At 32.0% G+C, this 72089-nt stretch overlaps 4 protein-coding genes across 5 annotated transcripts in view; 2 read left to right on the plus strand and 2 right to left on the minus strand.

The window, feature by feature from the left end:
- The first annotated feature begins 5237 nt into the window (after window positions 1-5237).
- On the plus strand, window positions 5238-11748 carry LOC136233288 (uncharacterized). The gene is made up of 12 exons (XM_066022908.1): window positions 5238-5642; window positions 5732-5816; window positions 6379-6509; window positions 6599-6707; window positions 6873-6887; window positions 7513-7658; window positions 7765-7945; window positions 8352-8426; window positions 9063-9179; window positions 9812-9856; window positions 10118-10216; window positions 11432-11748. Exons 1-12 carry the CDS (start codon window positions 5359-5361, stop codon window positions 11450-11452), a joined length of 1308 nt encoding a protein of 435 aa, XP_065878980.1. The 5' UTR covers window positions 5238-5358; the 3' UTR covers window positions 11453-11748.
- Window positions 11749-12738: 990 nt separating this feature from the next.
- LOC136233982 (stem-specific protein TSJT1-like) lies at window positions 12739-14861 on the minus strand. The gene is made up of 3 exons (XM_066023721.1): window positions 14558-14861; window positions 14224-14464; window positions 12739-13230 (listed from the first exon to the last, which is right to left on the minus strand). Exons 1-3 carry the CDS (start codon window positions 14770-14772, stop codon window positions 12910-12912), a joined length of 777 nt encoding a protein of 258 aa, XP_065879793.1. The 5' UTR covers window positions 14773-14861; the 3' UTR covers window positions 12739-12909.
- A 46395-nt stretch (window positions 14862-61256) lies between these two features.
- LOC136232870 (CBS domain-containing protein CBSX5-like) lies at window positions 61257-63364 on the plus strand. The gene is made up of 2 exons (XM_066022322.1): window positions 61257-61704; window positions 62306-63364. Exons 1-2 carry the CDS (start codon window positions 61355-61357, stop codon window positions 63108-63110), a joined length of 1155 nt encoding a protein of 384 aa, XP_065878394.1. The 5' UTR covers window positions 61257-61354; the 3' UTR covers window positions 63111-63364.
- An 8024-nt stretch (window positions 63365-71388) lies between these two features.
- LOC136233170 (uncharacterized) overlaps window positions 71389-72089 on the minus strand; it is a 3264-nt gene continuing 2563 nt past the window's right edge. Inside the window, exon 3 of one of the 2 annotated variants that reach the window (XM_066022773.1) lies at window positions 71389-71684. In XM_066022773.1, the coding sequence (XP_065878845.1) occupies window positions 71494-71684 (191 nt within the window). In that variant the 3' untranslated portion in view covers window positions 71389-71493. Of the gene's footprint in view, window positions 71787-72089 lie in introns of both variants that reach the window. The other variant, XM_066022774.1, reaches the window with a different exon arrangement.

Below are 72089 nucleotides of genomic sequence, written 5' to 3' on the forward strand. Positions count from 1 at the left end.
AATCAACTGAAAAATATGAACTATCCCAAAGACTTATGTAATTATGATTATGCCCCCGAACTTAATGTGTATAAATAGGAGTGCTTAGCACTCATTTAGGCATTCAATTTTCCATGTAATAAAGTTCATTACACCTTGAGAGCTTGTGTATTCATACCTTTACTCCGTCGAAGTTCCGTCCCATCCTCATTCCCCAAGCTCGAGAGTTCCACCTCCAAGTCCTATGAGACGTCTTTGAGTCCGGTTAGCTAGTTTTGAGGGCTGATTCTTCTTCCCTTTCTACTTGTTAATTAGCTTGTACTCTTCCTATGTACTAGGCTTAGTTGTATTTCGTATTTACGCGTTCCACATTTATAATATATGATTTACAATTTCAATTTCACTTTACGTATTGATGCTTATTACTTGTTTTGATATTTATAATTGATTATTGTGTAGGTCGCTTACGAGCTCCGAAATATATTAGGATTCATATAGGTGTTGCCTTACTGGAGTTGACAATCCGGAAACCATAGGAATTGACGAGCCACGAAACTTACAGGCCATAGTTTCTGATCCTAAGAATTAGAGTAGCCTTAAAGGGAAATCACGGCCTAAGAATCTCACGGAGTTGTTCGGTCTATAGATAGTCGTCCTTGCAAGAGTAAATTATTAATCGTATATGTTTCGAATTGTTTGTCATATGTTATAACTTATTATTATCCATATCACCTCATAGGGGCTTGAAATACATGAAAATTATCTCACCCATAGCTTAGGAGTAGTTGTAATTGTCACCCAAACCCAAAGCTAAAGTATTCACCGTTTAGATAACGTATAGAACTGAGTAGTTTAATACTTGTAGGTATAAATCCCATGGATTCGATACCCGGACTTAACCGGATTTATTACTTGATACGACGGGGGTACACTTGCCCCTACATAGTGTCTAGTAGAGTTAGAGCACGTAGAAAGATCATAACCGTAACACACATATATAACTTCACACAATACTTACCGCTCTACTAGAGGCCCCCATCAGTCCACCTCTTTTAGAAAATGTTCCAAGTTCCTCGGGGAGACCGGAATGCTGGAAACGGGTCAGCGTTCGTTCGTAACGGAGCTGGTCCCGCCAGTCGTCATTTCTCTTGAAGGTCTAGTTTCAGCTGGGTTTCCATTGTTTCGAAATTCCTGAAGTCACTCGTAGTCCACGTTCACCACACCAAATAATCGAGTATGGGCTATAGTGACTTAGGGCCGTTCGTTAGGGGAGCCGCGAGCTGCCTCCGTCGAGGTCGTCGTCCCTGTGTAGGGATCGGTCCCTCGATACACTCCGATGATCAAGTTAGTAAATGTTTAAGCGAGGTACCAAGTAGTGAGTTGGGAGAGAGAATGCATACCGAGTGGGGGTTCCTTTGGTGGATATTTATAGAAGGTGCTAATGGGCCTGCTGTGCTGAGCCCGCCTGTGGGGCTAGGGCATTAGTGGGCCTGGCCCATATCCCTAATTAATATTTATGAGATTTTAACTCTATTAGAATTTTCTCAAATAGTCCTAATTAGAGTTTAATCCTAAAGAGGAGTTTCTTTTAGAGTTTAATTCTAAAAGGGAGTTTCTTTTAGAGTTTAATTCTAAAGGGGAGTTTCTCTTAGTATTATTATGAGAAATTAATAAAAGTCGGTTTTTCTCTCTCTTGAAAGCCAAGAGGTACAATTGTGAAAACTATAAAAAGAGACAATCAGAATCACATTTGGGGGGAAGGACACACATAAAGAGAACAAGAAAAAATATCAAGGGCTCTTCATGCATCATCATTCTTCCATGGCTTCTTCTTCCTCCAAGATGAACCAATTTCCAATTTCTAGCTAGAGGTTTTTATGTCTTGTACAATCAATTGGGAGATCATTTTGTATTTAATCTTTTTCATCTAGTTCAAGTAATCAATTTCTATTCCGTTCTTATTCGTATTGCATGGTTTAATTGAATCCTTGATTTGATTATTTACTTGTAATCGTTTCGCTAATTAGATGTTTAAATACATAATCGTTTAATTCATCTAATGCAAGTAGCAAATAACATAGTTAATTGTGAACAAGCTTTTAACCTATGTTATGAATGTAATTGATATGCTTTAAATGATCACGCTTTAGTGATTATTGAGTAGAATTAATATCTCTTTCATACTTTAATGTTTTCAATCAAATTAAATTCTGAAGCTTGTTTGGAATTGTTTAATTGATTAGGGAAAATTAATGAACTTTTTTTAATTGTCCAATCGGTAAGAAGAGATAGGTTGTTAATGTTTTTTTAATAACCATAGCTAATTTATTTGAAGGGTTGAAATTTATATTTCTATAATTGATGATCAATTGTTCAATTCAAGACTCAAACATAACCTCTAGCTGGAATCTTTCTCATACGTATTTCTCAACTATTTCATTTTTCTCCTATTTTATTATTATTTGTTATTTTCTATTTATTTCATTCTACAAACCAAAACCTTTTTTTTACTTTTAATTGTTAATCTTGAAAAGTTATAATTCTAACAGTCTCTGTGGATTCGACCCTACTCCATATTTGTTACAGTTTTTGGATTCCAAGAGTATGTATTTTATTTTTGGTGAATTCGACACTCATCACCCAGTTAGGTCCGGGCCCAGTCCGGCCTGGTCCAACCTATGCACATATCTAATAAAAAACAACCTCGTTTGGATAAGCCGATTTTGGAAAATAAAAAATAAAATAAACATTTCTTAGTCATATTTGCGAAATAAATAAACATTTTTTAGTCATTTTTTTATAAATAATAATAATAAACCTTAAAATAAGAACCATATCCATGCATTAGACAATCTTATTGAGAAAATACACCGATCTAAGGTAAACGTTTCTTAGTCATATTTGCCAAATAAATAAACATTTTTAGTCATTTTTTAATAATAATAATAATAATAATAATAATAAATCTTACAATAATAACATGAAGATGGCTTCCAATTTGGCTTTTTATCAGATGAGGCACCTCCATTACTTCAGTATTTCTATTGGACTAACTTCTACATTTTATTGAAGAAAAATGTTATGAAATGTATAAATATACATGAAACCTTGCAAAGGATTAAATTGAATGAAAAAGTGAAGTTACTTTTAAGAGTAACTTCACTTTCTCACTCAATTTAATCATTTGCAAGGTTTTATGTATATTTATATATTTCATAAATTTTTTTTCTTAAACTGCAGAAGTTAGTCCAATAGAAATATTGAAGTTAATGGAGGTGCCTCGTTTGATAATTCACACCGACTTAAAGGAATTCAATTAATTTTTACCTTATATAAAAAAATATAAGATATCCATGCGTTAGACAATCTTATTAAGAAAATACACTTATATCAAAATTAATTCACACCGACTTAAAAGAATTCAATTAATTTTTACCTTTTATAAAAAAATAAGACCCACTGTTCATTCATCATCCAGTAGCTAAATCCCCAATCTTTCATTCTTTTTTATTTATTAAGCCTTTAATTTTTTATTTGGATATATAATGAATTTTTATTGTAGTATGTACAAATGTTAATCAATTTTAACGATATCAAAATTAATTCACACCGACTTAAAGGAATTCAATTAATTTTTACCTTATAAAAGAAATATAAGATATCCATGCGTTAGACAATCTTATTAAGAAAATACTAACGCATGGATATCTTATTTTATTTTTATATAAGGTAAAAATTAATTGAATTCCTTTAAATCGGTGTGAATTAATTTTGGTATTGGTGTATTTTTTTTAATAAGATTGTTTAACGCATGGATATCTTATATTTTTTTTATATAAGGTAAAAATTAACTGAATTCCTTTAAATGGGTGTGAATTAATTTTGATATCGGTGTATTTTCTTAATAAGAATTAATTCACACCGAATTAAAGGAAATTCAATTAATTTTTTATTTATTTTAGTATAACATATGTGTCAAAATGTATTTTCAAAAATATAATGTTTATAATGTTGGTCTAAAGCCAACATTTACTTTCTCTCAGTTTCTAATCATTTTTTTTTATATTGAGTCTTTATTGATTCTCTTATGGATTCAGTATTTATTTAACTGTTCCATCGAGTTTGGGCGGCACACATCGCTAGGACGATTCAACTTATTGATGTGGACAAATAAAAGTAAGAGTTTATTGACTATAATAGATATAGAGTAAAAAGTAGTAAGAAATTATAGAAATTAATTTCCAGTATGTTTTTCCAAACTCGGTCTTCTCTTTTCCCATTTCGTGATTTTCAACATTAGAATCGCCAAATTGATTATCTCTTCTTCCAAACTCAATGGAAAAGTTAAATAAAGACGGAATCCATAACAGAATCAATAAAAACCGAATATGTAAAAAATAATTGATAAGAAGCTTAATACTTAAAACAAGTAAATTGTAGGGCTAATTACAAATCTAACCCAACTAAAAGGGTTCATTTACACATCTAACCCACTTTACTTCTATCACACCAAATTAGACACTTTCATCCACTTTGGATAAGAATACCCTTATTTCATTTCACCTTTTTCCTCAGACTCTCAACGTCTTATTTGCAATCCCAAACCGACCAAAAAACGGTGGTTTATAAAGAGAAGAGATTATATTTCGTTCAACCTTTGAAGAATTAGTGTCTGCGGAAGAGGATTATGATGGAAAGCTCAAAAAATGAGAAAGAAAAAAAACATCTAACAATTGAACTGTTGCGATGTCACATTTGTGACAAATTCGTCATGAATGCGACAAGAGTTGTCGCATTTGTGACGAAATACGACAACAATGGAGGAAAATGGAGAAAAATGATGGAAAATAGAGGAAATTGAAATGATACCATTACAGATGAAGAAAGAGGCAAGACCAGCGAGAAAAACATGCATATAAGCTAAAAACATACCATTTCTACGGGAAATTGAACATAATACTTCAATAATCTCAAAAATCGTTAACGATTGGTATCAGAAATTGAAGAAAATGGATCGAAGAAGAAGAAGAAGAGAAGAAGAAGAAGAAGAAGAAGAAGAAGAAGAATCTATGGTATAGAACTAAGGGTAATTTTGTCCAAAATGGATGAAAGTGTCTAATTTGGTGAGATGGAAGCAAAGTAGGCTAGATATATAAATAGACCATTTTAGTTGGGCTAGATTTGTAATTAGTCTTAAATTGTATGCTTTTTTGCTTAAACTAATTTATATGTTCGAAGTATTGAATATTATCCTACGCCATTAGGCAAACGACATGCTTACTTCAAAACGACATCCGCCATCCAGCTCGGTCATCTTCTTCCTCTCCTAGTCTCTAATCAGTTCCGAGTTCTGAATTTGGAAAACTGATAGTGAAAATCATGAGCACACCTCAAGGAACTCACTCACTGGCCTTTCGGGTTATGAGATTATGCAAACCATCCCTCCACGTGGATGCTCCTCTCCGTTTGGATCCTGCCGATCTAATCGTCGGCGAGGACATATTCGACGATCCAATTGCTGCTTCACGGCTTCCTCCTCTTATCGAAAGCCATGTCACCAACACTGACATATCCGATCTCAGCTACCGCTCTAGATTCCTCCTCCAACACCCTTCCGATTCATTTGGCCTCACTGGTCTCCTCGTCCTCCCTCAGGCCTTCGGGTATCATAACCATATCATCTTCTTCTCTTTCTCAGATTACATTTCCTTCTCCTTCTTCTTTCATTTGTCAATATTGATTGCTTTTTCAGGGCTATATATTTGGGGGAGACGTTTTGCAGCTATATAAGTATTAATAACAGTTCCAATTTTGAGGTTAGAGATGTTATAATTAAGGTGAGTAAGTTTTTTTTGTCTATCTCATTTGTTATTGTTTTTACATATCGTTTATCTATTTTATGATTCATGATAATTGTGCATTACAACATAGAAATTTAGTTGTTACTCAAGTTGAGTTGCCTCACACCATTGTTACAAAATGCTTGTTTTGGAACTATTCAGTTCTCCTTGGCCTGATGATTGTTGTCTTATCCTTTTGCTTAATTCTTCTTTTCTATTTCTGGAAGTTGATACTGACGAGTCTCGTATAGTGTTGTAATGGGAAGTTTGAAAGAGGAAAAAAGAACCAAAGAACTATTTAATTAATATTTTAGATAATTTATATTTAGCAAACTGCTATTTGTAAGCAGGTGCACTTGTGCGGTGTTGTACTCTGCTGAACTGGTCCTTTAGCTCTTGCTGTTGAATCACTCAAGAACTTCCCTTGGATGTGGATTACTTTTTTATTTTGGGTTGTTTTTTTCATTCTCAATAAAGTGTAATTGAATCAAGATTTTCTATGCATAAAATATGAGATTTTGTACCTGAGATCTAGTAAAGTTTTTTTTTTCAATTTTAGGCAGAAATTCAAACAGAAAGGCAGAGAATCCTTCTATTGGACACCTCCAAAGCCCCTGTAGAGTCAATTCGTGCTGGAGGACGTTATGATTTCATTGTGGAACATGATGTGAAGGAACTTGGAGCTCATACGTATGTGGAATCTGTAGTATTGAACAAAATGTATTTGAATTCGCGGCTTTTCTCTAATTTGACAATGTTATCATTTATTAAATCTTTAGGTTGGTGTGCACCGCACACTACAGTGATGGTGATGGTGACCGTGAACGTAAATATCTTCCACAGTTTTTCAAGTTCATCGTGGCGAATCCACTTTCAGTTAGGACAAAGGTATAGTACAAGTGGATCATCTATACTTCACTTTCGTGGAAATTACTACACATGATTTTATACCAAAATTATGGTTGCTTTCTGATATGAATATCTACATTTTTCATGGGCCATGAGAATGATTGAAATTAAATTAATGTGATATGTTTTCCTTTCATTGTGCAGGTCCGTGTTGTCAAGGTACGTTCAGCTGACTACAACTTGTATTGTAAGTTTATGATCCTTTTCCAGAGAATCATGCTGGTGATTTTTAGTTTTCATTGATGGAAATTGGGTGCAAATAAAGTTAAGAACAAAAGTAACCAATAGATTTAAATTTCATAACGTTTCACTCAGTATTATCTAAGTTATCCATAGTTGAAATAATTATGCATTAATAGGTCTCAATATCACATTTGAGTTCTACAAAGTTGAAATAGATTTGAGGCAGCCTGAATCAAGGTTATTGTTCTTCCTTTAACGGTGTAATATTGGCTTTCAGTGATTCCTTTTAAAGAAGTATTGATAATAGTTAGGATCCTAGATGTAGAAATACAACAAATTAACTTGTGTGTTGGAAAAAGAATCTTGGATACAACACTAAAGATTGAAGCAAAACTACCTAATTTTGAGGCAATAACCAATTTCGCCTGATGTAGAGGCAATCAGGGAAATCCCACAAATGAGGATACAACCTACAGAAAAAGTTGAATAAAATTAACATTCATTTTAGTGTTGTGTTCTAAATGAATAATTTTGTATAACCATTTTGGGCATTCATTGCAATTTTTCATCTTTTCTGTAACTTATACATCTTCCATCTCAGGAAACTACATTCTTAGAGGCTTGTATTGAAAATCATACAAAAACAAACCTTTATATGGACCAAGTTGAGTTTGAGCCAACTCAGAGTTGGAGTGCAAAATTACTAAAAGCTGATGAACACCAATATGAGAAAAATTCTCTAACCAGGTCTGTGCATATATTTTTTAGGATGATAAATTTCATATTTATATTTAGTCATTCGTGCAATTGATCATGCTCCATTAATACATTTGTGCTGATCATGCGGTGACAGGGAGGTATTCAAGCCTCCTGTTCTCATTAGATCTGGTGGAGGAATTCATAACTATCTTTATGAATTACGGTTATCTTCACATGGCACTGCACAAAGTAATGTTCTCGGTAAGCTTCAAATAACATGGCGTACAAATTTAGGTGAATCTGGTCGCTTGCAGACCCAACAAATTCTTGGCAATGTAAGTTCGCTTCAACATTGAACAGTAATTGACAGAGCACAGACTAGAACTATTTCTTTATAAGTGCATTTATTTGATAACCACAATCATGTCCTATATGCAATTATGTTTTGTAAAAAACCTAGTGTGCAATTCAATTTCATGGGTGAAACTCGTTGCAATTCAGCATGGCTGTGCTTTGCCTTTCCCTTTTACAGTTTATAGTTAAAGAAAGTACGTTGGATGTAATGTAGTTGCAGATTTACTGAAACTTTTCATTGCCTGCTTATGATATCATCTCTTTAGATGCTATACACATTGGTCTACCTACGTGTGTCATTGCCCTCCTGCCTTCTTATGCATGCATGAGATTTCGAGACATTCTGCGAGGATGTTGTACTTAGATTTTTGTATCTTCCTTCTGCAGTCCGTAGCACACAAAGAAATTGAATTGAGCATTGTGGCAATTCCATCAGTCATCAACTTGGATAAACCATTTCTGGTAATTATAGTTCAATTTATACATTTCTTGTGATTGTGTTTGGATAAAATATCTGGATGCAAGGATTGTAATCTACTATAGTTCAAGTTGTATTCATGAACCTTGGATTTATAGAGATGCGTCTGAAATAGTGGCATCTTATTATGCAACTTTATTTTCTATTACGTTCACTAGTTTTTTCTTCATACCATCCAATGATGATTCAATCCAAATAAATTTGGTTTTTCTTAAAAAGGAGTTATTGATAATTTTACTAAGGGTCCATTTTAACAGAGAAATTTCAAATGAAGAGAATTTGACCTTGGTTTTGGTGCTTATGATCTTTTGCTTAGTATTATAACGAAATAAACTCCAAATATGACCTTCAAGTCAAATGCACATGATCCTGGTAAACCTTGAAATGCTAGTAAGAAACTTCTAGATGTTACAGAACACATAGAATCTCATATCCTTTCTTTTTACAATTCCTAGCCACCAAAAAGACACCTAGGCAATCTAGTTACAATTAGGAATTTGTTAACGATATTATTTCTTCTGCAGCTTTAATGTCTTAAAATTGTTATTGTGATGTAATCTGCATTTTTTTAAATGATTTTCTCAATTCATATGGGAAGTGAACCAGTCTCTTTTCTGCAGGTCCACTTGAATATGAGAAACCATACTGAAAAAGCGTTGGGCCCCTTTGAGGTTTGGTTATCACAAAGTGATTTGCAGGATGACGAGGCTGTTATGATAAATGGCCTTCAGACGATGGTAATGCAGATTAATTTGGCCTTTGACGACATTGTGCTTATAACTATTGTAATTTTTGGTGTTATGTTCTGCTTAAAAACATTTAGTTGCATAGCTGCATTTTTTGCATTTGCTTGATGTAACAGATGATCTTTCTACTTGCCAACAGTGACTTCAAGTTTGTTGTGTACCTCAATTGTATGTTAAAAATCTGGAGCTAAGACAATATAACTAGTATTGTTATTAAGGCTCTGTTTGTTTTGTGGAAATTATTTTTTTCCTTTTTGTTCTGTTTGGTAAGACTGTAAGGACATATTTATGGTTGATAGAGAGCAATTAATGTTAGTTTGTTCTCTTCCCTCTTGAAAAATAACTTCTCCTTTGTAAAATGAGAAGTTTTTTTCCTTTGACTTGATCTCCTTTTGATCCAAACACTAGAAAAGAAGAAAATTGTTTTCTGGAAGAATAGTTTCAGTTAAAAGGGAACCTAACTGTTACACGTTTTTCATGCATGAGTGGAATGGTAACATGGTTTATTTTGTTAAAGATTATTAGGATTATGGTTTATATTTTGATAATACTTTTCAGAAATGCATGTAGTACCTCTTTTTTTTTTGTGTGTACTGATATTTGGATGTGGAACATGTGCACAGGAATTATCACAGTTGGAAGCATTTGGAACTACTGAATTCCACTTGGTATGAATAATTCCAATCCTTGTTTCTAAAACAGTACATTTTCATGTATGAGTGAACCTTAAATTATTTGCAAGAAAAGAGTTTTCAGCAGTTCATGATGTTGGAAATGTTATCATTCAGAGTTTGTCATAAGGTCTGGAGCTGGAGTTGTTACACAGAAGAGTGTTTTTGATGTTTGGCAAACTTTGGACCTATGGAGAATGGAATATGATTTGTTTTCTTCGTCCTGTTTTTTTTTTTTTTTTTTTTTTTTTTCTGCAGAATTTGATTGCCACTAAACTTGGAGTCCAGAGAATAACAGGAATCACAGTGTTCGACAAAACAGAGAAGAAAACCTTTGACCCGTTGCCTGATTTGGAGGTTAGTTTCCTGCATTACTGTGCTGTGATTTTAGAGAATTGCCATTTGGATGTTATAAGTTAAGGTTTTAATTTTGTTTTGCCTGAAGCCTTCTAGTTCTAATGCAATTGTATTAGTATACAAAGTGACGGGCACTCAAATTTGCCTACTTTTTACTTGTTATTCAGTTAAATTTTTATAACAGAAAATTGAAATTTAGTGTCTGTAGTGAAACAATAGTGAAAGTTAAATTTAGCCCACTAAATAATTGTTGAAATTTAGAACTCAAATTGATTGATTCCTTGCAAGGCTCGAGTCAGTTGAATCTATTTGGATTCGGGAACAGTTGCATGCATATCTATATCTATACAAGTAGTTTTTCATCTAAAATTGGATGTAGAAGAATAATTTATTCCAAAATGAATTTTAGGTATCAGTTAATCTTAAACTTGGCAATCTTTGACAAATTAGCCAGAGTACAATCAGTTATGATCCAGAATTCACTGACAGAGAATATTTGGGGTGCTTTCTAGTGACCTATGGGTACTCAATTCATATTTTTATGGGTGTTTTTACATTAAAAAATAGCTTCGTACAAAGCTTCCATAGAGTTTTCTGCATTTTCTGGCAATCACTAAGTGCTCAAGCCTCCCGTGGCCGCCCTTGAATCTGTTCCTGAGTACAATCAGCTCTTCTCCTTGTTAGTCTCATCCTTGACCGTGAGATGTGAGAAATAAAACAAGCTTCTGTATCCTAACAAAGTGGACATACATAAATTTGATATTACATAAATTTGATATTAGAAAACATTTCTTGTCCACCACACCTTAAATTCTTGAAGAAACTCTCCAAAGATGGCAACGGTTTTTACTTCTAATAGCACAAGATATTAAAAGTTCAGGGTTTAGTGGACAAGAACTGATTTCTAATGTCAAATATATATATGCTCACATCCGTAGGACGCAAAAGCTTACTGTTTTGTTTTCACAGTTAAGGGTTGATTGTATTTGGATTAATTTGTCAAATAGTCAAGTTTAGGACTATGTTGATATCTAAAATTCAATTTGAGCTAAATTGATTCGGCTTGTCAACTATAGGGGCCATTTTGACCCGTAATTGAAGAACCTATCCTGGTTGCACCATTGACTTCACATATAGGCTATTTTGAGTAGAGAAATCTATTCAAGCAATTGATGCATAACATAATAGGTTCTGATTTGACTCCATATATTGCAGGTTTTTGTAGACGTAAATTGATTTAGCAGTTAAGTTGGAGCAGTTTGGTCTGTGGAGATCTTCTAATGCACAAATTATTAAATTATTCCTAAAATTGTCAGCTTGGATCTCAGAATTTGAGCTCTTGTTGTTCACTTTAGTTGAGAGAATTATTGAAATGTTTTTCTTGGCTCCTGAAGTCTGTATTAGTTGTACTTTTTTGTTTTTAAATGCAATAGAACCCAAACTGATTTTCACCTGTGAACCTGAAGCAGAAATTGGGAAACAATATTTAGGTAGTTTTTTTTATTATTATTTTTATTAAATTATACGTGAAAGATTTAGTTGTTGATATTTTGGTTTGGTTGTTTATAATTATATTAGTAACGCTGAATATTTTAGATATAATTAATGTTTGAAAGTTACAATAAAATAATAAACCAATTTGTTTAAATTTTCTATTAAGTAAATGTTATAACAATTTTTTTACTATTTCGTTAAGAGTAAACATAAACATCCACTTCCAAGGGCAAATTTGGACTTTATTATAATAAAAAATATAGAACACTTGAACACTTATATAAATAATAAATTTATATTTATAAATTTATAAAAGTATGAGAATGGGTTTTATTTTTTATAATTAATATTCATTCAGGAGAGTCAAATGAATCGAAAGATTCACGTTTGGTTCGGGAAGAGATCATGGAAGTTTTCCAATGAATGAAAATATGATATATTTTTATGAATAAAACATATTACATTTTTTGAAATGTGTCTTCAAATTTAAATAGACACAAGTTTTGATTTTTTGTTCTTTTTTAAATTGGATCATGATCCGAAAGGTTTTGACTCAAAATAAGTTTTATGTATTAAAGAAAGGCCAAAGGTATTGTGTTGTCTAAATTTAAAAGTTAGAAATAAATCTATATGATATGTTTTTTATACAAATAAAAATTTAAATGTCAATTTAACTCATAAACTATTAAATTAGTAAAAAAACGTAACATATGATTTATGGTTTTGATTTAGAAGGTTGTGTTTTGGAACGTGTTTTATCGATGTATAAGAATAATATTTGCAAACTTTTAAACGACATGTATCTATTTACATATTGGATAAACTACCTATATTATTTGTATACTTTAAAATAAATATAAAAAGCTTTCAAAACGGATGCAGAACCGAATAAAACAAAACAGGCTTTAGAATTGCAATTCTTTCTTCTTCAGAAAAATCCCAATGACTTTTCTAAATACCCCACATTTGAAACACCAAGAAAATAGATCCATTATGCATAAGAGAAGGCAAGAATTTACGGATGATACTTGAAGATAAACAAGAACATTCATATTTTCACAAGTTGAAAGGTTCAAAATTAAATCTTAACAATGACAATAGAAACACAAGGATTTAAAATTAGAACTAAAGTAAGAACACAGAAAAATTAAAACCAACTAATTCAAGAACATTTTATGCACATTTTGAATGGGTTGAAATCAAGCTTGAGAACCGCTAAGAGCCCAATTAGCTTCACTACCAACACGAGGCATACTTCTAATCTTCGAAGACTGATTATCAACCTTGAAATTAGCTCCGCACATCATTCCTTCACTATCTATTCTAGGCATTGCCTTCATTGAACTACTTGGATGTTCATAACTCATTAGACCTTGTTCACTATGGAACATGCATCCTGCTGGAAACGGTGCGTATGACTTCCCGCAGCTTTCTTTTATTACTGCCAAGTTGTCTGATATCACTGCCGACCCATCTGCTGCTACTCCCCAGTATAACTTCACCCCATCTTCTCCTGCACCCTGTAAGGACAGTCAGGATGTCAAGACAGATTTTCGTGTCATAATCGTGTTAATTCAGTCGTGTTAAGCAGACAACCCTAATTCTAAACCAATTTTTATGTATATAAAGAAGATCTAGCTCGATTAGTGTTGTAAGCGAATTAAAAATCAATTTGGGCTCTAAAATTAACTGATAACATAAATTTGGATATCAATTTTACACTTTAATTTAGTATCCGGATATCAAGTTGAAAATTGATATGTACTTAATATACATTTTGGTTACCATTTTCGAAATTACTTTTGATGTTTTCTCTCTAAAAAGTAGAATAAAAATATTTACCTAGAATTGATCAACTAACAATCTCAATAAAATGAACATATTTTAATTCTGTTAACCCATTTCAAAACTAGAAGCAATTCTTAATTCTATCAAGAGAAATAAAATGCCCGTTTGTTTCGGTTTGTTTTTATTTTTCAAAACTGCTTTTTGACTTTCAATACTAAACGGTAATAGAATGAAAATAGATAAGCATTAAATAAATTATCTATAAATTGTATTATTGTATCATACAATACAAAGGATAAGTACCAAAATACTCTAGTTTAAATGTAAAATAACATCATTTTAATCTCAATTGCTATAGAATGTATTAAAAATTGAAACTTTTCTTTAAAAAAAAAAAAAAAAAAAAAAACCCAAACTTTAGATCTTTGTGAAATGATGACCAATTTAGACCCAATTTCTACATTTTTGTGAAATGGTAATAAATATAGTTAGTATGTTGAACTTGATGCATCAATTTATAAAATGATACCAATCCAAGTTATATTAAATTATGTTAATCAGGACTAAATTGACAACATTTCACAAACTTTGAGTCTAAACTAAAAATATTTTGTAGGTTAAAACTAAATTGTCACCTCCTTAAAGAAAAACTTTAAACCCATTTTATTACCTTATCCCTAAATTAAAATTAGTATCCTAAGCAAGAATTAGGATAGGAGGCTTACCAGGGCAGCAAAGACATGTCCAGCCTTGGAATCAAAGATGACAAACCCGAAAGTACCCTCAAGATCCCTAAGCACTTGATGAGCTGGATACGGTCCACGGTCTCTAAGAGTTCTATAAGCTTCAATAGCAAATACGGCGTCGTTATTTCCCTTAGATAACCCATATTGTCTATTCAGACTGCACAAGTTGTTTAAACTCCCCAAGAAAATACAATATATATCATTCATCCCACAGAAATTCCTGCATTTCCAAAAAATAAAAGAAAATCAGATTTCAATATATATTTCCACATCATCATTGATTTAATAATAATAATAAAAATAAATTAATTACCTGTGATGAACGGAGTTAGAAGGTGTTTGGGGAGGAAGATAAGCAAGAACGGCAGCATCTCCAAAACCAATAGAGAGTGCGTTATTCTTATTTGAGGATTGGAAATTCTTCAAAATTTCTTGAGGAAGCTTTGGTTTTGTTGATGATTGTAATGGAGCTGGACTGTTTAGCTCCTCTGGTGGATTCACTAAACCTTTCTTGAATAATGCCAACATTTTCTCGCTAACCAAACACTAATTAAGAGAAGTAATAAAGATTGATGATAATGATGTGATGGAAAGATGGGAAATGGGGTGATTTATATAGTGTGAATTAGGAGAGAGAAAAGAGATGTTGGATGCGTGGCAACATTATCCATATCTCCGTTAATATAGGCTCGGAGGACGCTTTAGTTGTTGAGACTTGAAAAGTTAGTACTATCTTAGATTTGGATAATATGTGGTCTTTTCCCCTTTTTGGACATCTTTATCCATACTCCAAATATTTTAAAAATAAATAAATGAATAACTTTTGCTTGAGATTTTTTAAGGCATTAACACGGTAAGGGTGTAAATAATTCCAACTCGGTTTAGCATGCATTCATGCATTATTAGGTTATTGTTGTTCTTTTAAAATAAAATAGCTGAAAAATTATTTGGTATGTCAATTTAATTCACGTATTAAAAATAGTGACATACTAAATAAATCACATGTATAATTAGATAATTTAAAAAAGGATTAATTATAAATCTAGCCCAATTAGAAGGATCCATTTACATATCTAACTCACTTTGTTTCCATCTCACCAAATTAGACACTTTCATTAATTTTGGACAAAATTACCCTTAGTTCTTTTGATCGACCTATCTGCTCCCGCTTCTTCTTCTTCTTCTTCTTCTTCTTCTTCTTCTTCTTCTTCTTCTTCATCTTGTTTCAACTTCTTCTTCCGTTCATCTTTTTCAATTTCTGATACCAATAGTTGGCGATTTTTGAGATTATTGAAGTATTATATTTAATTTCTCATAGAAATGGTATGTTTTTAGCTTATACGTCTGCTTTTCTCGCTGGTCTTGCCTCTTTCTTTATCTGTAACAGTATCGTTTCAATTTTCTCCATTTTTCTCCATTGCTGTCGCATTTGTGACGAATTTGTCGCATTTCGTCATAAATGCGACAGCAGCTGTCACATTCGTCGCAAATGCGACAGCAGCTATCGCATTTCGTCGCAAATGCGACAGCTGCTGCCGCAAAAGCGACAGCTCTTGTCGTATTTGTGACGAATTCGTCACAAATGCGACATCACAGCAGTTAATTGTTAGATTTTTTTTATTTCTCATTTTTTTGAACTTTCCATCCCAATCCTCTTCTGCAGACACTAATTCTTCAAAGGTTGAACGAAACATAATCTCTTCTATCTATAAACCACCATCTTTTCATCGGTTTGGAATGATAAAAAGACGTTAAGAGATTAAGGAAGAAGATGAATTGAAATAAGGGCATTTTTGTCTAAAGTGGATGAAAGTGTCTAATTTAGTGAAATTGAAGCAAAGTGGGTTAGATATGTAAATGGACCCTTCTAATTGGGTTAGATTTGTAATTAGCCCTTTAAAAAAACTTTAATGTATTAAAAAACAAGTAACCAAAAGTAGAGGCGGAGAACCACTATAGTTACGAGTAGTTTCAGTTCCGTCTATTTTCATAAAATTTAAGGTTGTGGTGATTCTGACCCCTCTGTTTCTAAAAAGTTTAGGTAAGGTGCTATATTAGTACCTCAAAATTAGCCAAGATTCCGTTAAGTCATCTCTAAATCCAAAATTTCAATTTTTTTGGGTCCGTTAGGCTCTCTCTGAGTCCAAATTTCTAATTTTCTTGATCTGTTAGATCTTCATTAAATCCAAATTTTTAATTTTTTTACCTTGTTAGGTATTTTTTAAATTTCTAAATTTTTCCACCTATTATGTCTTTTCTAAATTTTTTTTTTACATACCACTTGTAAAATCAACTTCACCAACCGAGCAATCCTATATTCTCCACTGATCTAAAGCTTAACGTCTTTATTTAAAAATTTAGAGATTTAATGTGTTAAAAAATAATTGATCAGAAACTAAATATATTTATTTAAAAAATCAAAAGTTTAATCAATAAAAATTAAATTTAGGGATTCAGATATCCATTTAATTATCATGCTTGTTTCAATTAATAAATAACTTCTTTAGTAGAAGAGGATGGTAAGTTATATGTGAAGCTAAGTAAAGACATTTTCTCTTGAAGATTTAGCGGAAATAAAAGTATAAAGTGTCTTACTATGTGAAAACGCATCGAACACTTCCTAAAGCACGCTTCTGTAATATGCTTTCCTACTCTTGAGCTACCGTGAGTTTAGATCACGTAGAATAAGTTCAACAGGAAAAAAATACCTAAAAATAGTAAAAACTCTATCTCTTTCTTATTTCAGCAGTGATCCCTCAGTCCTCCAACTGACTCTCTTCCTCAACTCCACTTTACCTTCTCTAAAGGCAGAAGGAATAAAGCCATCAACGAGCCAAGGAGGCGAACCAATGAAAGGAAGTGATCCCAGGTCCTTTCCTCCGCCGATCCTTCAAGGCACACTGTAATCCAAGGTGGTATGATCCAGTGCGAACCCTCCACAGTTTCAGGCCCCCGCTTTAAGGGAGGCCGCCCACGAACCATCAACCTCATCCACGTGGAGTGGCTCGTGGATTGAGAAATGGCTTTCTTCGGAGATGGAGAGGAAGTGCATTTTATACATTTAAATTAAGACTGGTTTGAATAGTTAAGAGTTTCAAAACGATTAAGTTAAATCTTTAGTTCGAGTTTTAATGTGCGTAGAAAGTTTAATTAGGAGAAGATCTACTCTCGAACCGAAAAATTGATATATTAAAAAAATAATTATACATCCTATCTATCTTATTTTTTTTATTAATGGTTAATAATTAGTATTAACTACAACACTTTTTTTTAAATATCGCATTATTAATTTTGTACTTTGTTTTAAGAAATTAATTTTGTACTTCAATTATACTCATATGAATGATTTCTTTGGGTAATAATATAGATAATATGTTATAATTAAAGACTTAAAGCACTTTTTGACCCTTGACCTATCCAAAATTTATGCATTTGGTCCTGACCTATTATTTAGTCATATTTGGCTCCTAACCTATCAAATTAGATAAAATCCAGCCCATATTAAATGAAAAATTAACTGTGTTGGAAAATTAACAGCAGTAACCAATATAAAAATGAAACATGACACATAAATAAAATTAATTTTCACTCTATCGGAACACTAGAAAAAGTTTTTAGGATTTTTTTACTGTGTAAAAATAGTTACCGTTGCCATCTCTAGTTGAAAATTAATTTTATTTATATGTCATGTGTGGTTTTTGTATTGGTGACTGCTGTTAATTTTACAAGAAAGTTAACTTTCCATTTAATATGGACTGAATTTTATCTAATTTGATAGGTCAAGGGCCAAATGTGACCAAATAATAGATCATGGGCCAAATACACAAATTTTGGATAGGTTAATGGCCAAAAAGTGCTTTAAACCTATATTAAATTAATAATGGCCCTATTTGGTAAAGAGCGTTTTGGGATAAAAATAGCGGTTTTGACCAATTTTAAAGGTTTGACCACTGAAACCGCTGATTGGAGTGTTTGGTGGAGAGAGGTTTGGGAGAGAGTTTTGGGATGAAAACGCTAATTTAGAAAAAGCTCTTAAAAAGAGCTTTTTCAATTAGCGTTTTGCAATATTAAAATTAATGGACTTCTTTAACCCTAATAGATAGACTCCCTTTTTTTCTGCGCTAAAATTAATGCCCTTATTCGTCTTTTTGCATAAACCGCTATTATCAATCAGCTAATTTTTACCAAACAGGTCTACACAAACAGCTAGTCAAATCAACTAATATAATCAAGTAACAGCTAATATAATCAGCTAACAGCTGATTCCCAAACAGCCCCTCAAAACTCCAATTAAATGTATAGCAATATTATATTAGCATTCATGATCACATGTAAATTATTTAAAATAAAAAGAAATCATATAAAATTACTTGAGTAGGTGTGAAAAAAATCGGAAGTGATTCCCACATTCAATGTTGCCATTATTATTATTTTATTATTTAATTAATACGTGCCAGAGAAGGAGGTCTGTTTGGGTAAAAGGATAGTAGGAGCTTGTCAGAATATCTTATCCAAAAAGAGGTGTGGAACTAGCTGAAGTGGGAATGACTGTTATCTGAGTCAGCATACCCACGTTAATTTCATTGACTTATTTGACTGTACAGTGGATAAGATTAAAAATCGTTTTGGTAAATGTCTACGTGGATAACCTGAGCAGCATAATTTTCAAGATTTTGTCATATAAATCCATATTTAACTGGTAATAAATGGGATATGAATTTTAGGGATATACTCAGGTGGTTTTTGAGTCGGATGCGAAATCTGTGGTTAATGCTATTAATTCCAGAACTGACGATGTATCAGAGTTTGACTTGTTAGTGTCTTATTGTCGCTCTCTTCTTCTTAACAGCAATTATTCTGTTTGTTTTGTAAGGCGACAAACGAATGAGGTGGCTCACTCTTTAGCGAAGCCCTCTCGTTCTTATTCTTGTCTCATGTTTTTTTGATATTGTTCCGTCTTTTTTACAATTTGTACTTAACTTTGATTGCCCAGTAGAGACTTATTAATTGCATTCTTTTCGGAAAAAAGATATGAATTTTCATATTATTTAAATAAGATAATTATTAAATTATTAAATATTTTTCTTATGTTATATGTATTTCAAATAAAAAATATATATTTATTTATGATAATTCAGATGTTATCCAAATCTGAAAATAAAAATTGATTTTTAAAATTGAATATATATCTAATACCTTAAGGTAAAATTAACTTTTATATCCCTCAAACTAATTTAATGTATTTTATTGATTTTTATATGTAATGAATAAAGGATATATTAGTAGGATTTAAAAATAATTGTTTTTTTTTCTCGTCATAAAAAAATAATTAATTTTTTTTAAATAAAGTTCCTCCATAATTTGGGATGGACAAAAATTACAAAACATCTATTAATTTAAAATGGAAGGAGTTATAAAAAAAAATAAAAAAGATGAAACCATGATGAATCTACGGCTCTATGACAGCAATGGAGATAATTACGGGGATTTGTTATACGTGAGCTTTCGAGCCGAGCTTTGGCCTGCTCAAGATCGGTTCATTTACGAACCGAGTAAAGAAATCGTGCTCACGAGTTGCTCGTTTACAAATCGAGCTGAGTCGAGCCGAGCTTTTATCGAGCCGACCGTCGAGCCGCTCATGAGCGGATGGGCTCATTTACAACCCTATCTCCAATAGTTAATACCCACAACAACTCAATATACATGTCACATTATCTATTTAATAAACTTTATTTTATTAAACTATTTAACTCCAATAGTTAAATTCTATTTATTGATAAGTGCTCAATATATAAACTCGCTCCAATGAAAGAGAGTTTAATAAACGAGTATAATGAGTGGTTCATTATACTCAATTGGAAATGCTCTTACCAGCAAAATTTACAAAACCTTACCGGTAAAGCAACTTCGTAGTTACTCACGGAATATACAATAATTCATATTTTGAACCAAGCAATTTGTAGTTACTCACCGGTGCTTGTTATAATGAGTTGCGCATTTAAATTTAATCAAGTAATAAACATTTTATTATATAATAATAGGGGTATATTGTACGATGATTACTAAGTTTGGAATTAGTTTCAAAAATATTACCGTACTTCATTTTGTTTCAATAAAATTATTGAACTTCATTTTTATTTCAAAAAAATCATTCCGGTCATTTTAGCCAGAAAAAATCACTCCTATGAAAGGACAGTAAGATAACAATAAAAAAAGTTAAAAATTATATTTGTTTTTTTATTTTATTCAATTACTTGAAAATTTCAAGTAGCACTAAATAAATATAAGCAGATTATATGTATATCAATTAGATTATTTTTGATAGAGCAAAATATGAAAGGAAAGCAACAATACCAATGATAGAGATCAAAACAGTAATAGAGCTAATTCAAATTCTAATAATAAACGGACTTCGCTTAGTTCCATTCCGGACATCTATCAATTAGATTATTTTTTATAGAGCAAAATATAATACAATCATCTCCAATTAACTTTCAAAATTTTAAAAAGTAGATCTTTAACCTAAAGAAAAGAATAAATAAATATTATAATTAATTTTTAAGACAAGAAAATCAACAAAAGAAATCAATATGATAATTGTATGCACTAATTTTAAGCAAATAACAATGTAGATGAGTATATAAACCATTATCATTTAGAATTATATAGAAAATTATTGTATCTACTACATAAGTATCTTTGTCTTCTCATGACTATCATCATAAAATGCAAGAATTCTGATCCGTGAAAGCAACTAATATATAATGAGATAAATGAAGAAAAGAAATACTAGAAAATTCAATTTGATTTATTTGGTTTCAGTTTAAAGTTCGGGCATTTTTTCCCAAACCCCAATGAGATGAAAGTTTTATCAGTTGGCAAAATATAAGTGCAAAATCAATAAAATTAAGTTTCAAGAGCATCAATCTCAGATTGGTTATAGAACCTAAGTTCTCTTTTATGCCCTCAAAGATTTGAAATTTATAGTGGATTTGGAAATTTCTAAAACTCAATGTGCATAAGAGCATCTCCAAGAGACTCTTAGTGCACTCCCTAAAAATAATATAAATAATTGACTCTTAGTGATTTAAGAGTGACTAAAACATATCATCTCCAACAATACTTCTTATATTCATTCCTTATTTATTTTTTTATTATTAAAATTATTAATTGTTGTGATATTTACCAATAGTGAAAAGAGAGAGAATCTTCAATAATAAATTATTAATAAAAAATAAGTTAGGAGACATTAAGAGGTGGAGAGAGGCTCTCTATTAATAGAGAGGATGGAGAGGCTCTTAATGATTTGAGGAGCCACTAAGAGGCTGTTGGAGCTGATTTTTTATTCTCCCTCTTCAAATTTTACTTTAAGAGCCAACTTAGGAGGTTGTTGGAGATGTTCTAACAGTTAGAGTGAACAATATCATTGCCAAGATTGAGATTAAAACCAATCAAGACTTAAAGCTATGAAAAATAAAATTGGTCTTACCTAAGATCCTGATGGAGGTCAAGAAGAACCAAGTGAAAACAAACTGGATATGCAAGCAAAGGAAATCAGTCATTAAATTGAAAAATAGCAAAAATAAAAAAATCAAAATCAAATAGGAAGTCACAACAAATCCAACAAAGACACCATTAGAATAAAAAAAAAATCTTATTTTACATGTAGTTAGTTAAATATAAAGCTTAAATGTATACAATTGAAAGAACACAATGCACTGGAAAAATCGTATTTCACACACGAAGTATATAGTCAATCACGTAGAAAAATAATACTTCACTGTTTGAGAAACAAAAGGTTTCTAAAACAATTAAGAGAAAAATTACTGCAAAAACAAATCATATATCATAATAATCCTAAAGAAAACTATAAATATCCAAGGACATAACTTTTTTGGTAGACTTCAAAGGGGAAGATGCGGGAACATCAATAACCTATAGAAGAATAAAAAAAACAACCATATAAACTCAAAGTGATAGAATAATGGACAAAAATAATAAAGAATTGAGATAGAATATGACTGAAAGGAAGAGATGAAAGAGGAATTACGGCCTCTGCTAAACCTAGTTCAGAGGTAATTTTGATGAAGTAGGGTTTTGCGGATACAGGTGCCGATGCTTATATTATTGTGCCTCATACATCTATAAAACTTTGAGGATAAGCACCAAATGAGAATAACACATCTCCAAAAATTGGTTAATGTTTATCACTTTGAATTTTTTAGTAATTGAAAAATAAATTACTTTAGAAAATGATGCTTCAGCGTGCTGTTTTAATATGATGCCTTAATATCTTACCAAGTGTCATTTTATTTCCACCTTTTATATATATATATAATGATGTTTAATTTAATTCCTGATGCAATACAATTTTTGTTTAATTCTCAATCTTATTTTATTTAGCTCGTAGAATAATTGTTGATTGAATTAGAGAGCATACGTTTTGTTTTTGTATCAATTTTTTTAAAGTAAAAAAATGGTTCTTATATATAATTTATTCTTTGCAAAAAAAATTATCTATATATATAAAAGTGAATCAAGTGAACAGTATTAATTTCATTATTTTTCCAATTTTTTCTAATTGTACCCTTAAATTTGGCTTTCTTTTCTATCCTTTCTATTCTAATTTATTTTCCAGATTGCCCCTATCAAGCTAGCAGCAAAACGTCGTCGTTTTAGGCTTCTTCTTTGATTGGTTTCCTGCTCTTTCCCCATTCCAAGCCTTTCTCCTCTCTTTTTCACTTGCTTTCCACATCCTTCTCATAAGTAAGATTGATGCTTTTTAAGGTGAGCTCCCTCTTTGGATGTGTTTTCTTTTCCTTTGATTAATTTAGGGGTTTGGGGAATTAGGTCGTTGAATTTTTGGGTTTTGTTTTGTGGGTTTGAAGTTGTTATGCGATTGAAGGAAGAGGCAATGCAGTGTAATAAGGAGTTAGAGGAGGAGATTGTATCGGAGAAGGAAAATTCCGGCGGAGATGGAGATGGAGACGGAAAAGTTAGAAATGGTATCAGTGATAAAAAGAACTGGATGAGCTCTGTTCAGCTTTGAAATACTAACAAAATCAACTCTAATTCCAATAGACAAGACTCAAAATCAGAGGCCAAACATGTATGCTAATTGAATTGAATCTTTTATTTGGTTAAAAACTACAATTTTGTTTCTTTTTGAGATTTTTTTTTTTATAAAGATGGAGTTTTTGTGTTCAGAGAAGTGAAGAATACCTGTGAGAGTCCAATTAAATTGGGCAATAATTACAGAAGCAAACGAGGAGCATTTGTGCCGTTTAATAAATCGATTTCAGGGTTTGAAGTGAGTGAAACGGGAGGAGGAAGAGATTGTGTCCCGAGTTAGGCCCTGTTCTTTATCACTTAATTTCAGTAACAATCAGTTCAGTTCAGTTCAGTTCAGCAGTCAGTTTCAGCATCCAGTTTCAGCATTCAGTTTCAGTATTCAGTAATTTATCATTATTTATTATATTATCATTATTTATATATAATTTATTATAATAATTATTATTATTTATCATTATTTATTATTATTATTATTTATAGTTTATCATTATCTATAAATTAGATAAAAGTCAAGAAATGATAGTTTATTAAAGTATATATGGTTTAATAAAAAAAATAAACTAAAGTATGCATCCATATTTAAAAATTAGGAATTGCATCCATATTATGAATTATTTTTCAAATTTATCCAATTTATCAATGTTAGGGATAAAATTCCACCATTTTAGACGTTAGAGGTAAAATTACTTCTGACCCAAAACGTTATTTTTGCACTTTAACCCTTAATTAAAATAAAAAGTTAAGAGTTTGTATTCATATGAAGATTTGTATTTAATTTCATAGGCTTTAAATTATATATAAATTTGTGTTTGTATGTAATTTGTATTTTTAATTTAAATTAGACTTATTTTTATTTAATTTCATAGGCTTTTATCGAGCCAAGATTTTATCATCCCGGGCTTTTATTTGATATTCAATTTAGTTTTATCTTTAATAATATATTTATTTATTATTGATATTATTAAATTTATTAGAACCATTATTATTATTATAAGTTCATTAATGTCCAATATTATCATGAAAATTATTTTAAAGTCTAATATCATCATTATTGTTAAGTTCGGTTAAGTTCGGTAGCATTCAGTTAAGTTCAGTAGCATTCAGTTAAGTTCAGTATTTAGTAGTATTCAGTTAAATTCAGTTCAGTATTCAGCAGTATTCAGTTCAGTTCAGTTCAATTCAATTCAGTTCAGTTCAGTTCAGTTCAATTCAGTTCAGTTCAATTCAGTTCAGTTCAGTTTTTTTCAGCGATAAAGAACAGAGCCTTAGTTCCACAACACCTCTTAATTTATTCTTTGCCTTACTAAATAACTTAAATAATCCAAATTAAATTTCTATTTTTAATCTGATACCATTTAAATTAATTTCTCCCGCAGCGAAGCAAGGGTTGTTTACTAGTTATATATAAAGTTGTGCGTGAATTTGAATATTAGGATGAGTTTAATATTAGAAGCAGAGGACATAGAACAACGATACTAATTTATAAGAACTCTGAAAATTATTATTATTATTATTTCTTTTAACTTTTCTTTACATACTTCTATTTTTTCTCAACGATTTCTTTGGATCTATTTTCTTTCTCATTTTTTTAACATATTCGTTATTTTATGTGGATGGTCACAAATGACAAGTTTCTCACTAATGTGATCTGTCTTAAACGCAATCTACGTACGTGTGATCATTGTTCGTCTTGCCCTACGTTTGAAATCACGCTCCACCTCCTCCGTGACTATCCATTAGCTCACTCGGTGTGGCTACCTTTTATTTCTATTGAGTGATAGACAAAGTTCTTTACAGCGGACCTTCAGGATTGGATTGGCCCAAACTCGAGATGTTCTTTTTCTTGGAACTCCAATAGTTGGCATGTGTTATTTGCCACAATTAGTTTGCGACTTTGGCGATGGATGAACTTGGTGGTTTTTGATCCCAACTCTAGTGTGGTTGACTCTAAAACTGATTGTTTGTGTCCCAAGCAAACGAGCATGCGAAAGCGTGTCACTTTTAGAGAGAGTGGTCCTAGTGGCTATTGGGAGTTTTTAGTTGGTTGGAAACCTCTTAAGGAGGGTTGAGGTTAAATTTAATTGTGATGGAGTTAGTAAAGGAAACCTAGGATTAGCCTATGTCGGTGCTATTATCCATGGTAAAAATGGGTGCTGGTTGGGCGATCTCACTTGTAATCTAGGCATTTGTTCGACAGTCCTTGTTGAGCTATAGAGCCCTTTATTATGGGTTGGATTCGGCTTGGAAAATGGGTTAATGTTGGTTTGTTGTTGAGCTTGATTATCAAGTGGTGGTCGGTATTGTTCTAGATTCTGAACAATCTTTGTATTGGTATTATTGGATTATTGAAGGGTGTAAAACTTAATAAGTATAAAATTTAATTAATTCTTGACGTGAACAATAAAAACTAAATAAAGATCAAACTTTTAATACAATTTGCAAAGAACGAAACACTCAATAACTATATTATTGTTAGGGTATATTACAATTTAAAAAACTCCATATGATTTGACTTTTTTTACAAACGAATTACAATAGTTTTAGAACTTGCAGATATGGATATACGAGTTTTTTAGTTTACATTTTCAAACATACCGTCAAGAATTATTTTCGTGGCTATTTACTTCAAATGGAGCAATTTAAAACAATAAAAATGTATGACTTTACAAATTACTTTATATATAAAGCTTGACTGCAAATTAATTTAAACAAGTATTTTTTGACATAAAAGACTTCAATACTTCGACTGCATTTCTAAAAAGAAAAACTTCAACCGCAAGCGATACAAACCGCATATCCTCATGTTTTTAAAATCACGATACTATGTTTTTGCAAATTGGGCAAGCCACATATTTTTTTACTTTACCCTTATTGTTAAGAGATAAGTTTTGAAACAAATTTGAAGGTACCTTATTATGCCGCTATTGTTGAGAGACTGATTATAGAAGAAAGACAGCATGTGATATTGTTGTTGAATTTTAATTCCATTTTAGCAAGCTTACATTCTTATTTTCTATATATAATTTCTATTAAATTCAGATACGAGGTAATAATTATTTACAAAGATAATTTTTTTATAATTGAAATTTCAATAATTATTATATTGCAATGAAAATAAGTTTTGGATTAATTATGTAAAAAAAATGAGTTGGAACATTTAGAAATTGGAGGCCTTAGTAGGTAGGCGTCTAGACCGGCTTCCCCCTAAACTTGACATTGGTTATTAGGGTTGAACAAATTTAACTTGTACGTACAAAATAATACAATCTTAAACATAACATTTACCAGATGGTAGAATTTCAAGTTTCATTAACGGAATATGAGATTTTTTTTTCATTTACAATTTCATATTTTGACCATCTTCAATCTTTAGCATTAATGATGAAATTCATTCCAATAATATGGTTGAAAATATATAATCCAATAAACATTAAATTCAAAATTACACTATTTTATATACGAACTAATTCTGTCTGAATAATTATTGGACTAAATTTATAGCTTATCCATAATTAAATGATATTTTTTTTCTTTTTTAAGAGAAGTACCTTTGTAGATATATATAAATATATATTTTTGAAATATTATCTACAGTTATATCAAGTAATAATTTTAATTATATCAAACTAATTAAATAATTATTTTTAATATATTTTAAGGACTATAATTTATAAATTAAGGGTCTAGGATTTACTTTTTAGGGTTTGAAATTTATGAATTGGAGTCTAAAACTCTTAAATTAGGATATAAAATCATATTTTATTTTTTATATATAGAAAATAGTGACATATTTAAAATTAATTTTGGTAATATGATTTAGTTGTAATTTTATAGTTATATATAATTTTCGGGCTTTTTACATGAATATCATAATTTACTATAAAATTACAACTAAATCATATAATAAAACTTAATTCTTAATTTGTTATTTTTTTCTATATATACCAAATAAAATATGCTTTTACACCTAATTTAAAAAGTTTAAACCCTAATTCATAAATTTCAAACTATTAACAATATATTTTTAGACCCATAATTTATAAACTTTAATTTTTAAAAATAATGATTTTATTAATTTAACATAATTTAAAATTATGACTTGACATAGTTATAAATAGTTTTTCTAAAGTGAATTTCTGTGTAAATTTTCCATTTCGGATAATTTTATGTAAAAAGCCCAATATAATATAATGTCTCAAATACCTCTCAGTAGGGCCGTTGAGGACATATATGAACAAGGCCTAAAAGAGAGTGACATTCTGCATAATGGGTTTTATATGGGCTTGATTTGATATGACTTAGTTGTAATTTTGTACTTAATTCTGATATTAATGTAATTGACCCTTTTTTTTTTTTTTTTTTTTGAAACAGGCTTTATATGTGGTTATATCAATTAGATGGAAAATTTAGAAAGAGAAAAAGGGAAAATTACACAGAAATTCATATTTTAAAAACTATTTACAACTATGTCAAGTCATCATTTTGGATTATATTAAACTAATAAAATCAGTACTTTTAATATATTTTAAGGATTAGAATTTATAAATTAGAAGTCTATAATGTATTTTATAGGGTTTATGATTTATGAATTGGAGTCTAGAATTTTTAAATTATGGTTTAAAATCATAATACATAGAGAATAATGACATATTAAGAATTAAATTTGGTGATATGACTTATTTGTAATTTTGTATTTAATTATGATATTCATGTATTTGACCCGAAATAATCATCTATAATTATATCAAATATAATTTGAATTAGGTAAAACTAAGGGAAACACTATAGTTACTTTTTTTTAATAATTTGATTTAATTTTAATTTTAATTTTCATGTACAAGCTCAATATATGTTATAGTTAAGTTGAAAAACATATTTCTACAAATACTTAGGGGTGAAAGTATAATTTTTATTTTGGGGTTTTATATAATTACAGGCTAAACAAAGAATTTTAGTTGAATGCCACAAAACAATAAAATCATGCAAAATGTGACACCTATACTCTGCAGAATATTAGAATAATAATTTTTTATTCTTAAAATCAACTGTGGTTTTTATTTCGTCCATAACTTAATTTTGTAACTTATTAAATTTAAATTTTACAATAGTTTTAAGTCAACTGCTAAATACCGTCCCCAAATTACTTATCACCGCTCATGTTGGACTTTTTTACCATTCTCATAATTTTGATCAAAAACTGAAAATCCTCTCTCCAAAATCATAAACCCGAACAACAATAATTGAAATTATGAAAATAATTGATGTGTGACAATCCAAACCCCGAAAATGGATGATTACGAGTCGGAAATATTAAGATTTACATCTTTTTATCAAAGAACTCGTGAAAATAATACATATAACATGATGATTTTGCATTTTTCGTCATAAAAAATAGGAGAATTTTTCATTTTTCGTCACAAAAAATTGAATGATTTAGTATTTTTCGTCACTAAAATTTTTACGATTTTACATATTTCAAAATTTGGCTAAACGGATGCGGCATACCGTCCGACCCATGGCGGGAACGGATGCGGCATCTGTGCCCGCCATGGGTCGGGCGGTATGCCGCATCCGTTTAGGCCAAATTTTGAATTTTCTCACAAAATTTTTTTTTCCCAATTTTGAAAAAAATATATGCAAAGAGCAAAATTATCCAATGAAAGCGGTGATAAGTAATTTGAGAGCGGTAAATAGTAAAACTCTAATTTTAATGTCTATTCTAAAATTATAATAAATTTAAATTTAATGGTGATTAACTACCGTAAAATTAATATCCTCTTTTTGCATGAATAATCTATCATAATACGTTTTGTCTACATAACTATTCTTTTATTATTGTTTTTTCATAGACCAAAGATTAAAGGGAAATTTACATAGAAATTAATTTTTTAAAATTTTTTTGCAACTATATCAAGTGATATCACTTAAATTATGATAACTAAATAAATTATTATTTTTAATATATTTTAAGAACTTCTTATAATTATAAGTATAAGATATATTGTTTAGGGATCAAAATTTATTAATTTGAATCTAAATTTTTTAAAATTAGAATATAAAACCATATTTTTTTTTATAATATATAAAAAAGTGACATATTAATTTTATAATTTTGTAATTTTATAATTTTCCAAGATTAAAATGAGAATGAGTATTGAAGATCTCATGGCACAACAAGCACACAAAAAGCTAAAGGGCCCGATTGTCTTAAGGGCCTGTATTGATCATTCGGCCCAAACACAAAAGCTGATTCCAACTATAAGATTAAGGGAAAATTACAAATTCATTTTTAAAAAACTATTTACAACTATGTCAAGTCATAATTTTAGATTATGTTAAATTACTAAAATCAGTATTTTTAATATATTTTAAAGATTAGAATTTATAAATTAGAAGTCTAGAATATATTTTCTACGGTTTATAATTTATGAATTAAAGTCTAGAATTTTTAAATTATAGTGTAAAATCATAATATACAGAGAATAATGACATATTAAAAACTAAATTTGGTGATATGACTTAGTTATAATTTTATAGTTAATTATGATATTCATGTATTTGACCCGAAGATTAAGTCACTAAATTTTTTTATGAGACTTTTTATTTGTCTTTTAAAGAAGATAATTATTTTTGAGAAACATGAATAATATTTATTGCAAAATAAATAGTACAATCTAATCCATTATTGTATTAAAGAGTTAAAATGAAGAGTTTTGAGTGTTTTGTTTAGTAACTTTCTATTTGCGTTTAAATCTGAAAAGTAGTATTTTACAAAATTAAAGTATCTCTGCTTTCAAACAATAGGTAAAACAAACAATACTATATTTTATATATTTTTTTAAATTAAAAAAATTAAGTGGAATTTTGTTGTTATTAATGTTTTTTTTTTTTTTGAAGCAGTTGTTATTAATGTTGATTTATGAGAAACTGAATATTGTGAGGCAGTAGATGAGTTGTTATAGATCTTTCCACGTCATTTTCTCTACTATCGTTTTCACGTTACAGAAAATATCTTCAATTTTAAAGAGACCATATTTCATTTTCTAACATTAAAACCACAATTTCTCTGCTTCTATTCTCTTGCCGTGGGATACGGTAGTTGCTGTTTCAATGTTCTTACCGGCGATGTTAAAATAAACAAAGGATAATGTGAAAAAAAATAAAAAGCTTAAAACGCTTTTTCGCGCTTGACCTATCTAAAATTTGTGCATTTGGTCAATTATTTGGTCATATTTGGCCCATGATCTATCAAATTAGATAAAATCCAACTCATATTGAATGAAAAATTAACTGTGTTGGAAAATTAACAGCGGTAACCAATACAAAAACCACACGTGACACATAAATAAAATTAATTTTCACTCTATCGGAACACTAGAAAAAGTTTTTAGGATTTTTTTACTGTGTAAAATAGTTCCTGTTGCCATCTCTAGTTGAAAATTAATTTTATTTATGTGTCATGTGTGGTTTTTGTATTGGTTACCGCTGTTAATTTTCCAACACAGTTAATTTTTCATTCAATATGGGTTGGATTTTATCTAATTTGATAGGTCATGGGCCAAATATGACCAAATAATAAGTCAAGGGCCAAATGCACAAATTTTGGATAGGTCAAGGGCCAAAAAGTGCTTTAAGCCAAAAAAAAAAAATACTTCTAACGTTGTCAATTTTATTCTTAATGTCTAAACTAGTATAATTTTAGTCATAAAGTTAGCAGTCAAGAGCAATTTTACCTTAACATTGGTAAGTTTGGTCAATTTTAAACATTATTATAAAAACATAGATATTTTTCTTCTTATTCTGCATTGCAGGTAAGTTGATTCTACAAAAAAAAAAAATTCATATTTTTTGTGATTTAATAATAGAATTTAAAATTAATATTTTTAAATTCGGTGCAATATTTGAAATTTTTTTATCCAACTCGTATAAATACAATATATATTTTATCAATTTTTTTAAAAAAAAATCATGTTTAATCATATGTTTGTGATTTATTACTAATTAGCGATAAAATGACATACATGTGAAGTGTAGATGACGATATTCATAGACTAGAAGACAATTTTGATAAATAATTTCTCCAATTGATCCAACTTATCAACGTCATGGATAAAATTGTTCTTGGCTGCCAAAGTTAAAAGTAAAATTGCTCTTATATGTAAATGTTAGAATATTTTTACACCTTATCCTTTTGATATATCTAAAATTGGTAAGATTGTAACTATAACGGTTTTGGGCGGATTGGGTTTGACACTTTTTTATTATTTTATCTAAGCGATGTTTGTTTCTCCTTTTCACATTTCATATTTGTTGTTTCAAAGCTAACATGAGATATTTTCGTGTTTGGTCAGAAATAGATGTTGCAGCACAGAAGGTAGAAAAAACGAAAATATCAAACCAAAGAAAATTTAGGATGAGTTGCGGACGATGTTACTCTTTTTAAGCCGTTCCTGACACTTTCTCTGAATTGTGCAAGCAGTCTAAAAGTCGACTGTCTCCAAAATAAAACAACCTAAGAAATAAAATTATGAATTACACATTTTAGAATTATTCAAATAGCTACACTTAGGAGAAGCCAAAAATTTGTTAAATGATATTTTGAAATATATCAAGAAATTAATCAAAAGCCAAAAAGGCTTACAAAGGATGGGGGATAGAGTCCGTGATAATCAAACCCGAAGAGTATAACCTAGTCTAGCCGCTTCATCTACCAATCTGTTAGCAGATCGTAGCTTAAATATTTTAAAATATTAAAATTACACTACAAAAATGTCAATATAAACTAAATTTGAAAGGGCTGTTAAGTACCGAATCAACACTACTTAAAGGTGGAGCCGGTGATCGGGGAGCTAGAACCCCTCCGAACCCTAGGTTGATCCGCCTTGTTAGTTAAACAAAGGAATATCCTCAAACCAAAATGAACTTTCTCATTTCAAGACAATAATCTTTTTTTAAAGGTTATCCAGGTATTATTTAGGAAAATTACAAAACTTGATCAAATGTGAGGCCTATTTACATATTTAGACCAATTACCCAACACATTATCTAAACTATTTATTTGAGACTTTTCCAAAATGCCTCAATCGTTTTATCTTCCTCTCCCCCTTTCTATGATTTCATCTTCCTTTCTTTTGATTGTGCGAACCGAAACCATTTTTTCATTATCCTCTTTCTCTTCCTCTCTTTGTTTCTCTCTTCTTGTGCGAATCGAATGCATCATTCTTCATCTTCCTGTTTCTTCTTACTCTCTTTGTTTCTTTCTTCTTGTGTGAGTCGAAGGCATCGTTTTTATGCGTTTATCATATGTTTATTGTCAATTTCAATGGAAAAAGACGGAAAGAAGGTAAGTATATACTGTATTTCTGCATTCATCTTCCTTTCTTTCCAGAAAATGGCTTCACAGAATGTGTTTGCTTCGCATTTTACGGAAACTGCGAAGCAAACTCATCCACTGAAGTAGTATTTTCTCTAGAAAATGACTTCGCATAATGAGTTTGCTTCGCATTTTTCACATAATGCGAAGCAAACTCATTCACTGAAGTAGTATTTTCTCCAGAAATGACTTTGCAGAATGAGTTTGCTTCGCAGTTTTCGCAAAATGTGAAGCAAACTCATATTTGTCAGGTTGTATTTCTCTTCGCAGACTTTGCAGTTTCGCTTACTGCGAAACGTTTCTTTCATTATTTCCTTAAAATGAATTAATTTTTTTTGTGAAGGTTGAATACAAAGGCATCAAATTCAAGTATCCGTTTAGCTTGAATACAAAGACACCAATCACAGTGGGGGGGGGGGGGGGGTGATTGAGATGTGATGAAGAAAGTGAAAACCAAATTAACTAGAGAGTAAATGTTGTCTTTTTGGGTTTAGGGTTTACTGTAGTACACTGGTGCCATGCCATTGCTGGAAGACATACCCCTGGTACATTCACTAATCAGCTTCAAACTTCCTTAATGATCCTCATGTACTTACTGATTCAAGAACTGGTCACCAGGGAAGTACTTAGTTTAGGGCTTATGGTTTGAATTATTGTTGCAATCTTGTTGTAAATTTTGATAATGTTTTGCTTTGACGTCGTTTGGTTATACATGGGTTTATTGTTTAGTTGTATTCCAAACGACAGTGATTATTGTTGCAATCATGTTGTAAATTTTGATAATGTTATGTTTTAATGTCATTTGACAATACATGTTGTTTACTTGTGTATATTTTAGGCAAATAACAAAATATACTATTTCACAATTTTGGCAAACTGCGAAGCGTGAGCAAAATCGTGAAGAAAAATACTACTTCAATACATGAATTTGCTTCGCAGTTTGAGAAACTGTGGAGCAAACTCATTATGCGAAGTAGTATTTCTCTTCGCAGTTTGCAAAAATTGCGAAGTAAAATCATATGCGGTAAGTATTATCTTAGGTAAAACATATAAAATACTAAAAAATGGAGTGCCAAATTCGCAAGAAGAATTTTTTTACGTATATATGAATCGATAATTAAAAATGAAGTGTCAAGTTCTTAAATGAAGAAAGAAACGAAGAGAGAAAGAAGAAAGAGTAAGAAATTTCTAAGTTGTTATATATATGGGTGGGGGATAGCACTCTTGAGGAAATTCGGGAATGGTACTTCAACGAAATTCTTGACTGATAGATGGGTGGGGGATAGCACTCTTGAGGAAAATTGTATTTCAGTGATTCCTGAGACTGTTAGAGGTAGATCTATAGCTTCCTATTGGAGGAGGGAAGGGGGCTGAGATTGGGAGATGCTTCATGGTCTGATTTCGAGCTCTACTTTGCTTCATCTGACATCAATGGTCGTTTTTCCTGACGACGAGCAGCAAGATTCCTGGAGGTGGCGGCTCACTAGTTCAGGTATGTTTAGCGTCAAATCTGCGTTTAGTTTAACCCAAGTCTAGTGGAGGGATTTGATGCATACTAAGAATTGGAAGATGATTTGGAATTTGCAAATCCCAGCGAGATTGAAATACTTTATTTGGTTACTAATGTATGAAGTTGTTTTGGTTAATGCGGTTCGGTTGGCAAGACATCTGAGCGAGTCTGATGTGTGCTTAGCGTGCAGTTTGTCGGAGTCATTATTGCACGTTTTGAAGGACTGCTGTGAGGCTGTGGGGCTTTGGCGGATCCTGATACCTGCCGCGGATTGGATTGAGTTTTGCCGCGCTGATCTTAGTTCTTGGCTGTTAGCTGGTCTCAGTAAAAAGGGGAATTGGCGTGGTATAAGCTGGAGTACCGTGTTTGTCTACACCATCTGGTGGCTGTGGCGGTGGAGATGCTCGGCGGTGTTCGATCCAGATACTGCTGTTAGTCGAAATAAGCTGGAATTTGTATATGGTAAAGTTGGGGAATGTTAGAAAGCCTTTTTAGATGAGCAGCGCATGAGAAATAAAAGTAGAAGGACTGTCATGGTTAGTTGGAAGCCCCCGTCAAAGGGCTGGATCAAGGTGAATAGTGATGGCGCTTGTAAGGGAGCCCCGAGTCCGGCGGCTGCAAAGGGCATTGCTTGGAATGACAATGGAGTTTGAGTAGGAGGGTTCGCTGTTAACTTAGGTATTTGCAGTGCTGTGCTTGCGGAGCTATGGAGTCTGTACTTCGGGTTGAAGTTTGCTTAGGATAGACATTTCCGTAGAGTTATATTCGAAATGGACTCGCTTATGGCTGTGGATTTGGTGAAGAATGGTAAGGATCATAGGCATAGGTTCTTTTGGCTGATTGATGAGTGTCAAAGATTGTTAAGACAGGATTGGGAAGAGGTTAGGTTGATTCATGTTCTCCGCGAAGGTAATCGTGCCGCGGACTGGATGACGAATTACGCAGGCAGTTTACCCCTGGGTCTTCACGAGTGTGAGGTGCCCCCTGCAGGCATCCTGGATATCTTATTTTCTGATATTTGTGGTACTTGTCTTCCTAGGATGACTGGTATCACTTAGCTTGTTCTTTGTTGTGCTCCGGGGTTTCGTCCCCTCCATTAAGATAAAAAAAAAATAATAATAATAATTGGTCTAAATATATAAATGAGCCTTCAATTTAATCCAATTTTATAATTTTTCCTATTATTTAATATCAACTTGAAATATACTATCAAAAAAATATATATATCAACTTGAAATACAAAAAATTAGTAATTGCTACTCCTATATTGCAATCAAATTAAGTTTTAAAAATATACAAGTTGGTTACATATTTATTTATTGACTAAAACTAAAAGGTCTTAAAGTCAAATTTGTCTATTGACTGACAGTACACTATACTAATTCCAAAGACAGATAAGCATCGACCATCAAATCACGTACATACCGTACCCAGAATCCCACGTGTTCATTACATATCACTGATAACGTCTTGTTTGTCTTTCTCTTAATAAAAACAAGCTGCCCACTCCTATTTCCAAATGGAAACAAACGCGGAATATACAGCCTGCGGTTTTAGCCTCACCACGTGTCCATATTTCACTGTCTGTAGCAGGGGCCTTTGGTGCACCGCCTGTGTTTTTATTTACCACACATATTTTATCTGCCATGTTGGAAAGGGCACTTTGGTGGATCCAGAATCCGGACCCGAATACGTCATTTGTGACATGGCATTAGATTTTTTTTAATTATTTTATTTTACAAAATCTGATTCTTTTTCTGGCTCCTACTGTTCATGCAAGGGTCGTGGCCTCATAGTTATAAAATTCACTCAATAGAGGAGTAGAAAAAAAAAATATTTGTAAACCAATTTTATCACTAATAATATAAATAGTAGAATTGTTAATATAGAAATTTATTAAAAACACATGCAAGTAAAACAAAAAAAAATTTCTAAAAAAACAAAATAAAAATTTATTAAAAACCATACATATATAAGTAAGATTGTAAAAACTGCTACACGCTAATCGAACGGACAAAACCTTTAAGAATTAATTAGAAATTAGTTATGAATTAATTGAGGATTTAATCGAATTTTTTTAGAAGAGAGAGATTAATTAGATTTTTGTTTTTGTATATTTTATTTGTTTTTTTGGAATGATATATTTTATTTGTTAATCAACAAATTTATATATAAATTTAATTAAAATATGTATTATACTATCTTAAAAAATGATATAAAATTATTTAATATAGAAAAATATGTATATTTATAATACATATATTTAAAAATTTATAAACATCAACATTTCAATAATAATATCAATGAAACAACTCAAACAAATAAAATATAATATTCCAATTAATATAATTCATCAAAAGTTACAAAACAACATCCTTAAACTCTTAAAGTGTATCATAAAAACACATCCTTAAACTCTTAAAGCATATCATAAAAACAAGTAAAAAACACAATTAAATTAAAATATTCGAAAATTGTAAACACAATTAATGAATAATAATGTGACAATGTTCAAAAGTGACTTATAATAAAACAAAAAAAAGTAATAATAAAAAACACTTTTGTTCATTATCTCCTAGGCGGAGCCCATGCAGCTAAAATAATCTAAAGGCGAAAAAATACCAAGAGGGATTAATCGAAAAAAATCAGGATAAATTTTCGATTTCGAACACCTAGATGGAGCCTACACGTTAGGCGACCTTTATTTTTGAACATTGCACATAAGATTGAAATAAGGCCCTAAAAGAAATTAGGAAAAAGTACAAAAATAAATCTTGTGGTTATGTCTATTTTCGATTACAGTCTTGTGGTTTAAAAATTTACAAAATGGTACATTGAGGTTCATTCCATTAGCAAACACATACCAAATTGATTAACGGTGTTAAAAGTCACAGGAAAAATAGTTAATTTGGTTCTTATATTTATTTATTTTATAAATTAACCCCCTTTATTATCTAATTATCACAAACAAACCCCAAAATAAAAAATAAAAATCAATTATACCATCTTTCTTATCTTTTTAATTTCTTATTTTTTTCTCTCTCTCTTCTCTCTTAATTTTTCCCTCTCTAGAAATTGCAAAGGTAGATTCCCTTGTTTATCTCTTAAACTTGAATTATCCCCTAAAATCATGTCCCCTAAACAGCAGCTAAATCTCTTCCCTCTCCACCCGGAAAACATCCTCCAAGACAAATTCGATGACCAAGTCTCCGATCACGTTGCTTTTCTGTTCGAAACAGCCACAGCCACCGACACCTCCACCTCTCTCCACGGCATTCTGGATCTTGACTCCGCCACCACTTCGGAGGATGCGCCGGCATATGATCGTGATATAATTAGAGGGAGTGATCAGAAACTGGTGAAGACAGCGATGAAGCGTAAAGAAAGGGATGCAAGTGAGGATAGATGGGTGAGTTACTGGGAAGTGGTGGAGAAGAAAGATCAGGAGGAGGTGAGCAGCTGTAGCTACGGCGGCGGCGGAGGGGAATCATCGGAGAAGAAAGGATTAGTTGGTTTAAAGCTTGATTATGAACATATAGGCCCTGTTTGGTAGAGCGTTTTGGGATAAAAAGAGCGGTTTTCATCAACTTTAGAGGTTTGACCACTGAAACCGCTAATTGGAGTGTTTGGTGGAGAGAGGTTTGGGAGAGAGTTTTGGAATGAAAACGCTAATTTAGAAAAAGCTCTTAAAATGAGTTTTTTCAATTAGCGTTTTGCAATATTAAAATTAATGGACTTCTTTAACCCTAATAGATAGACTCCCTCTTCTCCTGTGCCAAAATTAATGCCCTTATTCGTCTTTTTGCACAAACCGCTATTATTAATCAGCTAATTTTTACCAAACAGGTCTACACAAACAACTAATCAAATCAGCTAGTCAAATCAGCTAATGTAATCAGCTAACAGTTAATGTAATCAGCTAACAGCTAATAGCTAATTCTCAAACAGGGCCATATTGAATGTTTGGTCTGATAAGGCTCCACTTTACATTAATGGACTTGGAGACTCATTTTAGAGAGAGAAAAAATAAGGGAGAAGAGAGAAACTGATTTTAGAGAGAGAAAAATTAAGAGAGAAGAGAGAAAGAAAAAAAAAAGAAATTAAAAAGATAAGAAAGATGGTATAATTGATTTTTATTTTTTATTTTGAGGTTTGTTTGTGATAATTAGATAATAATGAGAGTTAATTTATAAAATAAATAAATATAAAGACCAAATTAACTATTTTCCTTTTGACTTTTAACACCGTTAGTCAATTTGGTATTTGTTTGCTAACGGAATGAACATCAATGTACTATTTTGTAAATTTTTAAACCACAAAACTGTAATCGAAAACAGACGTAACCACAGGGTTTACTTTTATACTTTTCCCAAGAAATTATACTTTCTCGCCAAGAAAAGAAACTCTTGTCTTCTTTACTCAGGTTTTGTAATTTTCTTCCAGCTTTTAGCCAGAAGATAAACCCTTGCTTTGCTTTGTTTTTTTTTTATTGAATAATTTTTTGATTGATCTACTATAATAGATTTGATAATTTCTTATTTCTTTGTAGTTTTTTTTTTTGTTCTTTTTCCTTTTAGGTTGTAGTATATCTCCCTACATAGATGATTATCGTTTGTTTCTTTATATGACCGTTACATGTTTTTCTTCATAGAAAGACAAATTTTTTTTGTCTATCACATCACATAAATCTAGCTCATTAAAAGAATATTAAGTCATTCCTGAAGAAAAAAATATGAAGTCGATTCTCGGTAGAGTACGTTTCTCGCTATTGTACCAAGAACAGTTTCAAACGTTCTCTATTATTACTCTATCACGATTATAACACTTATATTTCATACATAAAACAAGTAACATAAAATAAAAATTTATTACGTATTTTGTATGTATTGAATATAAAAATTAAAATCTAAATATTATATCCAGCTTAAATCTATTTTAACTCTAAATTTATTCTTAAATTACAAAAAAACTGCAATATTTTCTTTGCTAAACCAATTAATATATAATAGGTGGAGAACCCAATAACAATATATATGTTTTTAAAAAAATAATGTACATTACTCTAATGTTAATGTTTTTATTTTATTTTAAAGAATCCCCTAATGTTAATATATATCTTTTATGAATATGCTAAATGCATCATGAAATCAGTAGTAATGAGTAAAATCTCACGTATATGTATCCGTTATATCTAATACAAAATCCAATGAGGTAAGAAAAAACACAAACAATAATTCAACGAGGTAAGAAAAAACACAAACAATAACTTAAATATATATTTATCGGAACTCCAAATTTACAGAGGAACAATTATAATCCAACTTTCATCATCTGACTCTTCTTGATGCGGACATCTAGTCGATTAGATGAGAGAAGACGAGTGTTGGAAGAAGCCGGGTCAAAGGGACAACACGATGAAGCAAAGAGAAGATTCTTTATGTGTCAGACTCACTCCATATCTTTCCTAATTATAACTTTGACACCTCTTATTTATAACTTATACCACCACCATATATATAAGCTTGCCATCCTTTTACTCTTACCCTATTTTACCCTTAATCTTACCTCTTTAATTATTTATGTAATTTGGCTTTTATGTAATTTGTCAATTAGGTTTAGAGATGCTATAAATTCATCTCAATTTCTTTGTAAGAATGAATTTTTATTAATCAAAATTATTATCTTCTCTTTAAAACTTTTATTAAGGTTTATACCTTCAACAATAAAGATTTCACCGTTCTTACGGATTTAGTCCGTGAAACTTCAGAATTAACTTTTTCTAGTTTAACTAGAAAAAAAATATATTTATTGATTTAAGATTAAAATTAGCTCATTTAACATTAATCTATATCATTTCTAAACCTTCAGATCTGAATCATTATTTTACCGTTAGATAGATTCAATGATCTACGGATAAAATCTAATATTATGCCCAACGTCAATGTTACGTGTACTTTTCTAATAGTAATAATAGTAATAATAATATATTCTTATATATTTTAGTACATGGTTGAACATGGGGACCACATGCTTGCTGGATCCAACTTGGATCTAAAGGAAGCACTTTCTGTTCTCTCTTTAGAAAATTAAGCTGGTTTGTCTTATTATTATTAGGACTAATTACAAATATAGCCCAATTAAAAGGGTCTATTTACATATCTAATCCACTTTACTTCAATATCACTAAATTAGACACTTTCATCCACTTTGAATAAGAATACCCTTATTTCAATTCATCTTCTTTCTCAGATTCTGAACGTCTTTCTCGTCATCCCAAACGGGCGAAAAGATGGTGGTTTATAGAGAGAAGAGATTTTGTTTCGTTCAATCTTTGAAGAACTAGTGTCTGCGGAAGAGGATTAGGAAGGAAATCTTAAAAAATAAGAAAGAAAAAAAATCTAACAATTGAACTGCTGTGATGTCGCATTTGTGAAGAATTCGTCGCAAATGCGACAAGATTTGTGGCATCTGCGACAACAGTTGTCGCATTTGCGACGAATGCGACAGCAAGTTGTCGCATTTACGACGAATGCGACAGCAAGTTGTCGCATTTGCGACGAAATGCGACAGCTGTTTTCGCATTTGCGATAAAATGCTACAGCGATTGTTGCATTTGTGAAGTGGTGTCGCATTTGTGACGAAATGCGACAACAATGGAGGAAATTGACGGAAAATGGTGGAAAATAGAGGAAATTGAAACAATACCATTACAGATGAAGAAAAAGGCAAGACTAGTAAGAAAAACATCTATATAAGCTAAAAACATACCATTTCTACAGGAAATTGAACATAAATATTTCAATAATCACTAACGATTGGTATCAGAAATTGAAGAACATGAACCGAAGAAGAAGAAAAACCAATCGAAGAAGAAGAATCGAACGAAGAAGAAGATTCGATCGAAGAAGAAAGAAGAAGAAGAATCGATCGAAGAAGAAGAATGGATCGAATAGAAATATGGGTATTCTTGTCCAAAGTGGATGAAAGTGTCTAATTTGGTGATATTGAAGCAAAGTGGGTTAGATATGTAAATGGACCCTTTTAATTGGGCTAGATTTGTAATTAGTTCTTATTATTATTAATTTTTTTTGATATTATTATTATTATTATTATTAATTCAGAAAAGAAAAATTGTATTTACCCAATGTAATTGGATTCTGCTATATTATAATTGGGATAAATAATTTATTTACTCCTTCTATTTTTACATATTATACTACTCAATTTATATATATTTAAAAATAATTAATTTTTAAATTTTTTATTTCTATCAACTCTTTAATTCTTACATTAGGATCAATTATAATAGACTAAACAAATTTTAAAATACAAAACTACCATTCAAATCTTCTCCATTTTTCTTAGAAAATGGAACTTTATTAAGAATACTCAACCAATTTACAAAGAAAAGAATGGGAAACATGATTCACACTCCACAATCAGACTCGGAACTGACAGCTCTCACTAGAATATGCATTACACGATTCGCTGATCGACTAACAAAATTGATACGACAGTTAATGATATCTATACTAAGAAAAACATTAACAAATGTTTGAGAATCAGATTCTAGGATAATAGTTATGTAATTGTTCAACCAATTCAACGCTTCTCGCACACTAAGACACTTAACAATAAGAAAATAAAGAACATGATAAAAGCCTAGCTAACGCAACGACCATGTTACTAGAATTATCTCTGATAATGAAACCAAAACTAGTAGTACTTTGAGTAGGAAAAATCGCAACATTGATATTACACTTCAACATACTAGACGAAAGCAGATACCATTTAGTAGCTGGATGAGCAGTCGGAGAAGACGGGCTGGCAGGGTCGAACATAACTGATCTTGGAAATGGGAATTAGGATAATACATTTGCTTTATATACGCAAGCCACTCGTGAAGTAGGATGATTCAAAAGCCTTCACCCTTATTTCGAAAGCATAGCCTAATTAGAATCCTTTATTTTTCTAAAACACATTCCACCCACAGATTTTGGAAATGTATAAATTTATCTCATGACGTCTATCAGATGCCTTTGCTATCTCCACCATTCAAGTCCCACCAAAATGAGTCCATCAGACACTCAAACTCCGCATAAAGTAACTCTGAAATTGAAAACAATATCATAGCATAAGAGGGAACCGAATGAACCACCGATTTAATCAACATTTCTTTACCATCTCTTGAAAGGAGTTTACCCATTCTCCGACAGTTCCAACTTAAAGTACTCATTGTTTCCGACGATTTCGTCAAAAGCGAAACATCCTTACTCCATTTTAAATACTTTTCAAATAATAAAAAAGGTTCTTATTATATATTATTATTATTAAAATTTATGTCATATTCAAGAGGTGGACAATATATACTATTAATATTATGAAGATATGGGGGCTTATGATTTGGACCACATAAAAAGGAATAGTATACATAGAAATGTTGATGTAAATTGTACTTTTATATATATAGTCCCAATCCGATTATAACCAATTTTGTTGCATAATTTAAATTATTTAGAGCTATTTCCATAAATTCCACAACATTTTCATTTTTTTCAGTAATCAAATTTTGTTTTTTACTGCAATATATCAATTTTTTTGATGTCCACTCTACTCGCCATCTTTCTAGACTTATTTACATACCAATGAAATGAATCATATACAAAAAGACAAATATATAATTGGGACCAATTTAATAATTTTAAGATATTGTTTACCCAATTCGAATTGACAATTTATAATATTATTTAATTTATATAGTAGTATTTAAATATAATGCATAGGTAATTATGAACTTTTTTAATGATTCTGGAAGACAATCAAATACTAAAACTTGTCTATCAATACCGAGATATCAATGTATCGGAAATTAACATATGATCTATAATTGCCTTTAATTATCAGCTAGGGCCGGTTCTGGATTAGATTCGGAGTACGCCGGTCTAAGTCCAAGACTAGAAGGGGCTAAAAAGAAATTGTTAGTGTTATATGTATATATAAAAGTTAGTTTTTTTTTTTAATATAGATAGTGATAAAATCATACATGATGACCTAATTTTTTTCGGAAAGTCCATTGATTAAAAAAATTTAAAAACATGTTCAACCTTTACACTTTAATTAGTAAATTTTATATTAAAGGGTCATTTTGCTTATTTTGTCTAGAATTCCTAAATTGTCAGGACCGGCCCAGCTATCAGCTCGAGCTTTTAGTTGAATCGGCTTCATGATATGGTATTAGAGTTTTTTGGACCAAACGATCGAGAGTTCGAATCCTGGATTGCAAGTCCAAGAGATATTTACGTGTGATGATGTATCGGAGATTAATGTAAAATATATGATTGAGTCTTAACTATCTTCTTGAGCTTTTAGAAGGATGGGGCTGAAGTCCTTCGTACATAGAAAGATGTGGCAGTAGATAATACTATTGAAATTTCTAATTTCACTATAACTCCAAATCCAAAACATTTTAATAATAAAGGAGGAAGGATCCAAAATTAATAGTATTATGAAAATAGAAATAATATTAAAAAAGAAATATATTTAAAAATTATAAGAATAATTTTATCAACATTATATATTTATAAATAACTTTTCACGAAAAGTTCATTTTTAAAGTTTTTCTTGAAATTTTTTAGAATACTGCTGTTTTTATAAAAAAAATTGCTAAAACGTTACCGTTATATAAACCTAATCAAATATACATTTTAATACGGTTTGAAGTTACACACTAAAAGTTATCTTGAAAAACAAACACCCCTAATACTAAACTCTAGTAACAAACAAACACCCGCTAATTTTACCAATTTTGGCTTATTAATATCTTGCAATATATAATATTAAAAATCTATGATATAAGAAATAAGAAAATTCTAAAATCCCATATTATTCTAAATAGGATTATAACTTTACGTGTGTTATGAGCTAATAAAGATTCTTTTGTCTCGCATACCAAAAGGGTTTATTTTCTGGTTTGTTCTGATATTTAATCATATAGTATATAGATGATGATGAGATATATAGATATCCACACGTTTGGGTAAATAAACATTACGAATTGCTAACATCAACATATAATATATACACTCTTCAAACTTTGTCTAAATTTAAATTAACTTACTACTATAGTAAAACCTCTATAAATTAATAATGTTGGGACCATAAAATTTTATTAATTTATAGAGGTTATTAATTTATCGAGTATAAAATTAGTGATCTGTACCAAGTTGGGACCAGAAAAAATTATTATTTTAAAGAAGTTATTAATTTATCGAGTATTAATTTATGAAGGGTTGACTGTATATATTTTACCTCTCATTATTATATCTTTATATTATTTTGTTCATCCGGTATCTTAGGTTGACTCTCCAATTTATTCTATCCATTTTAAGATTTTTAATTAGCCACTAAAAATATATAACGAGTGAAGGAATTAATTGAATTAAAAAATTAGGATCTTTTCGGAAGAGTGTTTAGCGTTTCATTTCAAATTACAGAAAATATAACATTTGGTTAGATTTATATAACCGCAGGTTTAGTATTTTCTCTAGAAACTGTAGCGGTTTAAAGGTTTTCATAAACAACTGTTTTGTTTGTAGTTATTTATTATTGATAAATTATTATTGATAAATTATCATTCTTATGTACCATCTTTAATATTATTTATATTTCTATAACATAAAAATAAAGTTTTGTTGAGTTCTATAATTTTTTTTTTAAATTTTTTTTGTATATAGATTATTCTTCTATTTGTGTAATATATTTTTTTATTTTATAATGGAAAAAGGTACAAAAATACCCCTAACACTTATAGTTAGGAGCAATTTTACTCTTAACGTCTAAAATGGTGCATTTATACACCATAACGTTGGCAGCCAAGAGCAATTTTACGCCTAACATTGACAAGTTGGGTCAATTTGAGAAATAATTCATCAAACTGTCTTTTTGATCATAAATCTTGTCATCATTTTATCATTATTAGAAACAGATCACAAAAAAATAGTCTTTTGTACGAGTTTGACAAAAAAAATTAAATATTTATTATAAATATTAATTTTCAATTTTATTGTTAAATCACAGACAATATGAAACTTTTTTTAGAACTAACTCATATGCAATTGGTATAGAATAAAAAACAAAATATTTGTGTTTTATAATTATATCTAAAATCGACCCAACTTGTCAATGTTAGGCGTAAATTGCTATTGACTGCCAACAGTAGGGGTAAAATTGCATTATTTTAAATGTTAAGAGTACAATTGCTCCCGTCTGTAAACGTTAGGGGCATTTTTTTACCTTATCCCTTTTATAATTTATTTGTTGATTAATTTAAAACATGTCCATATTAGACATTTTAAATACGAACAACAACAGTTGAATATAATTTTTTTATCAAACACTAAACAACTAATAACATACAGCTTACTGCATCCGCAAACAACTAACAACACCAGCAACAGTTATTAGCTAACAGCTGAACCAAACAGACTCTAAATTAATCATTAAAGTTTAAAAATTAAGGTTGAGCTTAAACGTGTGTGTATATATATATATATATAAAATATATGTCTATCTTACCATGTGTTAAGATTTAGAATGTTGAACCGTTTGATCTAAAAAAGGAAAAATTACAAAACTAGGTCAAATGGGAAGCCCATTTACATATTAAACCTATTTACTCAACTTACTACATATCTAGATTGATTTTGTGTAACTTTCCCATAATACCCCCAATATTTACGCGCGGTTATCTTCCTCCCGTCTGACTTCGCAGAGGTTAGCATATGCGAACCTTGCGAAGCTAAATATGCGAAGCCTGCGAAGCTAATGTTTGGTTTAGTTGATGATTTTAGTTAGCATATGCGAACCCTACGAAGCTAAATATGCGAAGCCTGCGAAGTTTGCGAAGCTAATGTTTGGTTTAGTTTATGATTTTAGTTAGCATATGCGAAGCCTGCGAAGCGATTGTTTGGTTTAGTTGATGATTTTAGTTAGCATATGCGAAGCCTGCGAAACGAATGTTTGGTTTAGTTGATGATTTTACTTAGCATATGCGAAGTCTGGATGTGTTTTTAACAAAATTCGCTAAGTGGTATATAACAAAAAATGGCAAATAACAACGGATTCTAACATTATTTAACAAAACAATCAGAACATAGATGAATACACCAACAATAATTCAGTGAGATTTATAGAATTAGGCATTTTATCTGCGTTTTCCAATCTTCCGCCTCACGGAACGAGGTTGTCGTTCGCTCTAAAATCGCCCTCTTTCTTCCATTTTCTCTGTTGTTCGCCTTCTTCCTCGTCTTTTCTCTCACTGTTCACCTTCTTCTACCGTCTGTTCGTATTCTTCCTCTTCTTTGCTCTCACTGTTCACCTTCTTCTACCGTCATTCACCTTCTCTCACCGTCGTTCGCCCTAAAATCGCCCTCTCGTTTTTCCTCTATCGCCGTTCGCTTCCCTTTTCTCTCACCGGAGTAGAAGTTGCTGGAGAACGCCGTCAAACAACAACGGATTTTGCAGGTTAGATCTCTGTGGAAGGAGGATGAGCCATTTTGGGTGAAGAGGAAACCGTAAGGAAGAGGAAGAGGAAGAGGAAGAGGAAGAGGAAGATGAAAGATTGGGGGTATTATGGGAAAGTTACACAAAACAGTCTAGATATGTAGTAGATTGAGTAAATGGGTTTAATATATAAATGGGCTTCCCATTTGACCTAGTTTTGTAATTTTCCCTCTAAAAAAACTTAAGGTTGCAAAATAACTTTTATTATACCTTAATCCACGTAAGATTGTCCCTTCACTTTTCCATTCTAATGGACAATTATTGCAAAATATCCATCTTCCGTGTCTACAATTAAAGACAACAATAAACTATATTAAAACAAAGATTTTTTCATTCACAGACAGTAAAACAGAGCATTATCATAGAACAATATTTTTACTTACATGAGAATTCCATAACGATCAAGAATCTCAACTTATGGGTCGTTGCATTTGAAATCACGTAACGAGTGAGAATCACAAAATATAAAAATAAACCAAAATACAACCAGAATGTGAGAATGGAAAAATAAACCAAATAAGAAGAAAGTGTTGAAACACCTTTCCACATAATTTTGATTTGACAAAATTATTTAAGTTAATCCATGATTAAGGGACAATTAAATTTAAGTGCTTTGATTTAATTGTACTAATATGTTTGTTTAATGTTGAGTATAAATATAAATGGAAATAGAAATAAAAAATAAGACAGGACGAAGACAGCATAAGAAAACAGCACAAGCTGAGTGGAATGTAACTCAGCGTGACAGAAGATAAGTCATCTTCAGAACAGAAGCTTAAAGATCAAGCTAATCAACGAAGCTGAGTGGAACGGAACTCAGTATTAAAAGTAGAGAGGTCTTCTTGAGAACTAAGTCTTGCAGAACGAAGCTGATAATAGAAGCTGAGTAAAAGAGAACTCAGTATTTGTATTAGCAACAATCGAAGATCAAGCTGAGTGATCTTCAAGACAGCGCGAATGATCCGTTTGCTAAAAGACAAGATCCGACAACTGTCTGCACCAATAATAGAAACCTTGGAATTACGCAAAAGCCAATTTCAAGATGCATGGGTCAACTGTTCTTTTGCTAAAAGACAAACTGGCACAAAAAGACGAAACCTGCGAGAAGAAGACAAACCTGACGACTATGAATTTCAGACGACAGGATTGGCCTGCAAATCTGAAGCTGACCAGAGCTTTGTCTCAAAAAGGAGCCGTTTGGATTCAACGGACAAATCCAGAATTCAAACGAACAAGTCTTCAGACCTCAACTATATAAGGACATGATCATTCTTGGATCAGATGCCGCTTTACAACAAGAGAGAAAAATATACAAAAAAAAGCACATCAAAACAAAAAGAGATCTTACACCAATTTTCTATACTTATGTAAAAGCTAGATTGATTTTTGTAATCATCTAAGGTGTTCTTCATCTGAAAAGAACAAACTTGTATCAATTGTAAATTGAGAGTGTTGTGCAGAGTGTTTGGTTTAAATACTCAGTGGTAGAGAAATCTAAGTGTTTGGTTATAGCACTTAGTAGGAATTGAGTAGACGAATAGAGGAAGGTACTCTTGCATATTCAACTGCCTTGTAAACGGTTTGTGCTCTACCTTTAAAGAGCTCAGTATTGGATTTAAAAAAGCCCGGAGGAACTCTGGGGACTGGACGTAGGCGGAGAGGCCGAACCAGGATAAGTCGTGCTGAGTAATCTCTAACTCTCTCTCAATATATATATATATATATATATATATATATATATATATAACTCTCTCTCAATATATATATACATACTTCACAAAATAAATCAAAACACGTTAAAAAAGAATTTCTTACTTATTCAACTATAAAACATTTTCTTCTCTAATATTATAATCGTATACCCCGGCCTTGATCGTTTTACTTTTTTAAGATGCGTGCAACATATCTTCCGCATTTAACTTACTTTTTTAAAATCGAGTGATTAATTGATTACATTTTATGAAAGTTCAGGGGGCTAACTGAACATTTCATGCAAGTTCAGGGGGCTATCGAGACACTTTGAAAGTTCAGGGGGCCAATCAACCATTTTAGATAAGTTCAGGGGGCAAATGATGTATTAAGCCTTAAATTTTAATAAAAAGATGGGAAAATTACAAAACTAGGTCAAATGGAAGACCCATTTACATATTAAACCCATTTACTCAACCTATTACATATCTAGACTAATTTTGTGTGATTTTCCCATAATACCCCTAACCTTCCCACTTCCTCCCTTACGCGAACGTTCTCTCCCCTCTTCTCCTTGGTTGCGCGAAACGGCGGCAGCTCCTCCATTAATGATTCCAAGACTTTTGATCTTCCTATCTTCCTTTAAATTCCACGAAATCTGGTTCATTTCTCCAAATCACAATGAATTTCTCTTCTTCCTCTCTTCATCTCTTGATTCTGCAACTTCCTAATCCTAGAAAACGAAGTCATGGTTCTTCATCTTCCATTTCATGCTCGTTCGAAAAAATGGTGAATCTACGTTATTTTCATCGTTTTTCCCAGTTTATCATATTGGGTTCATAAAAAAATGTAAGTATATGCTGTTTTTTCTGCGTTTTCCACCATAAATCCACTTAGCATATGCGGTTATCGCGAGGTCTTCGGGGAGAAATTTATCGATTTCACTTCGTGAAACGCTGATTACGCGAAGTTTGCGAGGTAATTCGATAAATTTCTCTCGCAGACTCCGCGAATTCAGCGTTTTGCGAAGCCAGAGCGTCACATTTCTCCTCACAGACTCCGCGAAATCATTGTTTCGCGAAGTCAGAGCGTCACATTCCTTGCACATTTATGTTCGCATACTTAGCGAATCGTCGTTTCGCGAAGCCAAATCTTCCTTTTTCTGACTAACACGATTAAATTTTTCTGAAGGTGGTTGAATACGTAATATTCATTCCTGGAAGCTGGTGTGTTAGGGTGCCATGAGAGACATCCATTCGAAAACGCCTGGACTTCCAACCGTCAGTTGTGAATAAAAGTCTACACCGTGGGACACGTCCATCCCTCTGTGGTTAATAATAACCTATGTATAATGAAGTGATTTGTTAGGAGTTTATTGTGGCAATCTTAGTGAATAGTAGCCTATGTATTATGAGATGATTTGTTAAGAGTTTATTGTGTTAATCTTATTGTAAATTTTGATAATGTTATGATTTTAATGTTAGAATCCTTTGTTGTTTGCAATTTTTTGTTATATATCACTTCACGAATTAGCTACAAAACATATACAGGCTTCGCATATGCGAATTAAATTCATCAAGTAAATCAAACTCTAGCTTCGCAGGCTTTGCATATGCGAACTAAATTCATCAATTATTATGAACATTAGCTTCGCAGGCTTCGCATAATATGGAATTTGCGAAGTCAGACGGGAGGGGACGAGACGCGCGTAAATATTGAGGGTATTATGGGAAAGTCACACAAAATCAGTCTAGATGTGTAATAGGTTGAGTAAATGGGTTTAATATGTAAATGGGTCTTCCATTTGACCTAGTTTTGTAATTTTCCCTAAAAAGATATATTGATATAATAAATGGAGGGAGTAATAGACTAGTATGAGCCATATGTATGTTTTGATTGAAAAGTCATTGCATGGATATTCACAAGGATTCCTTTCCTTGAGTACATATATAATTAAGTTTTCTCCATGTGTTATTTGGCACCGCATATAGTTAGTTATATTCATTTATTATCACTCACTCAGAGTTAGTTAGGTGCTTTCATTAGTGAGAATTAATAAGGACATTGTTGGACTGTTTTTGACCGCCATTAATTAAAACTAAAATATGTTTCACATTGCTCATTATATATAGGATCTATGTTAAGATATTTATTTCATTAGTGTTTGTATTATAGCTTATGTACATCCACATACATATATATATTTATAGGATTATATATATATAGGGATGACAATGTAATACTTTGGTCCAATACCATATAGATATGGTTAATTCTGATCCAAATCCAACACATTAGGTCTCATGGTTTTAAAACGCGTCTACATGTATGTATTGGATTCATACCTTACTAATAAGCCCCAATCACCCCCTCTCCATTTCCGATGTGAGATTCAGTTCATTCCTGCTCTCATCGCCATTCCTTAGGGCCGCTCCTTGTTTAGGCCTTCTATCTCGGCACCACCCTTTCTGGACCGGATCGTTACAGACAATGTGTACTCTATTCGCGGGTATCCGGTACAACCCAATTTTAATGGGATTACTAGTACTCTATATAAAAGGGTATGAGCTCAAAAAAAATTTATCCATCACGAGTACAAGCATGTATGGAAAAAACCTATTGGGTACCTGTTACCTGGTACCCACTATATATTTGACTTTCATCCATTAACTTTAACTATTAAGCCTTTATTTGTATTAATTAAGGTTGATTTTTTTTTTGGATTTGAAATATTGATTAAATTTGTAGATGGATGATTTATTAAATTTATAATATTTTTTATTTCATGTATTGATTTTCAATGCATAAAGGTACCTGTAGGTATCCGTGATTTAAATTTTCCTTTTTGCAAGTAATTAAGAAGATGATACTCCTTTATAAAATGATTTTTTCTTCAGATATATTAATGCATTTATTTCAACTTATAAATTAGTTTTTTTTAATGAAAATACGTATGATACGAAAAAATCTTACACAAGTACATGATATGCTTAATACAGAATCCATATAGATAAGAAAATAACTACAAAGTGTAAAACAAATCATTAAAGTTACTACTAACACAAACATATGAAACATATACTTTTTTGAAATTCCAAATTTGCAGAGAAACACCTGTAATCCAATATTCATCATTTAAACTCAACCGAATCTTCGGATCTGGGTTCTTTTTTTTTGCAGCCACGTAAATGTAGTGATCTACGAGATTTACCATTCCGCTCCTCCTAAATCAGAAAATGTTACAAATGAAAAAATAATAAATAACAGATGCAATTCAAACAGATTAAAAGATCCGGTAATATATATGAAATCCAACTAAAATAAACTTACGAGGTGTTTGTTAGAAGAGAATATGAGTTGGGATAGGGTAAAAAACACGAGATAAGTTTTCCCGTGTTTGTTTGGGAGATAAGCTCCTGCGATTTTAATAGGATGGAAAAGTTCATCTTATCCCTCAAATTAATGTTATGTAGTTTAAATAAGGTTTCTGCTTGAAAAATCGATAGAAAAATCGATTGATGAATTTGGTGAATAAAGGAGGCCATGCTGGAAACTTGAAAAGAATTTTTTTTTTTATCTATCCTTTAAACAGGAAAAAAGCAGCTAAAAATAAAGAATTCAATAAAAAAAATTCAATTAATGTATAAATAGGTAAGTAAGTTATGTTTTAATGTGTTTTGATTTCATCTTTGTTATTTTATGTCAATAGATTTGTGATTTAATAAAACTAACCTTAGGTGCAATTAGTTTCTGCTTACAAAAACTTCCACATAATTTTTTTTTTACCAAACTTCCAAATAAAATTAAACCTTGCTCATATGTGAAATTAATTTCTTCTTACAAAAAATTCCAGATAAAATTTAGAACAAAAAAAAAAAAAAAAACTTCCAAATAAAAATTAAACCTTGGTGATAGGTGCAATTAATTTCTTCTTACAAAAACTTCTGAAATATAATGGGTGTTACCGTACACCGCCCCTTTTTTACAGCCCCCGCCCCTTACATACCCATTATGCCCCTTCCATTATTTTTTAAAAAAATTTGAAATCACTCTTCTCTCTCTCACACCCGAACAAAGCACGTAACCAAAAATTATGGATCCGAGAATGTCGGAACACGAAAATTCCGAAGACGAGGTAATGATTTAATATATTTTTAAATTTTTTAAATTTAAGTTTTAAATTTCTGTTTTTTTTTTTAATTTTGTGAGGGGCGGGTCACGGACCCGCCCCGGTTCAGACGCAGGCGGGTCCATGACCCGCCCTCGTCTGAAGGGGGGCGGGTCATGGACCCGCCCTCGTCTGAAGGGGGGCGGGTCCGTGACCCGCCCGCGTCTGAATGGAGGCGGGTTCTGGACCCGCCTCCCTTTAAATGTTGGCGGGTCCTGGACCCGCCTGCCTATGTGCAGGAGGTCCAAGGACCCGTTTTGCGACTAATCTAACTTTAGTCCTTTTTGCATGTATTTTCAGGAGGCAGCTAGAGTTTGGGTTGGAGACGGAATCGATTATAGTCCTTATTTCATAACGAGCACGGTATTTCAAACAAGTGTGGAAGCAATTCAATGGGCGAAAAACATTGCAATCAAAAATGGTTTCGAGATCGTTATTTCTTCGCATAAACACGGAGGTAAACAAAGTCTTCTGAGATGTTCACGTGGCGAACGGTATAGAGGATTGCCTATTCCCTTAGAAGATGGTTTAAGTAGGAAAACAAAAACTAAAGCGTGTGGCTGTCCATTTCGGCTAAAAGTCAGGCAGTTGCAAGATTTTTCGGGTTGGCAGATCGTTACTAATGCTGGGGAGCAGAGTACGCATAATCATGAAATGATAGTTTATGCGGAGGGACACCGACAGATTAGCGGGCTTAGTCCAGCAGTGAAGCTAATTGTGCGTGACATGAGTTCGTATCAAGCAAAGCCGTGTGCTATTATGACGGCACTTCGTACGAAACATCCAGAAGATAACCCAACAATAAAGCATGTATACAATTATAGAGACCGGTTGAGGAAGGATGGGTTTGAGGGTAGAGATATGATTAGTCAGTTTTTCCACCTTGCCGTCACGAACAAGTATTATCATGCTTCGCTTGCTGATTCAGAAACTAATGTGTTAACACATGTATTTATGGCACATCCAGCTTCTGTTGAATTACTACGGACGTACCACTGGTATATTGGCATGGATTCAACATACAAGACCAACAAGTACAGAATGCCATTCTTCGAAATTGTTGGGATGACTCCATGCAACAACAATTTTAAAATCGCGTATGCGATTATGCAGGATGAGACCGAATCTAGCTACCGTTGGGTTATGGAGTGTTTGAGGAATTTGATTGAATTTGACATGAACCCGACAGTTATTTTGACTGATAGAGAGTTGGGATTGATGAGGTCTGTTAAAGAGGTTTTTCCAGATTCTGCACACATGTTGTGTACTTGGCACATTAACAAGGATGTAGAAAACAGAGTCTACAAACTCATGGGTGGAGACATGAATTTTGCTTCAAAATTCAAGAATGGCAGATGGAAGAAAATAATAAATTTTCAAACAGTAGATGAATATGAGTTGGAAGTGGCCAAGATGAAGGATACAATGGGAAAGATAGGTAATATGGTAGCTTATGTTGAGAATACATGGTTAGTCTACAAAGAGAAGTTTGTTGTTGCGTGGACTAAAGATTTCTTACATTTTGGCAACACAACAACCTGTAGAGTGGAGAGTGAACATTCTTCTTTAAAGAGATGGCTGAATTCCTCTACTGGATCCCTCGATACAGTTTGGGCCAAGGTTCACCATGAAATTGATTTGCAAGTCGTCAAAATCAAGTATAAATTTATTCCATTTCCTTACTGTTATTATTATATTTGAATTTAGTAATATGTATTTTGATTCATACTATATGTTTCTTCGTATCAGGGGCACTCTTGAAGCTTCAAGACAGAAAAAGCTTGTATCGCATTCCGGACCTCCGTTCGAAATGTTGTCGTGCAAAGTTTCCCACCACTGTTTGGTGTTGCTTGGTACTGAATATTTGCGAATGAAAAAGTTGAGTTATGAAGTGGACGAACGTTGCGGTCATATGTTGAGGACCTCTTACCAGATTCCGTGTGCATGCGAGATTAGCCGAGCGTGTCGTTCAAGTAAATCGGTAAGTATTTCAAAGATACATCCATTTTGGAAAACACTTGTCATTGGTCAACCTGATACTAGTGGCAATTTGGAGTATGTTCATGGGACCGAAGAGCGGGAATACTTTCACTCTCTTATTGACGAGGTCGATAAAAGTGATCCAACCTTTATACGCAATGTTTCTTAATTTATTCATCGGCAACTTCATCCAGACGAAGCTAGGTATTGTGAACCGGAAGTCAAAGCCGATGTTCGAGGATGACCAAAAGGATCATCAACCAAACGTATGCCCAGTGCGTGGGAGTATCGTGACAGTCGTCGTGGACGGGCTCGGAATTCCAGTTCGTCTCGGAGTCGTGGGCGCTCTTCTAACCGATCAGCAGGTATTTTTAATTTACGTAATAATTGTGTATAGAATCATTTGTGTTCCTTTTACTATTAAATGTTTATTAAGTCCAGAGCTATATTATTATAGGTTCTGCTGCCACTGAATGTGATATTACTGATTACCATAATTATGACAAAATCGTTAAAATCATAAAGCCTTATATTGAATCCTATCTCGATGTCAAGGGTGATGGTAACTGTGGGTTCCGTGTTGTGGCAGACCGAGTATTCGGTGATGAAGAGAGTTGGTATTTTGTTAGAACGGCTATAGTGAATGAAATAATTGCTAAACGTTCTTTATACGAGCCAATTTACTATGATGGGATTGCAGCGGCAGTTAAGCGGATTGCTTGGGATGGTGGGAATTGTACAGATGACCATTGGATGATAACTTTTGATGATCTGTATCCGATTGCGTCATTATACAATGCTGCTGTATTCTTTTTCGGATATGGGAATGGAGGGAGCTTATTTTCATATGGTACTGTGCTGCCACTGTATGCACCCGCAACTGCTACACGACCACAACGAGAAATTGTCATTGCTCATTTAGGTCGTCGGTGTGAACATTATATTCGGCTGGACTTATCCAGCGATTTTCCAGTGCCGCCGATACTACTTAACTGGAACATATATCGTGACAATAGTGTCGAAGGATGGGACCTTTTGTATGCAGATCGGCGAATACAGTGGGATAGATTATCAAGAGCTGCAGGATATGGCATTTAGTGTCATTACTTTGTAGTGAACTTACTGTTTAGTGTCAAATATTGGAATTACTGTTTAATTGGAATTACTGTTTAATTGAAATTACTTAACTGCAGATTACTGTTTAATTGGAATTACTGTGTAATTGGAATGACTATTTAATTGGAATTACTGTTTAATTGGAATTACTAATGACTAAAATAAACATACTAAAAATACTGTCTATTACATACTAATATTACTGTTTAGTACGAATGAAACAACTAAAATAAACATATTAGTAATACTGTTTAAACATCAATAATCATTTGGCCAAATGCCAATCATGCATAAGCTGCTAACATGCCAGTGCCCACAGTAGTCCACCGATTAACCCACTGCAAAAAAAAAAAAAAAACACAAAACAAAATTTCTTAATTAATATTAATGTTAGAAACTCGTATTAACTTGATAAAATCAAAATTACTTACAATCTCACTATTGGAACAAGTGAGAACCGTCTGTGGCTGTGCATCCATGTCGGGCATGATGTGTGGATGCGAATATCTAGTGTACCACTCCATGTATGTCTCATCACATGCTGATGGAATCTGAGCAAGAGTGTATATCATCAACATGAGCGTCGATGCTGCTGGGAAAAATGACCAACTATCGTCAGCAACCACAACTGGATGCTCTAACCGATACCGACTGCTATTCCAAGGACGTACAACCTTCGTGCCCCTGAAACAGGCATGGGTACAATCTGGATATACCCCAACTGACGGAGACATCTATCAGGCATATACGGCTCCATGACATCCCGGTATCGTATCCATCCTCTATAGATAGTCCTAGGAGTGCGGGTCACTATGTCAGGACCGTATGGCATCCACATCACCTACAAATGTCAGAAGTTAATTATTATAAAAGTAAATTAATATCTTCCTAAAAAGTTGATTACTGTACAAGTAGAAATCGTACCTCCGCCGCTGTCAATCTATCAAGACGGCGACGCAAATCTCTCAAACGAGTCTCTGTCCTGGACTGCTGTGTCGTGATCCAGATACGAGCTCGGGGAGCCTCCGGATGGGGTGTGAGTCCCTCTCGCTGAGGTCTGAAACACGGAAAATACTCGTATATCCACGCTTGCAAAAGAGTCAAACAACCCGCTATCTGTCCACAATCTCCTCTACTAGCAACACCTAGCTGGCGGTATAGGTATGCTAGTGTAGCTGTGCCCCAGGAGTAGCCAGCCACATCCTCTACCCCATCCTGCACCTCTAGTACGCACGCGGGTCGGATTCGGTCGCTACTCTTGTCTATAAACAAGGTGGTACCGAACATCAAAAACATCCACCCGATAGCCTCAAACTCAGACATCCGACCTACAGAGCATAAAGAGACAACTGAATTGTAGAATACCCCGCCACCTTTCCAATGGGTAGGCAGCAGCTCATTTCTATTCACCCCAAACACCTCCATCACTACCGACTGAAGTTGTTCCCCACCAATGCTATCAGACACCAGCCGCCCCTCCATTGGGATACGTAGAATCTCCCAGACGTCATGCAGCATAATCGTCATCTCCCAAAATGGCATGTGAAATGATGACGTATCTGGCTGCCACCGCTCCAAAAAAGCACATATAAGGGGCATATCAATGTGTGTGTACATGGTAAATGGGAGGTGTGATAGTTGCGATCCCCGTATAAGCGCCCTGACCTCTAGACGAGCACTCTTATACCAGTCATTTAATTTCCTGCAGAATGTCCCTCTAGTGTGGCCCCTGAGCTCCGACCTTAGCTGTCCGGTCCATATGGTAGAAGCGACATGTCCCAAGAAGCTGGGAATCACAGTACCATCAATTGGTCCACCGGGGACCGGATCCGTGACAATCCAGTCATCCTCTACAACATTCCTCGAGCGCTTACTACTTCCTACAATATAGTATTAAACATATAACATTTATACCATTTTTCTATAGTAAAGTAAATTAATAAATAAAAATTATGATAAAAATGTAAATTATTTACCAGATGACTCGGCACGACCACCCTTCCCCTTCGACGCCCGACGAATTGGGCTAGGGTCGCTCTCGGGAAGGTCCTCACCATCATCCATGGTAGCATAATCCTCATCGTCACTCATGGGCCGCTGTACTGTCACGTGCGCCCTTTGAGCATCCGCCATGAGCTTCTCGGCTTCTCGGTCCCTCCGAACAGATGCTGTAACACCACGTCTAGCAGGATGGCGAGGTCCGGAACCCTCTTCAATGTCACGCTGGAAAATAAACATTCAACAGTTACTAAAAGCAATACGCTAAATTTCGCAAAAGAGCAAGCTAAATGCGCTAAATACAATCCCTAAATATTTACAAAAACTACACGTTAAAGTTCTACAAAAAAAATACACTAAATATGTTCTAAAAACAACACGTTAATATTTCTAAAAAAGATACGCTAAATATGTTATAAAAAAGGCGTTAATATTTCTAAAATAAATGCGCTAAATATTTCTAATTTTTTTTAGTTGTTAGTTTTCTGTCCCGAAAATCGGGACAGAAAACGACTTCGGTATTACATCGGCGGGTCCAGGACCCGCCGCTATCTCTTGACGGGCGGGTCCAGGACCCGCCAGTATTAAGACCATGGCGGGTCCAGGACCCGCCATGGTCGTAAAAATTGTGTTTTCTGTCCCGAATTTCGGGACAGAAAACTTAAAAAAAAAAAAAACTGAAAAAAATTAGAAACACGTACCGAAATGAGTCCGATTGACTTTCCTTTACCTCCACGTCTAGCCATAATTAGTCCGGGTTTTCTTTTGGTTTGAACTAAAGTGTTTGGAAGTTAGAAATTGAATTTGAACTTAATATTTCAAATATAAGGGAAGGGGCAAAATTGTAATTTGGAGGCGGTATGTGAGAATTAAGGGGCGGAGTGAAGCAAATCACAATATAATTAAGTATATTTATTCAGGAAAATCAATTTAGTTTAAAACGAAGTTTAAGCACTATCAGTAAAACCTCTATAAATTAATAATGTTGGGACCATGAAATTTTATTAATTTATAAAGGTTATTAATTTATCGAGTATAAAATTAGTGATCTGGTCCAAGTCGGAACCAAAAGAAATTATTATTTTAAAGAGGTTATTAATTTATCGAGTATTAATTTATGAAGGTTCTACTGGAGTTGTTTTAATGCTTAAAAAAAACTAGCTCCATTAATGTAGCATTTAAGGTTAAATTAGTGCACATTCATATACGTCAGTATGAAAAAATGACACGTGTTAAATAATTACTAATTATATAAAGTAAAGTGTCATTTTAAGCTGATTTGATCCTATTCTTAAAAAAAAAAAAAAGCTGATAAATATAAATATTCATCCTTAATTTATTTATACAGCAATAGCAAGTACTCATTTTGTCTAATAAATATAGTACAAATTCATCTTTTGGATGTCTCGGTACAAATTCACTTTTTAACTATATTAGTACAATTTTCAAAAAAAATAAATAAATATATTAGTATAATAATTTTCTATATTAATTTTATTTAGTCTTAAAGCATTATTTCGCCACTGACCTATTCAAAATTGTATTATTGGTTCCCTGACCTATTATTTGGTCACATTGACCATTGACCTATCCTATTTGGTGAAATTTCATCTAATTTGTATGAATACTTAACGGAATCATTATCTCATCGATAAGTAACGATATTTAGACACTTAAACTTGAAATGTGATATTTTTTAAAGTTTTTTTCCACATTATGTGGAAATAATTAATTAGATTAAAAAAAAAGAAAAAAATAAATCCTAAACTAAAATCTATTAAGTTCAAGTGTCAAAATATCATTACTTATCAATTAGATAATGATTTGGTTAAGTTTGAATCCAAATTGGGTGAAAGTTTACTAATTTTGGATAGATCAGGGGTCAAATGTGACCAAATAATAGGTTATAGGCTAAATGATAAAATTTTGGATAGATCAGAGACCAAATAATGCTTTAAGCATTTTATTTATTATGGTTTAAAATGGTTAAATATTTTTCTCTTAAAAATGGTTAAATATTCCCTTTTTAAAATTATCTCACTAATATAAGAGTATATTATAGAAAAAAGTAAGAATTATTTTCTTAACATTTATAATTTGTGTCTATATTCATGATATGAAGAAAATAGTAACCTTGGTTTTGTTGAAAAATTTGAAGGTGAAGTAAAAAAAGAAAAATCATTAAAAAAAATTGTATCTTTTAACCATTAATTATTTTATTTGAAAACTTGTTTTATTTTTTCTAAATAATTTATTTGATTAATCGGTTTGGGACGGATTAAATAGTTTTTAGATGGATTCTTATATATTTTTAAATCGAAAAATCTAGTTTAAATTATTTGAGACTTTTAACCATCCAAATAAAAAATTTCATCGTTAAAAGCTTTTTTTTGAATTAGTTAATTAATCAATTTTAAACTGATTATTTGCCAATTAAAATTTATTCATTTATTTCGATTGGAGTTTGTAATCAATAAACATAAAAAAATATGTAACTTTTATTTCAGAAAAAATAAATATGTAGATAAAATTAATTTTATTTCAGTTAAAAATAATTTTACTCTCCTAATATCATAAATAATAGCCTTAACACAATATTTGGACCCTGATCTATCCAAAATTTTATCATTTGACCCTTAACCTATATTATTTGATCATATTTAGCCCATGATCTATCTCAAATTGGTAAACTTTCACCCAATTTGGATTCAAACTTAACCGAATCATTATCTCATTGATTAGTAACGATATTTTGACACTTGAACTTAATAGATTTTAGTTTAGGATTTGTTTTTTTATTTTTTTAATCTAATTAATTATTTCCACATAATGTGGATTTTTTTAAAGAAATATCACGTTTCAAGTTTAAGTGTCAAAATATCGTTACTTATCAATGAAATAACGATTCCGTTAAATATTCATACAAATTGAGTGAAATTTTACCAAATGAGATAGGTAAAGGGTCAAATGTGACCAAATAATAGACCAGGAACCAAATGACACAATTTTGAATAGGTGAGAGACCAAATAATGCTTTAAACCTAAATAATATAATTTTAACAAGTTTTATCAAATTTTGGACTTCTATTAAATTTGTGCATGAGCCTAAACTTTTTAGAGGATGCACTCAAAAAATTACAATACTAAAAGACTTATTTGCAAATCAGTAAAAGTATAAGGGGTTATTTTGAAATTATTCCTTATTATTATTATTATTTAGGAAACACATGGATAAATTATTTTTGCAATTATTTATTTTTAACATCACGATTGAATTTTTTTTGAAAACTTTGTTGTACAAATTGGGCCCGAATCTCTTCTAACAAAATATGAATATTTTACTTTTTAAACAACATTATTATATAAAATAAAATAAAATAAGATAATAGATTGTTTTTATTTTCTAGAATTTTTTTTAGGTCCCACTTGCATAATTTAAATTAAATCTAAGTACTGAAATGAAACTAATACCGCGTAATAAAAGTGACCGGGTTTTACGGTAAGAAAACACGCGCCTATAAATAGCCACAAAAATCAATATCCCAAACAGAGATTTACATCCTCCTCTCTCTGGGCTCCAAGTTTCTCGAGAAAATTCTTGATTTTCTCTTCTTCTTTCTCTCCTTGTGTGATATTTCTGTGTATGGCAGTTAGTCTATTAGCTCGCGAGGTATCTGACCTATGCCTTGGAAAGCCTGCGCTGAGATCTCTCGCCGTCTCTGCTACCGTCGGTGAGGCTCTCTCCGCTCTCAAAAGATCCGGTGACCGCTATTTGAGTGTATGGAACTGTGATCACCGTACTAACGTTTCCTCTAGATCTAAAGTAGATGTGAATGAATGCCAGTGCATTGGAAAAGTTTGTATGGTAGATGTTATCTGCTACTTGTCCAAGGAAGAAAATCTGAAAAATCCGGCTGCTGCTCTCCAGGCGCCTGTTTCTGCTCTTATTCCTAAAGCTCTCGGTCTTGTTAGGCACTTGGAGCCTCACTCTAGGTTTGTCAATTTATCTCTTAAATTTTATTTTCTTTGTTCTCTGTTTTCGTTTTCAGTATGTAGGATTTGTTTTATATTTCTGGAAAATTCAGGATTCTAGATGGATACTATAGTTTTGGTTGGAGAATTTGTTAATTACTATTAGTTTGGTCATCTCAACTGATAGATATTCTATGAAAATTCACGTTTACAGAGAATAGAGATGGATAGCTGTGTTTGGAGAATTTGTTAATTACTAATTTACTATTAGTTAGGTCATTTTAATTGAGAATTTTTCCTGGAAAATTCACGATTCTGGAGAATAGAGATAGATAGATTTGGTTAGAGAATTTCTGATTACGATTAGTTTGGTCATTTTAATTGAGAAATTTACCTGGAAAGTTCACGATTCTGGAGAATAGAGATGGATAATTTTGGTTAGAGAATTTGCTGTTTACTATTAGTTGGTCATTGCAATTGAAAAATTTCCTGGAAAATTCACGATTCTGGAGAATAGAGATAGATAGTTTTGGTTAGAGAATTTTCTGAATAGTAGTTGATCTTATTTAATTGAGAATATTCATGTTTGTTTTCTGATCATATGTAATTGATCTTATTTCAGCTTGTTGGAGGCTATAGACCTGATCCTTGAAGGTGCACAGAACCTTGTAATACCAATTCATAGCCCTTTCACAAGGAAAAAGCTGATTCAAAGAACATCCACAAATTCCACCCTGCACAATAATCGTGAGTACTGTTGGCTCACTCAAGAAGACATAATCCGCTACCTTCTCAATTGCATTGGTCTGTTTTCCCCAATTCCCAACTACACCATAGAATCTCTGAACATCATTGACGCCGAATCCATATTAGCAGTCTGTTATAATGACCCTGCCTCTTCAGCATTACCATTAATCTCCCAGTCTCTTGTCAAGCAAACATCTGTTGCTATTGTTGACATAGACGGCAAGTTGTTCGGTGAGATCCCCCCCTCTGCATTGAACTCTTGCGACGAGTCCGTTGCTGCTGCTGTTGCTACACTCTCTGCTGGGGATTTGATGGCTTACATCGACTGCGGCGATCCGCCTGAGGACTTATTACGTTTGGTGAAGGAACGACTAGAAGAGAAGAATTTAGGCGGAGCTATAGAGTTAATGGAAGAAGAATGGGGAAGTTCAAGTTCTTCATCAGATGAGGAATTTGGATTGGGGAAGAGCGGAAGATTCAGTGGTCATTTAATTAGAGTAGCTAGGAATACTGATGCAATTACATGCTTTCCATGGAGCTCCTTGATAGCAGTAATGATTCAGGCACTGTCTCATCGTGTGAGTTACGTTTGGGTTGTTGACGAAGATGGTACTTTAGTCGGGCTTGTTACCTTCACCGGAATGTTAGAAGTTTTCCGGGAACGTTTGTATGCAATGTAGAGATTCAAAACAGAAAAGCTACAACTACATCAACACAACACAATCAAGTATTTATTTTCTTGTCTTTATTTTATTTTCTTTTTAGTAGTGTGAAATTGAGCATTGGATTATGAAACTTGAACGACTTTTGATAATTACTACCTAAGGATGTAATCGGAAACTGAATATGAATTTTGCAAGTGGATTTGCTAGGATTGAGTGTTTCTCATATGCAATATCAGTTTTGAATTCAGATCTCTTTTCTCTTGTTGGCAGCTAAGGAAGTTTTCGTGAAAGCAATCAATCCTACGTATGCATTTACCTTTCCGTCTTATATTCTGCAATCTTTTGGTTGTGAGATTCGTTTTCCAGCTTTTAGAAAGTTAAACAATCTAAGAAATATAAAAACATGACAAGTGGGGTAGAACTCAGCGGTTGTACTTATTTAGTATGGTGTCAATTATTGAGTTAGTGGTAAGATTACTCTAACCAAACCCATAGGATTTTGTGTCATATTTGTATCAATCTAAACATTTTAGTTCTGATTTCGTATCGTGTTTTTGGATCACATATGTCAGCTATTAATATGAAGTGGACTTTTAACTATCAGTTTGAGCTTTTAGCTAAAACGGTTCCATGACATGGTATCAGAGCCAGTTTGACCAAGCGGTCCAGGGTTCGATTCCTAGCAGGACATGGTAATATGGGTCTGTATTGTCACGCTTCAAGTCTAAGTGTGCTTTCGTGTGTGGGGGTGTGTCAGCTATTAATATGAAATTGACCTTTAACTATCAGCTCGAACTTTTAGTTCAATCAGTTCCATGACAGGTATCAGAGCCGGTGTGACCAAGTGGTCCAGGGTTCAGCTTGAGCTTTTAGCTAAAACGGTTTCATGACAATATCATTTTTTTTAGGCTTAAAGCATTATTTGGCCTTGACCTATCCAAAATTGTGTCATTTGGCCCTGACCTATTATTTGGTCACATTTGGTTCTTGACCTATCCCATCTGGTGAAATTTCAACCAATTTGTATGAATACTTAACGGAATCGTTATCTCATTAATAAGTAACGATATTTTGACACTTAAACTTGAAACGTGTGTATTTCTTAAAGTTTTTTTTCCACATTACGTGGAAATAATTAATTAGATTAAAAAAACAAAAAAAAAACAAAAAACAAATCCTAAACTAAAATCTATTAAGTTCAAGTGTCAAAATATCGTTACTTATCAATAAAATAATGATTCGGTTAAGTTTGAATCCAAATTGGATGAAAGTTCACCAATTTGGGATAGATCAGGAATCAAATGTGATCAAATAATAGATCAGGGCTAAATGATAAAATTTTGGATAAATCAGAGACCAGATAGTGGTTTACGTTCTTTTTTATTACAGTATTAATAGTCACATGGATCGTTAAATTGACATGTTAAAAATCTAGAGACTGCAATAGCAATTTTAAGGTAAAAAGCATTCTGAGTTTCGATGTATGAAACTCTATTGTTTTTAGATATATTGAATTTACTCTATCAAATTCATAAAATTTTGTATCATTTTCGTGTCAATCTAAACATGTTAGTTTTGGTTTCGTATCGTGTTTTTAGATTTTTTTTTAGATATATGAAGCATTTGACTATCTATTTTATGTTAGAATAAACATTTTCAAAAAACTTTTAATCACTTTCTAAAAATAATATCAACAATTTGATTAGTCACTTAATGTTACGATTGTCATCTCTAATAATACCATTTTAGGGTACATTTGTCTCCATCTCTTAGCCACATGGCGTTTTTCAATTTGTTGAGAAGTTAAAGTCTGTAATCTCATGGACTGAAATTTTTATGGTACTTCAGGAGTAAAATATCTGACGAATCAATTAATATTACATATATACGTTTTTTTTTTCGTTACACCAATAATCTTCCATATATTGGTATGCAAAACGATTTCACTGGTTGAGTGTGTTCTGGAGTATCGTAAAATCTCTCCACAAAGAGTAGTTCACAATCGTTAGTTAAGCGACATGCAGTGGCGGAGCTAGCCGGACGCCAGTGCAACTCCAAGTACTACTAGTACTTTACTCTGCCAGTGCCGCTGGTAGCCCCTCATTTCTTTAATTCCCTCTCCTTCTCGAACACAGAAGGAGAAGAGGTGAACCCTAACTTCTAATTCTTTGTTGATGCTTTTTGTCTAATTTTAAGTATTCTTGTCATCTTGAGTCATTTTAGAGTTCACCGTTCAACCTTGACCCGACCTTAAAATTTAGTGTTAAGTTTTTGTCAACCCAAAAATACTACTATTTCCATTTCCTTATATAAGTCATTCTAGCAAATTACTTTTTTTTCCTAAATATAAGTCATTCTAGTTTTTCGGTTCAAGCATTATATTTTTTTTATCTCGATCCATGTGTTTTTGAGAGAATTTTTTTTAGTTAACCAACGTAAATTCATTAATTTGACTCTATATTAATTGTATTTCTTAGTTTGTGTGAAATATCCTAGAATAACTTATATAAGAGGATGAAAGGAGTATATATTAAATTAAATTCAAACACTATATTTATGTGCTGATTTCTTATCGTATAATCAGGTCATTTGTAATTTCACTAGTAGAACTTTTATTTCTTTCTTTAATTTTTTGATGGAAGAACTTTTATTTCTTATAAGTTAGGCGATGTTTCGTTAAACTGAAAATTAAATGTTGAATTTAAGTATTGAAAATGTTAAATGATGTAACTGTTTGTTTAAAACTAAAATTAAGTAGAGAATATAAAACTATTTTGAATTAGGATATAGCAGATCAAACTTGAAAATGATGAGAAATAATATTTAATTCATTAATTTTAATTGAATAAGTTAAGTGATTGAGAAGTAACAGTTATGAAACACATTTAAATTAAATAGATACATAATATTTTTTTTTAAAAGAGATAAATAATATTTTAATTTAAGTAATTAAGTTTGTTATCAAAGAGTCTTAACTCTTACACGGGAATTCACATTGGGATTAGGGCTGTAAATGAACCGAGCTGCTCATGATCGGCTTGGTGTTCGGCTCGATAAAATCTCATCTTGTTTTATAAACGAGCCGTTCAGGAGGCTCGATTCGTAAATGAGCCAAGATTGAGCACAACAAAGCTCAGTTCGAAAGGTTGCGAGCAGACTCGGTTATAGGCTCGTGAACAACTTCATGATCAAGCTTGATAGAAGTGGGTGAATAAGCCCATGAATAATATTGAAGGAGATGTTTAATGTTTAATGATAGATAGATCTATTTTTTATTTATTGTTTAAAAGGATTAAAAGGAGATGTTTAATGTTCATGCATGTAAAATTATGTTTATTTCATTTGCTAAACATACTATTATTTCATTTGCGGATACAATAAACGATCTTGTTCATGAACATGCTTAACGAGCTGCTCGCGAGCAAATCTCATGAACGAAATAAATGAGCAGCTCGCTAACTAAGCTCGTGAACAAGATAAACGAGTCTGCTTGTGAGCAAACGAGCTTCTAAATAAGCGAGGTCAAACAAAAATTTGAGTTCGAACCGAGCTTGGAGCTCGGCTCGAGTTCATTAACATTATGACGAGTCGAGCTTGAGCAGGCCAAAGCTCAGCTCGACTCGGCTTGATTACAGCCTTAATTGGGATATAGTAGATTAAACTTGAAAATGACGTGAAATGTTTTTCACTAGCGTGTATCAAGATTAAAAGACAAATTTCAAAGTGATTTTATCGTAACAAAATGTAAAGTTGAGTTAAATTGAACTTTTATAACTTTATTAGAACATTTTCCTTACTTAAGTGACCGTGAGGTGTAATTTACCCAGAATAAAAGAAAATCAATAAAAACAACCGTTTTTATTCAAATAATTCTTTTTTTTTATATATATAATTTATCCGATTGCTCGGTTTAAAGATCACTAAACATTCTTTAGATGGATCTTCTCTTAGTTATAGTCTTTTATCTACACTAAAATTACAGCTCGAGATTTCCAACTTAAACGACTTGAACCCTAAACTATGAAAGTAAATTTGAATTGGTTATTGAAAGAAGTCATATTTCCATTTGGAAGAAGCAAGATTGAAGAGATCTAAATTCTAAATATAGAGATTGAAAGCAAAGTAATATCCAATGAAAACCTTATAAGTAGCTCACTCATAGAGTAGTAGTCTTCCAACTACTACAATAATATATATAATACTTAACTCTTTGAATTTAATGTGGTTTTGTCTATCTAAAAAAGGGAAAGCTTTACTTCATTTAAAAATGAAATACCATATTCTTTTGTGGTAGTAGGAAGTGAAATCAAACAACTGGTTTCAGAATATATACACAAACAGGAAAGGAAGTAGATAACCAGACGTTACAATTTCTAATGGAAGATTTATTAAGAGATTGATTGAATAACATGCAGATATTGTTCGCTTTTACTTAGATCCAACGTTTCGGGTCTTACTACGTGTCTACATGTATACAAACTCATCTTACTTCAAAATCATATAAAAGTCGACTTTACTTTTTACTGACATACAAATTTATTAACCATTTACTACTCTAATAATAGATAACTCTCTATCAGTGGCGGAACTAGAAATTTAGACTTGGAGGGGCTAATTTTAGTCATGAGATTAGGGGATAATTTTTGAAAGTCCAGCCCATAAGGGCTGTGCAAAATCTTTTTAGCCTCTAACACGTTAAAGTATCATTTTAATGTATTGACTAAAAATTAAAAGTTTACAACGTGAAAATAGTAAGCATATTTAATTTTCTAAAAAATTATAACGTTTTACAATTTTTTTGAGAAAACATTTTTTATTTTAGTTTTTTTTTTCATAAATTAAAATTCAATTTAGAAATCGAATTATTTAAATCTCAAAAATAAGAAACTAATTTTTTTATAATATAAAAGACAATAAAAATATATTGAAAAGTGTTATAAAAATAAAGATTCCATTTAGGGGGTGTTTGGTTCAAACTTCGGAATCAAAATTAGAATCAGAATCAGAATGTTACGGAATCAGAATCAGAATAACTGTTTATTTTTTTTTGTTTAGTTTAGTTCGGAATTGGAATCGAGTCACTTTTAGAGTGTTTGATTCAAATGTCGGAATTGGAATGGAAATCAAAATGTACACAAATTTAAAACTTATTTATTTAAACTAATAAAAATATATTAGATAATATAATAATTTATTACATCAATATATAAATAAATAAAAAAATATAATATAGTATAATATGTCATGTTTAAGAAATGTGAAAAAGAATCATAGAATTAATATATATAAATGGCAGTTACTGAAAATAGGTTTGGGGTGCTTTGTTAATAAAATCATAAAACGTGTTCATCATAAAAGAAAAAGAAAAAAAAAAGAAAAAGAAAAATCAAACATGGGTATCATGAAACGTGCTCGTACATAAAAGCATGCATCTTTACCATCTCATCTACTTCAAAGTTTTGGTATAATACTATATAGTGTCTATAAAAACTAATACCAGGGGGCTATAAGGGGCGAAAGCATAACTACTCAAGGGTGGAGCTGGTGGCCGGGGGTGCTTCGGCCCTCCCGAGCCCTGGGCTGGCTCTGCCCCTGCTCTCCATTATAGAGCTATGAAAATGATATTTTAAAAAACTTTAATTCATGAACATTTGGGTTTTTAGATTATTTAGATCTTATTTGATTAGAACGAGAAAGTGATTGTTTAGAGAGATAATCACTGAAAATGGCGATTTAGAATATTGTAGTTCTAAATAATTTTATTTTTTTTGTACTTTTCCATTTAGAAGTCTTTTACTTTTATAAGGGACATTTATATTGGGTAAACTGTACATATGGTCATTAAAATTTGACCTTTGTTGCACAAAGATCATGAAATTTCATTTTGTTTCAACGAAATCATTAAACTTTTTTTTCAATAAAATCATTTTGATCACTTTAAACAAAAGCACTGGAATATTGATATGGAATTGCAAATGATTTGACTTTTATGTATGATATGAAACCTACATGGAAAAAAATAAAATTTATTTATTTATTAATTTAACAGATCGCCACTTAAAAAAATGTTGGTCACATGGCACACAGGTTGCTGCTACACCGTTGTCATGTTATATGTAAAAGTAAATTATTTCGACCGTGATTATTACACATGGGCAGAATCAACGAACCCCTATTGAAGAACGAAGGAGATGAAGAGGGACAGTTGTAGAGGTGTCAATTATTGGATTAGTGTCGTATTCATGTCATATAATTATCAGGAGTGTCAAATAAATCAACCTAATTCAATTCAAAAAGTTTTTGTGTCATAATTGTATCAAACTAGTTGAATTAATGATTTCGTTGTGTTTTTGAGTCACATATAATTTTATAAGTACCTATGTTGATGGTGACATTCAAAATCATAAATATCATGTTTGGTTCGTGTAATTTATTTACAAGTCACATGAAAAAATATGAAAAGTTAAAGTCGTATTTGTAATTAATAATTATAATTTTATTACTGACATATAAATACATTAGAGAATATAATAATAATTTTAAATGTTTGTATCATTTTGTGTCATTTTTAGTTAGCAAGTCAACCGTCATCCAACCCAAAAATTTACTCGTCAATTTTGTACAAATTTAAAATTAATTTACTACCGATTAAACTAAACTCAAACACTATAATTACGCATCAATTTTGTCTCATATGTAATTTTCCATCCTACATTTCTACCTGTAAAATTTAAAAGAACAATAGATAGGATTAGTGTTCGAAAATGACGTTTTAATATTATCTTAAAAAAATAAATATGATGTTGCATTAAATTAAACCCCGACTCATTCGGGATCCTAGTTCCTCCATTGCTTTTATGTCACCATGCTTGTATTTTCTGTATGAATTAGTCAAAATGACTTTGTTAGTTTGAAACAAAATAAAATTCAATGACACAGGTGAAATTGATTCCAAATTTTAGTGGTCATCAGAGATAAGGGCTTGAACATACACTTATCACCGAACGCCAAAATTTCTATAAAATCTATGTACAATGCTTTGATTTTTTATATAAAAATTTGGGTCAATTACATGAATATCATACTTAAGTACAAAATTACAACTAAGACATATCACCAAACTTAATTCTTAATACGTCATTATTTTCAATATATTATGATTTTACATCCTAATTTAAAAATTCTAGACTTTAATTCATGAATCATAAACCCTAGAAAATATATTCTAGGCTTCTAATTTATAAATTTCAATCCTTAAAATATATTAAAAGTACCGATTTTACTAGTTTGATATAATCCAAAATTATGACTTGACATAGTTGTAAATAGTTTCTCAAAAATGAATTTCTGTGTAATTTTCCCTAAAAATTTCTATAAAATCTATGTACAATGCTTTGATTTTTTATATAAAAACACTCAAAAATATCTGTTAAACATTCCATAAATCACGAAAGACCACCCCAAGCACTCCTATCAGTGATTTTTAGATCCGTCACCGGTAGTTATAGATTTTTAATTCACTCCTTTTATGTTAGTAAATGATAAAATTAAATAACTTTTATATCTGATTTTTTAAATTAAAATTAAAAATTTGAAAGGACAAAAGTTTAGTGTGCAAAGATATACTTTACCCGTCTTTCCATGTACGGATGTATACGCGAAATGAAAATAGAAAACAAAGAGAAATTTTAGTTCAAAATGTAAAGAAAATACTGAAGTTTTTCATCTCACCCATTCATATTTCACATTGACACGAAAATTTCTACAATTATCTTATTCATATTGTCATATTGGGGCATAGAAATTTCTACAATGGCTGATGTCGTCTACTTAGATGATGCCACATCAACCTAATGACTAACGTAACATCATCTGAGTGGAGAGACCAGTACTGGTCTCAGTCCACAATAAAATTTCTCCATTGACACCTATAATAAGTCATAAATAAATCATTACATGTGCCGTGTAGTATACTTAGTCCATTTATCACGTGGATACTCACGTACTTGGCTAAATGGACCGAGATGATGCCCTATCAAACCTAACAAGTGTACCCAACACATTTTGACCGAAATCCAAGATTGAAATTCGGGCCACTAGACATGTAGAACCCACCGGCTAACGATGACTATATCCGTATAAAAGGGACATCCATTTCTCAAGGTAAGACATGACAACAAAAGGGACATCCCTCTCCAAATTAATGTGCTAACTTAATCATCGGAATAGGGCCGGTTACCGACTCTGTTCTAACTCCACTTCTTGCAAGTCATTACGGCTCTCTAGAAGAAAATTACCAAGTTACCCCTTTCATTTACTCTTTATCTCCAATATTATTCTGTGTACTGTACATTATAAATTGTATGGGTATGAACAAAAATGGAAGGTATGAAAAGCATTAAAGGAGCCTGTGATTAATCTCTCCTACACATGACAATAAAGCTTCTCTCACTTGGAGATTCCCAGAATCCATACCCAATGCGTCTTCATATAGTCTTTTTGCTTGCATCAGTAACTTCACCTTCTCTCTACTATTCCGTGGCCGTAATCGAGACCTTTGCTGCAGCACCACACCCCATCTAAACAGAGCTGCACCACACATTTGCTAAGACAAGTAAACCTCGACGTAATCTTGTATCACTTTTGCACTCTTTTTGTAACTTAGGCGTATCAGACTGCTTGAAAATTACCCTTTTGGAAGACAAGAAAAAAGGTTGAACGATGGTTTTGGTCTCTACACTTCTATTTGGTGATAGTTAGCCTCTGCATAATGATTGATGATCATCATAAAATTCAACCCCTAATTGACGGCACCATCAGACATGCATCACATGACCCGTTAAATGACACATATGACGTGTTGTGCAGCTTATAGATGCGCTATTTAACAGCCATGTGATGGAACGTCAGTGAGGAGGCTGAATTTCGATAATAATCAAATTAGCAGAGGCTGAATGTGAACGAATCGAACTTCAGTAGCTAAATCACAAAATT

Source organism: Euphorbia lathyris, chromosome 6 (assembly GCF_963576675.1).
Source record: "Euphorbia lathyris chromosome 6, ddEupLath1.1, whole genome shotgun sequence".
NCBI classification, from domain to species: domain Eukaryota; kingdom Viridiplantae; phylum Streptophyta; class Magnoliopsida; order Malpighiales; family Euphorbiaceae; genus Euphorbia; species Euphorbia lathyris.

Bases quoted from the DNA above. Each gene is read 5' to 3' on its own strand.
- LOC136233982 (XM_066023721.1), bottom strand. From the start codon at position 14,772: ATGTTGGCATTATTCAAGAAAGGTTTAGTGAATCCACCAGAGGAGCTA. The intron at 14,465-14,557 runs GTAATTAATTTA...TTGGAAATGCAG, and splicing joins TCTAACTCCGTTCATCACAG to GAATTTCTGTGGGATGAATG. The intron at 13,231-14,223 runs GTAAGCCTCCTA...CTGTCCTTACAG, and splicing joins GACATGTCTTTGCTGCCCTG to GGTGCAGGAGAAGATGGGGT.
- LOC136232870 (XM_066022322.1), top strand. From the start codon at position 61,355: ATGGCAGTTAGTCTATTAGCTCGCGAGGTATCTGACCTATGCCTTGGA. The intron at 61,705-62,305 runs GTTTGTCAATTT...ATCTTATTTCAG, and splicing joins CACTTGGAGCCTCACTCTAG to CTTGTTGGAGGCTATAGACC.
- LOC136233288 (XM_066022908.1), top strand. From the start codon at position 5,359: ATGAGCACACCTCAAGGAACTCACTCACTGGCCTTTCGGGTTATGAGA. The intron at 6,510-6,598 runs GTATGTGGAATC...TTAAATCTTTAG, and splicing joins AAGGAACTTGGAGCTCATAC to GTTGGTGTGCACCGCACACT. The intron at 7,946-8,351 runs GTAAGTTCGCTT...TTCCTTCTGCAG, and splicing joins CCCAACAAATTCTTGGCAAT to TCCGTAGCACACAAAGAAAT.